Consider the following 72,089-nt stretch of genomic DNA (forward strand, 5'->3'; position numbering starts at 1 on the left):
TTTTGGTTGAATTTTGATATGGCATGTATAGGACTACCCATCGTTGTCTTTCGAGTACTTTATGAAATGTATAAGTGTACAGCCATGCGAAAATGGCTTGTAGAAGTGGAGTATGGCATTAGACCATGCGTATTTATGAATGTATAGATGGTTTCATGATGTAACTATAGTTGGAATGGAAGTGTTGAGCAAATGACCAGCCACTAGAATGGCTAAGTATGATCATATGTGGGCTTATGTATGACAAGGCCCTAGTTGGTCCATGAAACCCCAAATTAGGTAAGGTTTACTTTGAAAACAGAAGCTGATAGCAGCAGTGGTGTGGATTGGAAAAATCACAAGAATTCGTAGGAGTGGAATTAAATAGTGAATAAATTATGTAATCGAACCTTGATGAATCTACTTTCATATGGAAGTAACGAAACAATCATAGGAACAGTACAGTAAGAGATATTCGGGTTCTTGTGGAACAGGGCCAGAACAGTTTCTGGATTCCCTGTTCCGACTTTGGAAATTCACTATAAATTGACCAGAGATAATTAGGGGTCATACCATATATGTATGGATTCCTCTCTGAGTCTAGTTTCCATAGAAACAAACGGCATCAGATTGAAGCTCTGTGCAGAGAGATATCCAAGTCGTAATGGGAAAAGGTCAGTGTAGTCGACCCCTGTAACATGGGAGACTTTGACTAATAAACTGTACTAATTGGCCTGACCAAAAATTCTAGAAAAAAATACATAGGTGGGGACATGAGTCTAGTTTCAGGGAAAAATCACAAAACTGATTTTCGAGTTGTGAAACTCAAGATATGATTTTTGAAGCGACTAGTACTCAGACTGGGCAGTGTCTGGAAAAATTTTTTCAAAGTTTGTTAACATCTCGTGTCCGACTCCGGTGTCGGTCTCGGGTTCGGGGTGTTACATTTTATTGGTATCAGAGCTACGGTTTAGTCGATTCTAGGACTACCGTAATGTGTTGGGTCTAGCTATACATGCCATTTTATGTGATTACTTGATAGTGTGGTGACTTCTGACAATTGTAAATGTGTTTATAGTAATGGATCCCGATCGTGACCGAGAGGTAGCTGATGATCTTGAGAGTGTAGGGCCTGCTCCCGCGCAAGGGGCAGTGCCGGTAGACTCTCAACCTAATGCTAGTAATCCGAATGATGAAGCTAGACAAGCATTCTATAGCGTGATGAATGATTGGTTCAACCAATAATTCGAACTAATATGGCTGTTCCACAACCTCCATTCCCGACAAATACTACCCCCGCACCTACAATACCACCGGTAACTGACCAAATAAGGTCAAATAAGCCCCCAGTTGACAGAATCCGAAAACATGGGGCTACTGAATTTAAGGCTATGGATAGCGATGATGCCGAGCAAGCTGAATTTTGGCTGGACAACACTATCCGGGTACTCGATGAGCTATCTTGTACACCCGATGAATGTCTAAAGTGTGCTATCTCCTTGCTACGTGATTCTGCCTACTATTGGTGGAGTACTCTGACTTCTATTGTGCCCCGAGAGCAAGTAACTTGGGAGTTTTTCCAAACTGAGTTTCGGAAAAAGTATATCAGTCAGAGATTTGTTGATCAAAAATGGAAGGAATTTCTTGAGCTTAAGCAAGGCTCCATGTCGGTTACTGATTACGAGCGAAAATTTGTTAGACTTAGCAAATACGCTCGGGAATGTGTTTCGTCCGAAGCTATTATGTGTAAACGCTTCGAGGATGGGCTGAATGAAGATATAAAAATGTTCGTTGGCGTTCTTGAAATACGAGAGTTCGTGGTACTTGTTGAACGAGCTTGTAAAGCCGAAGAGCTTAGAAAAGAAAAGCAAAGAGTTGATGAGGGAACTGGAGAGTTTCGTAAAAGATCTCGGGAAGGTCTCTTCAACAGACATCGAAGAGATTTCGAGATGATGCGGGCCAGTTTAGAGGCACTTCGGGCCTTTTTGGACGAGATCGTGATCGACCCCCTGTGGGTACACGAGGCACTTCAGTCGCCAGTGTTGGGAATGAACGTCGAGACAGGACGAAATGCCGATATTGCGGTAAATGGCATTCGGGGAGTTGTAGATTTCCTGACCCTCCTGTTACAAATGCGGATCAGTGGACCACTTCATTAAAGATTGCCCGAGGTTGTCGGGACAGAATGCAAATCAGAGTGGGAGACCGGGTGCTACCACTGCTCGAGGTAGACCATCTGGAAATATGGGCAATGCTGGTGGTGGTCAGAGAGGATCTAGAGATGATATAACCAGATCCGAAGCCCGTGCGCCTGCTAGAGCTTATGCTATACGTGCCCGCGAGGATGCTTCTTCGCCTGATGTTATTACCGGTACATTCACCCTCTTTGATACTAATGTAATTGCTTTGATTGACCCCGGTTCTACCCATTCTTACATATGTGAAACCTTAGCATCCAGTAAGACTTTACCTATTGAGTCTACTGAGTTTGTAATTCGGGTGTCAAATCCCTTGGGTCGTTACGTGCTTGTCGACAAAGTGTGTAAGAAATGTCCCCTGGAAAATTCGAGGTTCCTGTTTTCCAGCGGACTTGATGCTTTTGCCGTTTGATGAATTTGATGTTATCCTTGGGTTGGATTGGTTGACCGCGCATGATGCGATTGTGAATTGCAAGAGCAAGACTATTGATTTGAGGTGCGCAAATAACGAAGTAGTCCGAATTGAGTCTGCGGACTTGGAGGGGATGCCAGCTGTAATATCAGCAATGTTGGCACAGAAATATGTAAGAAAAGGGTGCGAAGCATACCTTGCATATGTGCTTGATGACAAAGAATTAGAAAAGAAACCCGAATCTGTGCCGGTGGTTTGTGAATACCCGGATGTTTTTCCGGAAGAATTACCGGGTTTACCACATGTTCGGGAGGTAGAGTTTGGTATTGAGCTTGTACCTGGGACTACGCCGATTTCGATAGCTCCGTATCGTATGGCACCAACCGAGTTAAAGGAGTTGAAAGCTCAGTTGCAAGAACTGACGGAGAGAGGTTTCGCTCGACCAAGTTTCTCACCTTGGGGTGCACCAGTATTGTTCGTGAAAAAGAAGGACGGAACCATGAGGTTGTGCATTGACTATCGTCAGCTGAATAAAGTGACGATAAAGAACAAATATCCGTTGCCGCGCATCGATGATTTGTTCGACCAACTGAAGGGAGCCTCAGTGTTCTCAAAAATAGATTTGAGATCGGGCTATTATCAGTTGCGAATTCGAGATCCAGATATTCCCAAAACTGCCTTCAGAACGAGATATGGTCACTACGAATTCTTAGTGATGCCGTTTGGGCTCACTAATGCCCCTGCGGTATTTATGGATTTGATGAATCGGATCTTCAGACCGTATTCGGATCAGTTCGTAGTTGTGTTCATTGATGACATTTTGGTCTATTCAAGAGATGAGACCGAACATGCTGAGCATCTGAGGCTAGTGCTGCAAATTTTGCGGGATAAGCAGTTATATGCTAAGTTCAGTAAGTGTGAGCTCTGGTTAAGAGAGGTTAGCTTCTTGGGTCATGTGGTATCCGCGTCGGGTATTCGAATTGACCCGAACAAAATTTCAGCCATACTGGACTGGAAACCTCCGAGAAATGTTACTGAAGTTCGGAGCTTTTTGGGGCTCGCCGGTTATTACCGACGATTTGTGAAAGGTTTCTCGATGATAGCCACACCAATGACGAAGCTACTTCAAAAGGATGTTAAGTTCGAGTGGACGGAGAAATGTCAGAAAAGTTTCGACCAACTGAAAACTCGTTTGACTGAAGCTCCAATTTTGGTGCAACCCGAATCAGGTAAAGAGTTTGTCATCTATAGTGACGCATCCCTACTTGGGTTGGGTTGCGTATTGATGCAAGAAGGTCGAGTCGTGGCCTATGCGTCGAGACAATTGAAGCCACACGAGAGGAATTATCCGACCCATGATCTCGAACTAGCTGCCATCGTGTTTGCTTTAAAAATATGGCGACATTATCTGTTTGGTGAGAAGTGCCATGTATTTTCGGATCACAAAAGTCTCAAATATTTGATGACTCAACTAGACTTGAATCTGCGACAAAGACGTTGGCTTGAGTTGTTGAAAGATTACGAGCTTGTCATTGATTACCACCCGGGAAAGGCTAACGTGGTTGCGGACGCCTTAAGCCGGAAGTCATTGTTTGCTTTACGAGCGATGAACGTGCATTTGTCTGTTTTACCAGACAGTGTGTTAGTAGCTGAATTAAAAGCTAAACCATTATTGACTCACCAAATTCGTGAAGCTCAGAAAGTCGATGATGAATTGGTTGCAAAACGGTCTAAGTGTTTTCCGAACGAGGAATCGGAGTTTCAAATTGATGATGATGATTGTTTGAGGTTCAGAAATCATTTGTGTGTTCCAAGGAATTCGGAACTCATTTCGATGATTCTGAACGAAGCCCATTGTAGCCGAATGTCAATTCACCCGGGGAGTACGAAAATGTACAACGATTTGAAACGTCAATTTTGGTGGCATGGTATGAAACGGGACATCTCTGACTTTGTTTCGAGATGTTTAATATGTCAACAAGTGAACGCGGAACATCAAGTGTCTTCAGGATTACTCCAGCCGATCATGATACCCGAGTGGAAATGGGATCGAGTCACAATGGACTTTGTGTCCGGACTGCCTTTGTCAGCAAGTAAGAAGGATGCGATATGGGTTATTGTTGATAGACTGACTAAGTCGGCTCATTTCATCCCCGTACGTACGGATTTTTCATTGGATAAACTAGCTGAATTGTACGTTTATCAAATTGTGAGATTACACGGGGTACCTGTTTCTATCGTGTCGGATAGAGATCCGAGATTCACCTCACGATTTTGGAAGAAATTGCAAGAAGCTCTGGGTACCAAGTTGCATTTTAGCACTGCTTTTCACCCCCAAACCGATGGTCAATCCGAGCGGATAATTCAGATACTTGAGGATATGTTGAGATGTTGCATCCTCGAGTTCAGTAGTTCATGGGAACGGTATTTACCTTTGATTGAATTCGCTTACAACAATAGTTTTCAATCAAGTATTAAGATGGCACCTTACGAGGCTTTGTACGGTCGTAAATGCCGTACACCATTGTTTTGGACCGAGCTCGGTGAAAGTAAAATTTTCGGAGTTGATTTGATTAAAGATGCTGAGCAGAAAGTAAAGGTAATCCGTGAAAGTCTGAAGGTAGCCACGGATCGTCAGAAGTCGTACGCAGATTTGAAACGAAAAGACATCGAGTATCAGGTGGGAGACAAAGTGTTCCTTAAGGTTTCACCTTGGAAAAAGATACTCAGGTTCGGCCGTAAGGGCAAGTTGAGCCCAAGATTCATTGGGCCGTACGAAATCTCCGAACGAGTTGGTCCGGTTGCGTATAGATTGATTTTGCCCCCGGAGCTTGAAAAGATTCATGATGTCTTTCATGTTTCGATGCTTCGACGCTATCGATCTGATCCATCGCATATAATTAGCCCATCAGAGGTTGAAATTCAAGTCGACATGAGCTATGAAGAAGAACCGATGCGTATCCTAGCTCGTGAAGTGAAGGAGTTGCGAAACAAAAGAGTTCCGCTAGTAAAGGTGTTATGGCTCAAACACGGGATCGAGGAAGCTACTTGGGAGACCGAGAGCTCGATGAAAGAACGATACCCAAACCTATTTACCGGTAAGATTTTGGGGACGAAAATTTCTTAAGTGGGGGAGAGTTGTGACAGCCCAAAGTTGACCCTAGTCGGGAAGTGGTTTCGGGACCGCTAAACCGAGTCACCGAAATGTTTGAATGTGATACTTATTGTCTAGAATATGTAATTATGAATGTGTGAAAATTTCAAGCTTCAATTTGGTTGATTTCATGTGAATTTAGTCAATAGGACTTATGTGAGAAAATTCAAAAATGTGATAGGTCAATGTGTGAGGACCTATTAGTGCATGTGGACAAAGGGGGGACTTGCATGTCAAATTTCCCCCCCTAATGAGTAGTGGCCGGCCATGACAAAGAATGATGGGCAAAACATGTCATGAAACATGTTTTGTTAGTGGAAGAATAAAATAAGAAGTATGGGTAATAAAGAAATGGAAAACAAAAGAAAAAAAAATGTGTGTAGTGTTTGTCCCCCCCCATTGCCGTGAGCTCAAGAGAAGAAAGGAGAAAAGTTTGTGTTCATCCTTTCTCACCTCCATTTTAGCCTAAATTAGAAAGAAAAACAAAGAAAAAAATTTCTCATCCTTTGGTTCATCCTTGGCCAAAAATTTTAAGGAGGAAAGAAGAAGAAAGGTGAAGAGATTCGGCCATGCATGTAGCTAGGCCAAGGTATGTTTAATGATGTTCCATGAGATGCATGCATGTTTTAGTTGTTAGCTTGAGTTCTACCTAGCCCATGGTCTAAATCTTGCTATGTGATGGAAATGGCACTTGACCATGGATGCATCATTCTTGGTTGGTGTTTGATGTTGTGGTGATGAGGCATGAGGATGAGTTAAGATTCGGCCTAGGTGGAGGTTGTGTTAATGCCATTGCATGCAAAATATGAAGCTTGTTAATGATGCATGTGATGATGGCTTGATGATTCTTGAACCTCCTTTTTAGCATTTTTGTGTGAGCACATATGTGCATTGGTTGCTAAAGGGAGAAGAATCGGCTAGCAAGATGTGTGCTAAGGCCGAATGTAACTTTCATGTTGATGAGCAATGCATGTGTTAAATCGATGAAAAGGGGGAGGATGCTTTACTAGTGTGTATATGTGTGTATTAAGTGTTGAAATCGACCCCAAAAATGGACATGCATATTCGGCCAAGGGGAAAGAAATTAGCTAATATGTTGTGTTGATGCATGATTTTTGCATGTATGAGACTTTAATGTCTAATGTATGAATATGGGCTAAGTGCCTTGTGTTCATCTTTTGATGCCTAAATGATGAAATCAATTTATTTGTTTGATTAAGCTCAAGAGCAAAGGGGAAATAAATCCGATAAAGGGAAGGAAAAAGTGGTCGAATAGTTAGCGGGATCGTTCGACAACACCCGAGGTAAGTTCTTGAGTAAGAGAGCTTAAATTTCTATGTGATTAAATCATGCTCTATGTGTGGCTATTGAGCCGAATGTACAAGGACAATATGTGCCTTGTGTTTGAGTTTCGTAAACGAAAATGAAATATGAATGTGCCATGAATTATTGTTAGATGTGCATGATTAATTGAATGCTGTCCGGGCTAAGTCCCGAAGGCTTTGTGCTAAGTGAATATATCCGGACTAAGATCCGAAGGCCTTTGTGCGAGATACTAAATCCGGGTTAAGTCCCGAAGGCATTCGTGCGAGTTGTTAAATCCGGGTTAAGTCCCGAAGGCATTCGGCGAGTTGTTAATCCGGGTTAAGTCCGAAGGCATTCGTGCGAGTTGTTAAATCCGGGTTAAGTCCCGAAGGCATTCGTGCGAGTTGTTAAATCCGGGTTAAGTCCCGAAGGCATTCGTGCGAGTTGTTAAATCCGGGTTAAGTCCCGAAGGCATTGTGTGAGTTACTAAAACCGGGCTATGTCCCGAAGGCATTTGAACGAGGAGCTATATCCGGTTAAATCCCGAAGGTACGTGATTTGGTAATGAATGAGCTTGCTGTAAAATTCCAGCGAATACTCGAAAAACATCCCAATATGGGGATATGTTACGTATGTGTTAAATATTAATCGAGCCCTTACAAATAAATGTTCGCTCAGTTGATATACGAGCTACCGGCCTTCGGCCAAGTTAGTTTATTGTGTATGTACATAAGGGTTGTTAATGTTGTGAAGCAAGTTTGATATCGGTAAATTGCGTATTATGAAATATTCCGTTTAGCTAAATGTGTGCTATTATTTGTGCATGCTGGAATTCCTTGCTCAAACTTACTAAGCATAAATTGCTTACTCGTTACATTGCTCCTCTGTTTTATAGATTTTTGGTTCTCCAGCTATCGGACTCGGGATCTTGAAGTCGAAGTCGCCCACACTATCAAAGGCTCTTTTGGGTACTATTTTGGTTGAATTTTGATATGGCATGTATAGGACTACCCATCGTTGTCTTTCGAGTACTTTATGAAATGTATAAGTGTACAGCCATGCGAAAATGGCTTGTAGAAGTGGAGTATGGCATTAGACCATGCGTATTTATGAATGTATAGATGGTTTCATGATGTAACTATAGTTGGAATGGAAGTGTTGAGCAAATGACCAGCCACTAGAATGGCTAAGTATGATCATATGTGGGCTTATGTATGACAAGGCCCTAGTTGGTCCATGAAACCCCAAATTAGGTAAGGTTTACTTTGAAAACAGAAGCTGATAGCAGCAGTGGTGTGGATTGGAAAAATCACAAGAATTCGTAGGAGTGGAATTAAATAGTGAATAAATTATGTAATCGAACCTTGATGAATCTACTTTCATATGGAAGTAACGAAACAATCATAGGAACAGTACAGTAAGAGATATTCGGGTTCTTGTGGAACAGGGCCAGAACAGTTTCTGGATTCCCTGTTCCGACTTTGGAAATTCACTATAAATTGACCAGAGATAATTAGGGGTCATACCATATATGTATGGATTCCTCTCTGAGTCTAGTTTCCATAGAAACAAACGGCATCAGCATTGAAGCTCTGTGCAGAGAGATATCCAAGTCGTAATGGGAAAAGGTCAGTGTAGTCGACCCCTGTAACATGGGAGACTTTGACTAATAAACTGTACTAATTGGCCTGACCAAAAATTCTAGAAAAAAATACATAGGTGGGGACATGAGTCTAGTTTCAGGGAAAAATCACAAAACTGATTTTCGAGTTGTGAAACTCAAGATATGATTTTTGAAGCGACTAGTACTCAGACTGGGCAGTGTCTGGAAAAATTTTTCAAAGTTTGTTAACATCTCGTGTCCGACTCCGGTGTCGGTCTCGGGTTCGGGGTGTTACATTTTATTGGTATCAGAGCTACGGTTTAGTCGATTCTAGGACTACCGTAATGTGTTGGGTCTAGCTATACATGCCATTTTATGTGATTACTTGATAGTGTGGTGACTTCTGACAATTGTAAATGTGTTTATAGTAATGGATCCCGATCGTGACCGAGAGGTAGCTGATGATCTTGAGAGTGTAGGGCCTGCTCCCGCGCAAGGGGCAGTGCCGGTAGACTCTCAACCTAATGCTAGTAATCCGAATGATGAAGCTAGACAAGCATTCTATAGCGTGATGAATGATTGGTTCAACCAATAAATTCGAACTAATATGGCTGTTCCACAACCTCCATTCCCGACAAATACTACCCCCGCACCTACAATACCACCGGTAACTGACCAAATAAGGTCAAATAAGCCCCCAGTTGACAGAATCCGAAAACATGGGGCTACTGAATTTAAGGCTATGGATAGCGATGATGCCGAGCAAGCTGAATTTTGGCTGGACAACACTATCCGGGTACTCGATGAGCTATCTTGTACACCCGATGAATGTCTAAAGTGTGCTATCTCCTTACTACGTGATTCTGCCTACTATTGGTGGAGTACTCTGACTTCTATTGTGCCCCGAGAGCAAGTAACTTGGGAGTTTTTCCAAACTGAGTTTCGAAAAAGTATATCAGTCAGAGATTTGTTGATCAAAAATGGAAGGAATTTCTTGAGCTTAAGCAAGGCTCCATGTCGGTTACTGATTACGAGCGAAAATTTGTTAGACTTAGCAAATACGCTCGGGAATGTGTTTCGTCCGAAGCTATTATGTGTAAACGCTTCGAGGATGGGCTGAATGAAGATATAAAAATGTTCGTTGGCGTTCTTGAAATACGAGAGTTCGTGGTACTTGTTGAACGAGCTTGTAAAGCCGAAGAGCTTAGAAAAGAAAAGCAAAGAGTTGATGAGGGAACTGGAGAGTTTCGTAAAAGATCTTCGGGAAGGTCTCTTCAACAGACATCGAAGAGATTTCGAGATGATGCGGGCCAGTTTAGAGGCACTTCGGGCCTTTTTGGACGAGATCGTGATCGACCCCCTGTGGGTACACGAGGCACTTCAGTCGCCAGTGTTGGGAATGAACGTCGAGACAGGACGAAATGCCGATATTGCGGTAAATGGCATTCGGGGAGTTGTAGATTTCCTGACCACTCCTGTTACAAATGCGGATCAGTGGACCACTTCATTAAAGATTGCCCGAGGTTGTCGGGACAGAATGCAAATCAGAGTGGGAGACCGGGTGCTACCACTGCTCGAGGTAGACCATCTGGAAATATGGGCAATGCTGGTGGTGGTCAGAGAGGATCTAGAGATGATATAACCAGATCCGAAGCCCGTGCGCCTGCTAGAGCTTATGCTATACGTGCCCGCGAGGATGCTTCTTCGCCTGATGTTATTACCGGTACATTCACCCTCTTTGATACTAATGTAATTGCTTTGATTGACCCCGGTTCTACCCATTCTTACATATGTGAAACCTTAGCATCCAGTAAGACTTTACCTATTGAGTCTACTGAGTTTGTAATTCGGGTGTCAAATCCCTTGGGTCGTTACGTGCTTGTCGACAAAGTGTGTAAGAAATGTCCCCTGGAAAATTCGAGGTTCCTGTTTTCCAGCGGACTTGATGCTTTTGCCGTTTGATGAATTTGATGTTATCCTTGGGTTGGATTGGTTGACCGCGCATGATGCGATTGTGAATTGCAAGAGCAAGACTATTGATTTGAGGTGCGCAAATAACGAAGTAGTCCGAATTGAGTCTGCGGACTTGGAGGGGATGCCAGCTGTAATATCAGCAATGTTGGCACAGAAATATGTAAGAAAAGGGTGCGAAGCATACCTTGCATATGTGCTTGATGACAAAGAATTAGAAAAGAAACCCGAATCTGTGCCGGTGGTTTGTGAATACCCGGATGTTTTTCCGGAAGAATTACCGGGTTTACCACATGTTCGGGAGGTAGAGTTTGGTATTGAGCTTGTACCTGGGACTACGCCGATTTCGATAGCTCCGTATCGTATGGCACCAACCGAGTTAAAGGAGTTGAAAGCTCAGTTGCAAGAACTGACGGAGAGAGGTTTCGCTCGACCAAGTTTCTCACCTTGGGGTGCACCAGTATTGTTCGTGAAAAAGAAGGACGGAACCATGAGGTTGTGCATTGACTATCGTCAGCTGAATAAAGTGACGATAAAGAACAAATATCCGTTGCCGCGCATCGATGATTTGTTCGACCAACTGAAGGGAGCCTCAGTGTTCTCAAAAATAGATTTGAGATCGGGCTATTATCAGTTGCGAATTCGAGATCCAGATATTCCCAAAACTGCCTTCAGAACGAGATATGGTCACTACGAATTCTTAGTGATGCCGTTTGGGCTCACTAATGCCCCTGCGGTATTTATGGATTTGATGAATCGGATCTTCAGACCGTATTTGGATCAGTTCGTAGTTGTGTTCATTGATGACATTTTGGTCTATTCAAGAGATGAGACCGAACATGCTGAGCATCTGAGGCTAGTGCTGCAAATTTTGCGGGATAAGCAGTTATATGCTAAGTTCAGTAAGTGTGAGCTCTGGTTAAGAGAGGTTAGCTTCTTGGGTCATGTGGTATCCGCGTCGGGTATTCGAATTGACCCGAACAAAATTTCAGCCATACTGGACTGGAAACCTCCGAGAAATGTTACTGAAGTTCGGAGCTTTTTGGGGCTCGCCGGTTATTACCGACGATTTGTGAAAGGTTTCTCGATGATAGCCACACCAATGACGAAGCTACTTCAAAAGGATGTTAAGTTCGAGTGGACGGAGAAATGTCAGAAAAGTTTCGACCAACTGAAAACTCGTTTGACTGAAGCTCCAATTTTGGTGCAACCCAAATCAGGTAAAGAGTTTGTCATCTATAGTGACGCATCCCTACTTGGGTTGGGTTGCGTATTGATGCAAGAAGGTCGAGTCGTGGCCTATGCGTCGAGACAATTGAAGCCACACGAGAGGAATTATCCGACCCATGATCTCGAACTAGCTGCCATCGTGTTTGCTTTAAAAATATGGCGACATTATCTGTTTGGTGAGAAGTGCCATGTATTTTCGGATCACAAAAGTCTCAAATATTTGATGACTCAACTAGACTTGAATCTGCGACAAAGACGTTGGCTTGAGTTGTTGAAAGATTACGAGCTTGTCATTGATTACCACCCGGGAAAGGCTAACGTGGTTGCGGACGCCTTAAGCCGGAAGTCATTGTTTGCTTTACGAGCGATGAACGTGCATTTGTCTGTTTTACCAGACAGTGTGTTAGTAGCTGAATTAAAAGCTAAACCATTATTGACTCACCAAATTCGTGAAGCTCAGAAAGTCGATGATGAATTGGTTGCAAAACGGTCTAAGTGTTTTCCGAACGAGGAATCGGAGTTTCAAATTGATGATGATGATTGTTTGAGGTTCAGAAATCATTTGTGTGTTCCAAGGAATTCGGAACTCATTTCGATGATTCTGAACAAAGCCCATTGTAGCCAAATGTCAATTCACCCGGGGAGTACGAAAATGTACAACGATTTGAAACGTCAATTTTGGTGGCATGGTATGAAACGGGACATCTCTGACTTTGTTTCGAGATGTTTAATATGTCAACAAGTGAACGCGGAACATCAAGTGTCTTCAGGATTACTCCAGCCGATCATGATACCCGAGTGGAAATGGGATCGAGTTACAATGGACTTTGTGTCCGGACTGCCTTTGTCAGCAAGTAAGAAGGATGCGATATGGGTTATTGTTGATAGACTGACTAAGTCGGCTCATTTCATCCCCGTACGTACGGATTTTTCATTGGATAAACTAGCTGAATTGTACGTTTATCAAATTGTGAGATTACACGGGGTACCTGTTTCTATCGTGTCGGATAGAGATCCGAGATTCACCTCACGATTTTGGAAGAAATTGCAAGAAGCTCTGGGTACCAAGTTGCATTTTAGCACTGCTTTTCACCCCCAAACCGATGGTCAATCCGAGCGGATAATTCAGATACTTGAGGATATGTTGAGATGTTGCATCCTCGAGTTCAGTAGTTCATGGGAACGGTATTTACCTTTGATTGAATTCGCTTACAACAATAGTTTTCAATCAAGTATTAAGATGGCACCTTACGAGGCTTTGTACGGTCGTAAATGCCGTACACCATTGTTTTGGACCGAGCTCGGTGAAAGTAAAATTTTCGGAGTTGATTTGATTAAAGATGCTGAGCAGAAAGTAAAGGTAATCCGTGAAAGTCTGAAGGTAGCCACGGATCGTCAGAAGTCGTACGCAGATTTGAAACGAAAAGACATCGAGTATCAGGAGGGAGACAAAGTGTTCCTTAAGGTTTCACCTTGGAAAAAGATACTCAGGTTCGACCGTAAGGGCAAGTTGAGCCCAAGATTCATTGGGCCGTACGAAATCTCCGAACGAGTTGGTCCGGTTGCGTATAGATTGATTTTGCCCCCGGAGCTTGAAAAGATTCATGATGTCTTTCATGTTTCGATGCTTCGACGCTATCGATCTGATCCATCGCATATAATTAGCCCATCAGAGGTTGAAATTCAAGTCGACATGAGCTATGAAGAAGAACCGATGCGTATCCTAGCTCGTGAAGTGAAGGAGTTGCGAAACAAAAGAGTTCCGCTAGTAAAGGTGTTATGGCTCAAACACGGGATCGAGGAAGCTACTTGGGAGACCGAGAGCTCGATGAAAGAACGATACCCAAACCTATTTACCGGTAAGATTTTTGGGGACGAAAATTTCTTAAGTGGGGGAGAGTTGTGACAGCCCAAAGTTGACCCTAGTCGGGAAGTGGTTTCGGGACCACTAAACCGAGTCACCGAAATGTTTGAATGTGATACTTATTGTCTAGAATATGTAATTATGAATGTGTGAAAATTTCAAGCTTCAATTTGGTTGATTTCATGTGAATTTAGTCAATAGGACTTATGTGAGAAAATTCAAAAATGTGATAGGTCAATGTGTGAGGACCTATTAGTGCATGTGGACAAAGGGGGGGACTTGCATGTCAAATTTCCCCCCCTAATGAGTAGTGGCCGGCCATGACAAAGAATGATGGGCAAAACATGTCATGAAACATGTTTTGTTAGTGGAAGAATAAAATAAGAAGTATGGGAAATAAAGAAATGGAAAACAAAAGAAAAAAAAATGTGTGTAGTGTTTGTCCCCCCCCATTGCCGTGAGCTCAAGAGAAGAAAGGAGAAAAGTTTGTGTTCATCCTTTCTCACCTCCATTTTAGCCTAAATTAGAAAGAAAAACAAAGAAAAAAATTTCTCATCCTTTGGTTCATCCTTGGCCAAAAATTTTAAGGAGGAAAGAAGAAGAAAGGTGAAGAGATTCGGCCATGCATGTAGCTAGGCCAAGGTATGTTTAATGATGTTCCATGAGATGCATGCATGTTTTAGTTGTTAGCTTGAGTTCTACCTAGCCCATGGTCTAAATCTTGCTATGTGATGGAAATGGCACTTGACCATGGATGCATCATTCTTGGTTGGTGTTTGATGTTGTGGTGATGAGGCATGAGGATGAGTTAAGATTCGGCCTAGGTGGAGGTTGTGTTAATGCCATTGCATGCAAAATATGAAGCTTGTTAATGATGCATGTGATGATGGCTTGATGATTCTTGAACCTCCTTTTTAGCATTTTTGTGTGAGCACATATGTGCATTGGTTGCTAAAGGGAGAAGAATCGGCTAGCAAGATGTGTGCTAAGGCCGAATGTAACTTTTCATGTTGATGAGCAATGCATGTGTTAAATCGATGAAAAGGGGGAGGATGCTTTACTAGTGTGTATATGTGTGTATTAAGTGTTGAAATCGACCCCAAAAATGGACATGCATATTCGGCCAAGGGGAAAGAAATTAGCTAATATGTTGTGTTGATGCATGATTTTTGCATGTATGAGACTTTAATGTCTAATGTATGAATATGGGCTAAGTGCCTTGTGTTCATCTTTTGATGCCTAAATGATGAAATCAATTTATTTGTTTGATTAAGCTCAAGAGCAAAGGGGAAATAAATCCGATAAAGGGAAGGAAAAAGTGGTCGAATAGTTAGCGGGATCGTTCGACAACACCCGAGGTAAGTTCTTGAGTAAGAGAGCTTAAATTTCTATGTGATTAAATCATGCTCTATGTGTGGCTATTGAGCCGAATGTACAAGGACAATATGTGCCTTGTGTTTGAGTTTCGTAAACGAAAATGAAATATGAATGTGCCATGAATTATTGTTAGATGTGCATGATTAATTGAATGCTGTCCGGGCTAAGTCCCGAAGGCTTTGTGCTAAGTGAATATATCCGGACTAAGATCCGAAGGCCTTTGTGCGAGATACTAAATCCGGGTTAAGTCCCGAAGGCATTCGTGCGAGTTGTTAAATCCGGGTTAAGTCCCGAAGGCATTCGTGCGAGTTGTTAAATCCGGGTTAAGTCCCGAAGGCATTCGTGCGAGTTGTTAAATCCGGGTTAAGTCCCGAAGGCATTCGTGCGAGTTGTTAAATCCGGGTTAAGTCCCGAAGGCATTCGTGCGAGTTGTTAAATCCGGGTTAAGTCCCGAAGGCATTGTGTGAGTTACTAAAACCGGGCTATGTCCCGAAGGCATTTGAACGAGGAGCTATATCCGGTTAAATCCCGAAGGTACGTGATTTGGTAATGAATGAGCTTGCTGTAAAATTCCAGCGAATACTCGAAAAACATCCCAATATGGGGATATGTTACGTATGTGTTAAATATTAATCGAGCCCTTACAAATAAATGTTCGCTCAGTTGATATACGAGCTACCGGCCTTCGGCCAAGTTAGTTTATTGTGTATGTACATAAGGGTTGTTAATGTTGTGAAGCAAGTTTGATATCGGTAAATTGCGTATTATGAAATATTCCGTTTAGCTAAATGTGTGCTATTATTTGTGCATGCTGGAATTCCTTGCTCAAACTTACTAAGCATAAATTGCTTACTCGTTACATTGCTCCTCTGTTTTATAGATTTTTGGTTCTCCAGCTATCGGACTCGGGATCTTGAAGTCGAAGTCGCCCACACTATCAAAGGCTCTTTTGGGTACTATTTTGGTTGAATTTTGATATGGCATGTATAGGACTACCCATCGTTGTCTTTCGAGTACTTTATGAAATGTATAAGTGTACAGCCATGCGAAAATGGCTTGTAGAAGTGGAGTATGGCATTAGACCATGCGTATTTATGAATGTATAGATGGTTTCATGATGTAACTATAGTTGGAATGGAAGTGTTGAGCAAATGACCAGCCACTAGAATGGCTAAGTATGATCATATGTGGGCTTATGTATGACAAGGCCCTAGTTGGTCCATGAAACCCCAAATTAGGTAAGGTTTACTTTGAAAACAGAAGCTGATAGCAGCAGTGGTGTGGATTGGAAAAATCACAAGAATTCGTAGGAGTGGAATTAAATAGTGAATAAATTATGTAATCGAACCTTGATGAATCTACTTTCATATGGAAGTAACGAAACAATCATAGGAACAGTACAGTAAGAGATATTCGGGTTCTTGTGGAACAGGGCCAGAACAGTTTCTGGATTCCCTGTTCCGACTTTGGAAATTCACTATAAATTGACCAGAGATAATTAGGGGTCATACCATATATGTATGGATTCCTCTCTGAGTCTAGTTTCCATAGAAACAAACGGCATCAGCATTGAAGCTCTGTGCAGAGAGATATCCAAGTCGTAATGGGAAAAGGTCAGTGTAGTCGACCCCTGTAACATGGGAGACTTTGACTAATAAACTGTACTAATTGGCCCGACCAAAAATTCTAGAAAAAAATACATAGGTGGGGACATGAGTCTAGTTTCAGGGAAAAATCACAAAACTGATTTTCGAGTTGTGAAACTCAAGATATGATTTTTGAAGCGACTAGTACTCAGACTGGGCAGTGTCTGGAAAATTTTTTTCAAAGTTTGTTAACATCTCGTGTCCGACTCCGGTGTCGGTCTCGGGTTCGGGGTGTTACATGCCGGGCTACCCAGCCACCGGTAGAACGTACTTGACTAACGCCTGGATTTATATAATCACACATCACATATACTAATGAGTTCATAACCACATAGTTCCGAGTGACATGTCACATTGTATCCTAATCTATTCTTAAAGTTCAAACAGGACTTTTCTCGTAGAATAACCTTCGACAAACTCGATCACTTAGGCAATCACATATTTCATGATAAAAGAGTTAACACATAATCTCGCATAATGTCAAAATATTGTAACTTACCATCAAGGGTGGAAATTAAAATTCATGCAACATTTAAGCATTTATACATTATTCTCATTTTATTATTTACGTGTGAACTTACCTTGGTACAAAATTTGTAAAAATAAGTCTAGTCCTCTTACACTTTGTCTTTTCCCCGATCAACATCCGTTCCTCGTTTTTCTTAATCTAAAATGATAAAAATTTCACTAGTTCAACCATCACATTAATTAAGACATTATATAGACCACATTTTGGCAAAATGACCATTTCGCCCCTAGCTTTCTCAAAATTATAATTTTACCCCTAGGTTCGTAAATCGCTTTTCATCAAAATTTTCTATTAATTAAGCCTAGCCGAATTTGTTTTATACTAGAAATAGCCCACAATTCCAATTATTTCACTCCTTTACAACCTATTTTATAAACTTTACAAAATGATCTCTTTAGGTGTTTTCATGGAAACTACTTCACAAAAATTGTCTAGTTAACCACCATAACTCATTTTCTTCCATAATATTTCAGCAAAATTCTCAAAAGCTTTCATGAAAAAACCTTATCCTTTCAATATTTTTGCAAAATAGTCCCCTCAATAGCTAAATTAAGCTTTAGGGGCTCCAAAAACATAAAAATTATCAAGTAAGGTTATCTAAATCACTTACTTTCAAAGATGGAGAGTGGCTGCAATCTCAAGCTTCCAAAAACCCTTAATTTTCTGGTATTTTTAGTGGGAAAGGAAATGAGAAGAATATGATATCTTTTTCTCTTTCTTTTATTTTTATTTTAATCAATTAAGTCACCAAACACACCTAATATTGACTTTTGACCTCTCTTGTCCCCTCTATGGCCGGCCACTCTGCTAAAAAGGGTCTATTTGCCCTTTAAAGACCCCCAATTATGGTTCTCTAGCTATTTGATGTATCTATCAAGTAAAATAGAACTTTTACCCTTTATGCGATTTAGTCCTTTTTCGTGATTAAGCTTACAATCATTAAAATTTGTTCATCAAACTTTCATGCACTCATAAAATCATACTATAACACATAAAATAATATTAAACCAATAAAAATAATTTCTCGACCGCAGATTTATGGTCTCGAAACAACTGTTTCGATTAGCCCCAAAATCGGGCTGTTACACTTGAGGTCATATTTGCATAAAATTCCTGAACTAACTCTTCATCTGCACTAGGTCTTTTCTCACAAAAACTTCCTAATTTAAAGCTTCAGCAACTTGTCGAATACTCACCATGAAATTAGTATAGTTGCTTTCTTTCAATGTAAAACCTTTCTTTGGAAGCATTTGTTGATTTTTGAAGATGCTGTCGTATCTTGCTTTGGCTTCTTCACAATGGAATTTATTTTGTGATTCTTCAATTTGGGCAGAGGCACGAGTTCTTTTGCGAGGAATGATTGAACCTGAATATTACAAAAGACGGAAACAAATAGCAATTTCCCAAAATTTAATTAGAAATAAAAGATTAACAATTTAATAAATTGAAAAATTAATCAATTAAAAAAATTAAAATTTTGGGAAGATATTTCATACTACCTTTGTACAAAAAATAAGAAATTAAGAAAATAATGAGAGTGTAAAGCAAATAGTGTTGGGTTAGGGTTGGTTAGAGGGTGATTGATTGGTGACTTGATGGTTGCAGTAAGTTGTGACGGTGGCATGGTGCAAAGGGAGTAAGGGATAGCGTGAGTGGTGTGTGCGATGCAAGGGCATGAGCTGGCTATTGAGCAAGGAGCTAAGCCGTGCAAGGGAGCAACTGTATGTGGTTCGTTAGCTGCTAGTTGGTACAAAGGGCACACGGTTGCTGCTAGTTGAAAAGGTGGCTGACGGTTGTATGTGGTTGGAAGGTATGGTGTGCAACGGTGGAAAAAGAGAAGAAAGGTGGAGCTGAAAGTGATGTGAATAGGGAAGAAAGGTGGTGCTATTTAAAGTGAAAGAAAGGAGTTTAACTCAAATTCTAAAGAAAAATAATAATAAAATAGTATTACTCCTAATGCTATATAAAGACAATAATAATTCATATATATTAAAAAATATATTAAAATATTATTTGATGGTATCTTATTTATTTAAAAACAAAAACTCTTATGTAAAATAATAAACAATTCTAATCCTATAAAAGGTTAATAATAATTAATATATAATTATATATTAATTTTTATTATCCTATTTATTAAAAATAAAAATTGAAAACATTTATTTTAGCTATTTTAAAATATTTACAAAAAAATACAACTAATTTCAATATTTACAAAAATGATAGCCAATTATTGCGAATAATTCAATTAAGTACCTTGACTTTAAAGATAATTTGAAATTGTGTAGAAAACTAAAACTTGGATCAAAATCAACCCTTTTATTCAGCAAATTAAAAAATTATTTTGTCACTTAGGAAATATTTTCTCGAAAGATTATGTTAAAATCAATTCCCAGGAAAGATTTGTAACACCCCAAAATTGAGTTTAAAAGTTTTGAGGGTATTTTAGGAATTTTAGTTTATATGTGCTCGAAATTTCTTAAAGTTGATAATCAATAATGTTTTTGATGATGGCTATTAGGAAATTAAGTCAATTTCTAAAAATGAGTTTTAAATACCTTTAATTTAGAAAATAGGACTGATTTGTAGAAGGGTCAAAACTTTGGGTTTTTTATAAAGCAATGCAACCAAATTTTAAAATTCACCCAGCTAGTTTATTTTCACGTTAACTTCTCCCTTTTATTTGCTTTTGCCCTCCCATGCTCTCCCAATTCCTCCCATTCAAATTTTTTTGTCAAACCTAAATTCCTTTGATTCCTATCACTTTCCAATTCATTAAATCTCCATAAATCCAAGAAAAAATCCCAAAAAACACCATAGATTCCTCCATTGTCAAGCTTGTGGGTTTTTCAGATTTTCAATCAAACGCTAGGTTTTCTTTCATCTAAGGTAATGATTCATCTCTTAAATAGTTTTAAATGTTTTTTAGTCTTTAAATTGAGTTTTTAGCCGTTAAATTGCATTTTTAAATAAAAGCCGAAAATTAGATCGTTAATGGTGGATTTTGAGATTTTAAGTAAAGGCGTGGTTTCAAAGTGTTTTTCAATTAGTTTTGACATTATTAGAAGGTTTCTAAACCTTACTTAAAGTTTGTTAAAGAATTCCAAATTTTTAATGAATTTTCGTGAAAATGGTCATAACATGTTGAAAAATTTCAATGCTATGAATTTGGTAATTTTATGTAGTTTAAAGGTTGAGAATTTGTCGTAGTGAATAATTAGATGAATGGAATTTGTTTTAGGCAAAAAGATTAAGTATAGACCTAGATAATTGAAATTCAAGTTTGCTATGTCGAAAGTTTCAATTACAAGAGAATTTATCTTAGGCTTATGTTTTGATTGTTTGAAGTGAGTTTTTTGCTGATTGTCAGTTGTGTATATTATGTGGATATTATGTGTGAAGCATTAGAATTGTTGAAGACTTCTACGAGCAAAGTGAAAGGCAATTAAAAGCTAATTTAGGCTTTTGAAAATTAGGCGAAAATACGAACGGTGAGTGTTTGGAATCGCTACTTGTAGACACGATTCATAGTGTTAATTAGGAGCTTAGGTGTAACACCTCTAACCCATCTTCGTCGCCAAATTAGGGTTACAGAGTATTACTGTACAATCAGAAACATTTACACATCATATCATTCAACATGTTAATAATATCATAAACCATTCATTCACATGCATATTGTCCCTAAATCGAGCCCCCAAGGCCCTAAAAATAGCTTAGGAGCAGTTCAGGACTTATTTGAAACAATTTGGAAAATTTAGGAAAAAGTTACAAAAATTAGAAATAAGGGTCACACAACTGTGTGGCTAGGCCATGTGGAATCACCCTAGGCCTTGTAACTTTCGAACATGGGACACACGGTCATGTCCCAGCCCGTGTCCTCACCTGTGTAACTCACTGAGTAGGGTCACATGGCCATGTCACACCCCCGTGTGCTAGGCAGTGTAACTCTTTGAGTTACCCCACACGTCCGTGTGCCAGGCCGTGTAACTCATTGACTTGAACCCTAATAAAACTTTTGATGACACATGGCCATGTGCCTCACACAACTGTGTCGTCAGGCTGTGTGCCTCACACGACTGAGTCATATGCCCGCGTCTTAGGCCATGTCAGCCCAAACTTCACCTAAATCAAGCCATTTCATAACCTAACCAAGCATAAAAATTCAATCCATTTGTGCACACTTTAAAGGGACTTAAACATCATTTAAACTTGCATAAACATACCATTTCAAACATCCTAAATTACCTAACCAATATGTCATTTAAAGGCACCGCAAATATACCAAACATAACATTCCAACACAAATCGACAATCCTTATTTGAAGCATCATAACCTAGTTCAATTACTTACCAAAACATACCACAAAGTGACCATTATCAATATAACACCCCGAATTTGGGCCTAGAAGTATTGGGCCTTGAGTGTGGGTCCGTAAGGAGGTTGTATATAGGTATTTAATTGTGCAATGAAATGACACAATTAAATGTCTGCTTTGGTGGTTAATGGCCCTGAGAAGTGTTAGAGAAATCTTGGGTTCAAACTTGGGCTTTAGCAAAAATTTTGGTATTAAGAGAAAAAAAACCTGGATGTTTGGATGAGGGCTTTGAAATTATTGTGTTAAACAAATGACACAAGGAAGCTTGTAGTCTAGTGGTTGTGGCGTTATTAAGGTTGTATGAGAGCCTGGGTTCAAGCCTTGGCTCTTGCAATTTATTTTGTTTTTTTTAAGGGAACCTGGACTTTGGCCTCTAGACCTTATAATTAATTGGGGATAAAATATGACATAAAAAGCCTTGTGGCTTAGTGGCAAGTGAGGGGAGGCATGGGTTCGAATCCCATGGCAAGCAAGGAGCATTTATTTTGCTAACAAGGGGCGGCAAGAGTTGGTGTTGAATTTAAACTCTGATGTTGGAGGGATCCCACATCGGGAAGCTAACATAAGAGTGGTTGCGAAGCTGGCTTTAAATAGAGAGAACCATGAGGAGAGTAAATGTACCTTTCTTGGCTGATCCCTTTCGCTGTATGGCGTGCTCGTTTGGGTTGGGCGTTGGCTAAAAGTGCTCAGAGCGTGGATTAACTCCAGTCTCCTATCAGATGTGTATTTCTCACTACTCTAGCTGTAGGATGGCTACTTCGGGCCGCGATGGGCCGAAAGGGGCTATGTGGGCCCAATAGGCCTACGGGCTCAATTGGATAAGTTTGTTTGATTGTGTAGTAAATATTGGACTAGGCTAGGTGAATCTCATATTTGTGGCTAGATTTGGGCTAAAAGGGCCACACGAGCGTGTGGGCCTATTTGGGTCGAGAATAGGCTTTAGGCCCATTTGTATTGTTATCCCTGTTTAGAATACTTTAGTTTACCAAATTACTAAAATGTCCTCAATTTGTAAAATTACCAAAGTACCCTCGATTTACAGAATTACCGTTTCACCATCGATTTACAAAATTACCATTTTACCCTCAATTTATAGAATTACCATTTTACCCTCGATTTACAGAATTACCGTTTTACCATCGATTTACAAAATTACCATTTTACCCTCAGTTTACAAAATTACCATTTTACCCTCGATTGTGAAATTACTGAAATACCCCTGTAGGATAGAATTACCAAAATACCCCTAGTTTGTAAAATTACCGAAATACCACTAGTTTGTGACATTACCGAAATACCTCAATTTGTAAAATTACCAAAATACCCTTGATTTACAAAATTATAGAAATACCCTTGACTTTCTAAAAATTATAAAAATACCATTGGTTTATAAAATTACTGAAATACCTTTGGTTTGTAGATTTACCAAAACACCCTTGTAGGATGAAATGACTAAAATACCCCTAATATGTAAAATGACCGTAAAGCCCCTGTAAGGTAAAGTGACCGTAATACCCCTGTATGATAAAATGACGAATATGCCATTATGTTCCGTATGACTGATGTGCTTAGGATTTACATATATTGATATTGGATTAGTTAAGTTTGAGTGATAGGTGGTGGTTATCGTAGGTGATTGATTTTGGAAACGTTTCAACTTCAACCCATAACAGGTGTGTAATAACCCTCGCAGTAGCTTAGATTAATATTCGCCGAAAAGCCGAAATGCTAAAATTCCGGCATTTCAGGAACTTGTGATTTTGCCTTTTCTTAAAGATGCGATAGATACAATATGATCGGTGTTTGGATCGATGGAGCAGGTAAGAGCACAATTTTGTGCACGATGGTAAGTTGGGCCTTAATGGGCTAGAATCGGGCCCAATGGGCTTTCGGGCCCATTTGGGTAAAACTGATAGAAAATGGAATTTGGAAAAGTTGCATGTTAACACGGTTAGTACTATTGTAAAATTTGGATTAAGCAGGCTTAGTGGGCTAAATCAGCATTCGTAGGGCCCATTAGGGGTTTTGGGCCCCAAAGCCCGAATTTGATAAAGTGGGTTAAAGATAATTGTTTAAACACTCGAAAATATTGATAATTGTTAATGAACATGGAAAACCCTGATATTTGGTAAAATTACAAAATTACCCTTATAATATGAAAATGACTATTTTGCCCTTGTGGGCAAATGACTGACTTGGACTGTATGGTTGATGGATTTGATTATGAGTATATGTTGGTGATATGAATGACTTGGCTGTGATTGTTTGATTCAAATATGGGCATGACATTTTGCATACATGACATGTTGCATGGGTTGGGTTTTATAAATGGAGGAAGTGCTAAAAGGGCTATGCCCCAGTTTACCGAAAAGGGCTTTGTCCCAGTTTATCAAAAAGGGCTTTGCCCCAGTTATTAAAAGAGGCTAGGCCTCCAGTTATATGATAAAACAGCTATACTGCCAGTGGAAAGTTTGGTTGGGTGGGTTGAGTTATTCCCCACATGGTGTGTTGGTCGGTACGGGTGGAGAGTAGCGGATAGTGGGTTGAGTAGTCTCCCCAAATGGGCTTGCATACATTCATTGATATTACATGTGATATTGAAATGGGCCTATGGGCCATACCATTTACAGTAAAGGCTTCGGCCCAGTATACGCTGAGATTGAAGTTGGGCTTAGGCCCAGCAGGCTGATATTGCTTTGGGCTCTGAAAGGGGCTTGTTACGCATTGAGTTTCCAAACTCACCCCCTTTCCTTAACCTTGCAGGTGAGCCTTGATTTGGGGACTTGGAGCCGGAGGGGATTCAGAGTGGTCACGGTGATCGCTTTTGGGCTTTTGAATAAGTGTTTGGTTTTTATTAAAGTTTGCTTTATTTATTAATTATTTTTGGGTTGTAATAAGGCCATTTTAAATTTATTTTCTTTCTTTTCTGGGATTATTTTATTTTTAATAACTTTAAACTGGTTGATAATAAATGGGCAAGACTTAGGACGCATTTTCAAAATGACACTTGTTTTCCAAACAACACAACATTACGATTATCTGAATTCTCAAATATATCCACTTAAATAAATTTCAAATTGATATAACCAAGTGTGGCAATGGTTGTGGGCATGTCTAGGATTGGATCCATTCGAAGAGCTTGGTACTTAACCAGCCTTCATGGCTCACCTCCTCTGTTACGGATTCCTACCTGGTGCCCAGCTTCCATTCACTTTGTTAGCTTAACAAAAGGCGGTTTTTAACGCACTAAAATGAAACATAGGTTTTTAACTTCAATGTGGCACGTCAGATTCGGCCATAACGTCTGGGCCGGGTTTGGGGTGTTACAATCAAACCTTTCCAAACATACCATTAGGAGCCTTGTAAACATGTATAATAAGGTAACCAAAATGACATAGTTTGACAAAGTATCAAATGGTGCCAAACCAACATAACTTTCAAAACTTATACATGCCAAAACCATTAACTCATTCATCAAAGTACCATTACAAACACCCTATACACACCATTATAAACCTTGGCCAAAATGCTCAAAAACTACTGAATTGACTGCTAGATAGTGTGATAGATATATGACGAGCTTCTAACCAAACTGTGCTTCCAATAATCTATAAAATAAAGGAAAATAACTACGTAAGCAATGAATGCTTAGTGAGCTTGTATAAACCAAAACATAACTTACCATTTCATTTGCATAATATAAAGCATAAGTATAAAATTAACCAAAACCATAAGCTTGGCATAAGCTTATAAAACATCATCAAATTCACAAGTTAGTACACTTGTTTGTATATATATGAAATCAACCATAAGATATGTGGTTTATCATGTATAAACATAACATTTTGCATCATCAATGTTACCACAATATCATGATTCATTGCATATACATACTTACCATTTCCTTTTCCTTTTCTTTCCCGTTGAACCATCTAGAATTACATCGGATACGCGGGAAAGCTCATAGGAAGTGTGCCTTTACATATAACTGTAACCTTTCCTTTACATCATTGCTCACATGAGCTATGAAATGGGCCTACTTACATGAGCTGTGAGTCGGAATGTAAGTTACATGATGCTGTTCACATGAGCTATAGAGAATCTGCAACAAATGTAGGACCTTAGCCATCAGTAGGACATCAAGACCAGCACCCGAAGCATGAAATCCCTAATGACATGTCATTTGTATCCTAAGAATTCCTAAGGTTCAACCGGGACTCGATAGCCGTCAATTCATCATAACATTGATACATTTATATATCAATCCATTTAAATTATAAATAACATAATAAAAATTCAATTTAAACAAAAATTAAGCGATTAGAATTCACACAAACTTACCTCAATAACTATGGCGTATGTAACATCCCAAAAATTGGGGGTTAGTAGAATTGGGTTTGTGAATTGAGAGAGACTGATCATGACTTAATTTTTAAGATTATCTATGAATTTTTAAGAAATAAATGAGGTATTGGTTTGTTGGATAAGTGTTAGTGAAACATTCCTTGAAACCCAAGTTCAAATCCCTTCTCTCTCACCTTTTTATTATTTTGCAAATTGTCTTTAACCCTAGTACACGACATGTCTTGTTTTTAAAATAAATATTACAAAATTATTTCAAGAACTAGGAAAAAGATTAATGGTTAAAAGAAATAAGAGGAAGCATGGAAATTAAATGATGTCCCAAGTTCAAATCCTTTCCCTTGCGAAATAATTTAAATTTTGGCAAAAATCCATTGTTTTTAATGTGTGTGCCACCCAAGCCTTATAACCCTAAGTATAAATGTTAATTTTTCACAAATAGTCAGTCTTTAATACTCCTCCTCATTGCCCTAGCTGTTTCATCTTCTCCTCTCCCTCTCTTTGATTTTATTTTATTTCCTTTCCTCCATTAATGTCGTCGTCTACACCTCCCATTTTAGAATCTCTTTCTTTTTCTTTTTGCATCAAGATTGTGCACCATATTATTTATTATATTGGTACAATTTATCCTCATATAAGTCAGCCCCAAATCTGAAATCTTGAAACCCAAGATGAATCCCAAACATTGCCAAGAAAGTGTCATTGCTGTTTCTCTCAACTAGCTTGGGTAAGATATCTTTTCTTTTCAATCCCTTCATTAATCTTGTCAATTAAAAACCAAAATTTCCAGATCTATAATTTTGGGGATTTTAAATTATTTCAAAGGTATTTTTCCAGATTTTAATGAGATCTCAAACAGTTTTAAAATTCAGACCCAATTTTGGCCACCATGGGTGGTGGTGCGTGCACCTATGTGCAAGAAAGGGTGTTGTTTTGTTTCTTAGTTCTTGTTTATATTTTTCCTGCCTTAATTTGAGTTCTTGAACCCTTCTAATCATTTTTTAAACCCATTTAAATTAGGGAAAAATCTTCTTGATTGATTGGCCATTTGAAACCCACAAATCGTGAAGCGTAACTGCAGTTAAGGGTAACTAGTTTGTTATTTCGACATAGTTGTTGGGTAAATGTTATGAATTGATTAAATGAAGTAACTTAATCATTAATTATCTACTAATTTTCCAGTATATTATTGAATTAGGTGCTGACCCAAATGCCCCAAATCATCCGTAAAGGTGAAGAACGATTGTATGTATAGTTCGCTTCGATACAGTGTAAGGAATCTAACTAGTTTGGATTCATACAATAGTTATAATTTCAAAGATTGGGTTGAAATCATAAGTGGGTGCTTCGAGGCTGGTTTAATGGTAAATTTATTGAATTTATACTGAATTTTGGTTTAGATTAGTTTAAGGAATTATTAAGGAAAATTGGAAGATTTGCTATTGTGCTGCGAGGAAGCGAAAAATAAGGTGTGGGTCCTAAACTCATAAAATTGTTTGAAAATGTTAAATATCATGTTATATTTGATAAATTAGCTTGCTGATTGAATTGGATTAATAGCCAAATTATTGATCTTGTGAGTGGCTGAACCAGGTATTTGACATGTTGGAAAAATTGCTAGTTTGATAGTATGATGTTTGATTAAGTTTGTAATTGCATATTTGAGTTATGAGATATGAGAATGTTTGAATAAATGATATAATGCGTTGAGATATTAAGCTTATGTATGATTTAAATGCATGAGATATTTGTTATATTGTGTACTGAAAAGGGTTTTATTTATGCATAATGGAAATCCGTAAAGTATGTGAAATTGAACTATATTAATTGATACCAACACAATGGTAATTTGAAAGATTGGAAAACTGTTTCCATTTATTGAAAGTATGTGATTATTGAGGACATGCTAAGCATGTCAAATGAATGTGAAAAGTATTGAGATATGATTATGGATGAGTTTGTGCGACATATTGCATATGCATTGGGTTGGGATTTTATGGTTGACAGAGGAGTTTCGTGGAGTATTGGCAGCATATTAAGTCTGCATTATTCATAGTCAGTGCACTACACTTGGAGTACCGAGGGGAATAGAGATTTATCGCATTTTTTACTAACTTGTCTGCATTTTTACTAGCAGAATTTTTTGCATATTATTATTAGCGGTTTTAACCATAATGGGCTTAAGCCAATAAATGTTTTGGAGTTTGGATGATGGGTTCTAGGGAACTCGTGGTGTGTAGCGGATAGTATGGGTAGGAACCTTTTTGCATTGCATCATGTGTATGACATATTTGAATGTTATTGATTTATGCTACGTATTGTATTTAGTTGTATTGAATGGTATCAGAATTAATGATTGTCACTCAAGTGAATGACGACCTATGCTCATACACCGTTTGACATTAATTTGATAATGTAACGATATGAAATTCCCATGATGGTTCTGTTTTCTTCTGTTAAAGCTAACCTATTTCACTGTATTCGATATTTATGTTTGTTTAAATAATTGATCAACTCACATTGAGCTTTTTATAAACTCTCCCGTTAATAGTGTTTAACTTTTTAGGTAAACCTCGAAATTAGGACCGGACTCGGCATTCGGAGAATCACCTTGGACCTTGGACTATTCTTAATAAGTATTTTTAAGTCTTTATTGGTTTGGCTTGTAATTTTTAATTATTTCTGGTCTATGGCTTGGTAACTTTTCTTTCGGGGATTTTTGCATGCGTGGATTACTCAAGCATAATAACCAGATAATGCATGATATCGGGCTTAAGTAAAATTTGATATTGTTCCCTAGTTTCCGCTGCATTTCAAAGGAACCGTTTTTGAAAAACAAATCGATAAGCCAACTAAGTTTCCAAAATGACTTGAAAAATGGTTTTTCTGCTGCATTAGTTTAACATCAAGTTTTTTTTTCAAGAAGAGCGACAAGCAAATGGTTTTTCTAAAACAACAGTATTAACAATAAAATGAATCCTAAGCATACATGACCTATTGAATGAATGCTTTTAAGCTAACTCAAAGTAGAACAATGGTTTTCTAAAAAATGAGTTAATTTAAAGTCTTCAAAAGTATCATAAGTTAGCTTAGCCATTTTGGTGGCTAATGTAGCCTTCTCAATCTAGCCATAATGGCTAGGCTGGGTTTGGGAGGTTACAGTGTAGAAGTTAGATCAAAGAAATCCAAAGCTTTAGCTTTTCCTCGATCTAAGTCCGAACATGGTTTATCTTGATCTAAATAAATAATTTCAGTCAATTAAATACTTTTAGTATTCAATTAAATCCAATGTCTTTTCTTTTCCTTAAACTCAATGTCTTTTCTTTTCAAATCTGCATATGATTTCCGATGATCGGAAGCTACTTTCAAACTATCTCGGATTACTTTCACTTTCTGTTCAGTTTCTTTTATCAAATCAACCCCGTGAATCTTATTTTCGCTGAGCTCAGTCCAATACAAAGGTGTACGACGGTGTACGACATTTGCGACCATATAAAGCTTTGTAAGGTGCCATTTTAATGCTCGACTGAAAACTGTTATTATAAGTGAATTCAATCAAGGGAAAATATTGTTCCCACGTACCTTCAAATTCAAGAATATAACATCTCAACATATCCTTGAGTATTTGAATAATCCGTTTGGATTGACCGTCCATTTACAGATGAAAAGCAGTACTGAAGTGCAATTTAGTACCAAAAGCATCTTGCAACTTCTTCCAGAATCGTGATGTGAATCTCGAATCTCTGTCTAACACTATAGACAATGGCACACCATGTAATCTCACAATAATAGAAATATATAACTCTGCTAAATTATCAAGCGAGTAATTTGATTGAACCGAAATAAAATGAGCTGATTTCGTTAAATGATCAACTACAACCCAAATTACATCTTTCTTTCTTGGAGACAGGGGCAAACTAGAAACAAAGTCCATGGTCACTCGATCCCATTTCCACTCTGGAACTATAATCGGTTGTAACAATCTCGATGGCAGCTGATGTTCCGCTTTAACTTGCTGACAGATCAAACATTTAGAAACAAATTCAGAGATATCTCTTTTCATTCTAGACGACCAATAATGCTGTTTCAGATTATTATACATTTTCATACTACCCGGATGCACAGATAAACGACTACTGTGAGCTTCACTCAGAATTATTTGAATTAATTCTGGATTTCTCAGAACACAAATTCGATCTCAAAATCTCAAGCAATCATCTTTGTCAACTCTGAATTCTAAATCAGACTCTACATCGCACTGAGCTCGCTTAGCTAAAATCTCATTATCAATCTTTTGAGCTTCGATAATCTGCTGTAAGAACAAAGGTCTTGCTTTTAATTCAGCTAAAGTTGAACCATCATCTGATAAAACCAAACACAATTCTTCTATTGTCGTAGAGGGAAGAATTGGTCTTTCAGGGCCCCGACGGGTTAATGCTTTGGGAGTATTCATCACACGCAAAACAAACAACAATTTTTGACTCAAGGCATTAGCAACAACATTTGCTTTTCCCGGATGATAATCAATCACAAGTTGATAATCTTTTAGCATTCTAACAATCTTCTCTGTCACGAATTCATATCTTTCGAGTCATCAAATACTTCAAACTCTTTTGATCAAAGTATACGTGACACTTCTCACCGAACAAGTAATGGTGCCAAATCTTTAAAGCAAACACAATCGCAACTAATTCAAGATCGTGCGTCGGATAGTTTTTTTCGTACGGCTTCAACTATCTCGAAGCATAAGCAATGACTTTGCCTTCTTGCATCAAAACACATCCCAAACCAATCAATGAAGCATCACTGTAGATCACAAATTATTTACTCAATTCAGATTGTACCAATACCGAGCTTCAGTCAACAAGGATTTCAACTGATCAAAGCTGTTCTGACACTTTTCAGGCCACTCAAACTTGACATCTTTCTGTAGCCGTTTTGTCAACGGAGTCGCAATCATCAAAAACCTTTCACAAACCTTTTATAATAACCAGCAAGTCCTAGAAAACTACGGACTTCAGAGACATTTCTCGGAGGTTTCTAATCTAGAATAGCTAAAATTTTGCTTGAATCAACTCGGATACCAAATGCTATACAATATGACCCAGGAAACCAACTTCTCATAACCAGAACTCACATTTATTGAATTTCACATACAACTGCTTATCTCACAAAATCTGTAGCAATAATCTCAAATGCTCGGCATGTTCGTATTCATCACGTGAATAAATCAATATTTCATCAATAAATACAACAACAAATTGATCTAAATACGGTCTGGAAATTCTATTCATCAAATCCATAAAAATAGTAGGTGTGTTAGTCAATCTGAAAGGCATAACTAAGAATTCATAGGGGCTGTATCTCGTTCGAAAGGCAGTTTTCGGAATATCTAAGTATTTTACTCGCAACTGATAATAGCCTGATCTCAAATCTATTTTTGAAAATACAACAGCTCCTTTCATCTGATCAAACAAATCATCAATTCAGGGCAAAGGATATTTATTCTTGATAGTCACTTTATTCAACTGACGATAATCGATACACATTCTCATCGTACCATCTTTCTTTTTCACAACTAGAACCGGAGCACCCCAAGATGAGAAACTCAGTTTGGCAAATCCTCTATTGGTCAACTCTTGCAACTGAGACTTTAATTCTTTTAACTCGGTAAGGGCCATTCTGTACGGAGCGATTGAAATCGGAGTAGTACCAGGAACCAATTCAATACCAAATTCTACCTCTCTAACTGGAGTTAATCCCGGAAGTTCTTCAGGAAATACATCAGGGAACTCACACACAACAGGCTCTGATTCAACTTTCTTTTCTGACACTTTCGAATCAATCACATATGCAAAATAAGCTTCACAAACTTTCTCACAATACTTAAAGCTTTCATCAAAGATATTACAACAGGCAATCCATTCAAATCACTAGATTCAATTCTGACTATTTCATCATTCTTACATCTCAAGTCAATAGTTTTCCATTTGCAGTTCACCATAGCATCATGCAAAGTTAACCAATCCATACCCAGAATTATATCAAACTCATCAAAAGTAACAACATCAGATTAGCCAGAAAACAAGTGTCTCAAAACATTAACGGAAAATTCTTGCATACTTTATCAACAGGAACACATCTGCCTAGGGGGTTCGAAACTCTAATTACAAATTCAGTAAACTCTAGAGGTAAAGTCTTACTGTTCACTAAGTTCATGCATATATACGAATGCGTCGATCCAGGATCTATCAAAGCAATCACAAAAGTATCATAGAGAGTAAATGTACCCGTAATCACATCTGGTGATGAAGCTTTCTCGTGAGCTCTGATAGCATAGGCTCTAGCAAGTGCACGAGCCTCAGATCTAATAGCTGTGTCTTTTGTTCCTCTTTGACTACCGCTTATATTTCCTGAATTTCTGGGAGGTTTACCACGAGAAGCATTACCAGTCTGCCTCAGATTCTGAACATTATCATTTTCAGCTAAATCTAAGAATCTTTTATAAAATGATTTCTTGAACCACAACTATAACAAGCTCGATTATTACTTTTTCCCCAGCATTCTCCAAAATGTTGTCTTCCACATTGATCACACTCAGCCTTTTCATTCTTTCCATTATCAACACTGGTAACAGACGTAGCTGAAGACTTGAAATTCAATTGCGATCTAACACGATCTCTGTTCGAATATCCCACACTAGTCTTTGAACGACTGCTATCATCTCTAAACTTCTTTGATCTAGATTGAAATGATTTGCCCAATGATCTCTTTCATACCTCTCTAGCTTCAAAATCAGCTTTTCTTTTCTCTTTCCCAAGATCTTCATCTTTACATGCTCGTTCCTCTTGTACAACAAATTTTTTGATTTCCAGAATCCCGATTAACAAACGAATATCCTCATTCAAACCATCTTCAAATCTTTAGCACATTATTACTTCTGAAGATACACATTCTCAAGCATACTGACTCAACCTTACAAATTCTCGCTTGTATTCTGTAACAGACATACGACCTTGTTTAAGCTCAAGAAACTGTTTGCATTTCTGATCAATGAATCTCTAACTGATATATTTCTTCCGGAATTCAATTTGAAAGAAATCCCAAGTAACCCGTTCACTCGGAACCACATATGTCAAAGTTTTCCACCAATGATATGCCGTATCTCTCAGAAGGGAAACAACACATTTTATGCATTCTTCAAGATTTAATGATAATTCGTCAAACACTCTTATTGTGTTCTCTAACCAGAATTTGGCTTTTTCAGCATCATCACTCGTTGTAGCTCGGAACTCTTCAGCCCCATATTTTCTAATCTTATCGACTGGTGGTCTATTTAACTGAACTTGATTAACTAATGGCATAATAGGAGCTTGAGGAAGATTAACCGAGGGTGGAGGTTGTTGTACAGCTGGATTAGTCCTAATATATTGGGTGAACCAATCATTCGTCATCTGATAGAAGACTTGTCTAGCCTCACCATCACAACTACTTGTAGCCGGTCGAGAATCACCTTGCACCGTCCCTTGCGCGAGAGCAGGCGTATTGCTTTCAACATCGTCTGTTATGGCTCTTTTGGGATCCATTTGCTATATAAAAGCACATTTCAATGTCAGGATTCATTACACTATCCCAGTTCATAAATATGGCATGTATAGCTAGACTCACAAACGCTATGGCAGTCCTAGAACCGACTAAACCATAGCTCTGGTACTAATTAAATGTAACACCCCTAACCCATAACCATCGCTGGAATAGGTTAAGAGGCATTACCGGACTCATAACACAGATCAGAACCATCAAATATCAAATATCCTTCCATTTCAATAAATGTAAATCATTCGTATTCAACGTGAACTTAAAACGATTGTACAAAGTTTAAAACATGCTTTCAGGATCAATTCGATAACATATGAAAGTTTCAGAACTTATAAAAATTTTCAACTTTTAAAAGGTCATACGCCCGTGTGAACAGGCCGTGTGCCTCACACGGTCTTAGACATGCCCGTGTGTCTAAGCCGTGGCAAAACAGCGCACAGCTACTGACTTGCCCACACGGCTACAACACACACCCATGTGCTTTGGCCGTGGTCGAGTCTGACTTGGGCCACACGGCTAGCCACACGCCCGTGTGATTTGGCCGTGTTCAGGCCTGACTTACAATTGTAAAGTACCTCATGGGACACACGACCGTACAACATAGCTGTGTGTCGTACACGGCTGAGACACACGCCCGTGTGGACAAAAATAGGCCATTTGAATAGCCAATTTTCCACCCCAAAATGGGTCAACCTACAATCAAAGAAACAAGCAGATTTGCTCAACCATTTCAGCCAATATCTATATCAAATCATACATAATTCATGGTAAAACATTACCAATCATTTCCATTCTCAATTCATCACTCAATTCATACCAAAACTTAAACTAACATCATACCTAACCAAATGATCGATACTGTAGCACCCCTATCCCGTAACCGTCGCCGGAATAGGTAAGGGGCATTACCGGACTTGTAACTCATGTCAGAACAGTAAAATTTTGAACTTTTTCTTGAAATAAAGATCATTCATTTAAATAAGTACTAGCACAGCCAGGGATAAAATTTAAACTTCTCTAAGTAAACATTCAAAAGATGCCATTTTCGCATGGCTTATATACATTAACCAAAAATATTCTTCCGCCACTATTCTATTCTATACATGCCATAAAATAATTCTAAACGCAACAGTGACAAGCAGTGGATAATGATAGTGTGACTAGTTGCTGACGATCCCCGAGCCTGTAGCTTCGAAATGAGATCTATAAAACAGAGAAAACAAAGTAAACGGAGTAAGCATTACAATGCTTAGTAAGTTTTAAGCAGTGTCAACAGATAACAATCAAATTATAACATAGTTGTTCGTATTTTTATTTCACTCTTCCTTCGGGCATACCATCCCCTTTACCGAATATGCACATCTCATCATATACAATAGGCAGATAAACTTTCACATAAAAGTGAGCTCATGTGACATAGATATATTGTATAATTTCACATAACCTCTCACACTGATCTGATGTTACATAATCATAGGAATAGTCTCATAGATTGCTCTCGTATGCATCACATAACTACCTTATGATTTAGTTCAAATCAAGCTCACATATAAACTTGGAGTACATACCTGTTTAACCTTTCGCATTGAATATATTTATAAGCAATTCTTATTACGAAGTCTTATAGCTTTAACCTCTACTCGGATTATCGGCGAGACCTTTAGCTCAGACGAAATCTCCACACGAAGTTATCGGGTCTTACCCGGACAAAATCTCCACACGTAGTCATCAGGTCTTACCCGGACATAATCTCCACACGTAGTCATCGGGTCTTACCCGGAATATATTTCCAAGTTTCATGTACATTTAATCACATGTTACAACATTCACATCGACTGTCATATTTGTAATTCATTTGCCTCATCAAGTATCTAATAATACACACCTTTCAGATTTGGTCGTTCGGCCACAATATACGCACATCGCCTACATATTTCACACTAGCCATTCGGCTTTACCACATATACATACATATCTCATACATATTTCACATTAGCCATTCGGCTTTACCACATATATGCATGTTCATATTCATCACATTGGCCATTCGGCCTTATCACACATATGCATGCTCACATTCATCACATTGGCCATTCGGCCTTATCTCATATATACACATTCACATTCATCACATACAATCCTAAATCAAAATATAAATTTTCATGTATTCACATCACAATTATCCAAATATACTTCACATACCACATATACTATCATGTATACACTTTGTCTTGGCCGAATCTACATCAATCATTTTCCAATGAATAATTCAATTTCACGCCATACTATCATTTCATATTCGAATACTCATAAACTTACAATTTCACAAATTTTAATATCAAAGATCCGTCTAAGACTCATATATCGTTTTACAATATCACAATTTAGAATTCACGTATGGGTTTAATCAGTAGCTTATGAGCGACTAAAACAAGTTTTATCCATGTTTACAACAAAATCACATATTCACTACGAGCTGTTTTCCTGAGCAATAGTCACTAAATTATTTATAAATGGAGCTAAAAAACTCCAAATCACTTGCCGTTAATTTTCCCCGAATATAGACTCGTATATCTTCCATCCATAAAATTTCCATAATTTTAGGTTTGGCCAATCAATACCAGATTTTTCTTAAAGTTTCCCCTGTTTCACTGTTTGACTAATCTGACCATTCTTCACTACGAATCAAATATTTCATTGTACAGAATTCATAATGTGTTCTATTTAATTTCATTTGAAACTAGACTCATTAAGGAGTCTAAACATATAAATCTTATCTTATAACCATTTTTTTACAAATTATAATGATTTTCCAAAAACAGAACAGGGGATTTCGGAGTCATCCTGACACTGTCCCACACAACTTTAAATATTTCTTTATAGGAAATTTCTTTGCTTCCACGGTCTCTTTTATAAGAAACTAGACTAACTAAGCTTTGATTACATATTTTATTCAGCCTATAATTCCACACCAACAATTTATAGTGATTTTCTAAAATCACGTTACTGCTGCTGTCCAAAGCAAATTATTACAATTTGCTCTTAAATTTCCAAGTCCAAACACTTATGAACTTACCATTTGAGTTTAAGACATATCATGGCCACATCATATCTTATTAAATCAACTCATTATGTCCTATTATGATTGAATTTACTCAACGTTTAATCACTTAAAACTTACCTCGGAAGCGGTCGACGACTAGATATCCACGGCTATTCGTTTACTTTCTCTTTTCCCCTATCCGACTTTGATCCTCTTTGCTCTTGGGCTTAATATAAACGAATGAATTTGTTTAATCATTTCGAACATTAAAAGCTCTTTTAAAGCACTTAACCCTTATACTCAATAATGAACCAAACCATATAGCTAATTATTTTATCACATCACCTTAAGCACACATATTAACTATTCTACACCCATTTCACATGCCAAGTTAAAAAAAAAATTCATACACACCAATAATTTAATTACTCATTTCAACCTTATAGGGTAACTTCAATGCATTATGTATATACCATTTGCCATACGCGTACCACATTTTTAACAAGCCGAAATTACTCCTACATATTATCCATTATAATTATTTCATAGATATAAAACATAGCTGAAAAATCTTTAGCCTAAATGCGTATAATAACACCCAAATCATCAACTATTTTAACAAACATGACACAAAAGATTAACTAAAACTCCATTCAGTTTTAAGGTATTAACCCTACTAAACTCATACCATGACCATATCTAATCGAATTCAAGTAGAGGATTAATTACAACCATGTACACCAATATATAATTATAACATGTTTTAATATCTTATATATGCCATTCGGCCCTAACCACACAACTTAGCTTTTATAATAACCTTATCTTAACCGAATGTACATATATATATACTCAAAATATCATTCGATTTCAAAGGCATATTAACACCATATAACCGAATGTTCCTAGACTAATATACATATACTCATAAATCCAACTTTAAAAACTCATACTTATACATAGCATATAACCGAAAATACTTCATGAATCCACCTACATTTACATTATTATCATATATAGAATTTGCATTTAATATCAAATAACAACTTAGCTTACTTTCAATTAGGTAATCAAATACCTCATACCCAATCATTTAACAACTAAAATAATAAACCACAACATTTAAATTCATCTTATTCTTCTCCCATTTGACCGAATGAACATTTATCAAATGAAAATTCAACTAAACAACAACATTTTTCTATCTAAAATGTATATACACTCATATGGCAACCTTCAATTTATACTTTTCAACCATGAATTCTACTCATTCAAACATCATTTAAGCTACTTAACAAATAATTAACATCTTTCAAAAAAACTTATCAAAATGACACCAATTTAGCACTTGCCGAATGGACCTTTGTCTATTGATGCATGAAATTAAACCATGGGTTAAATAAGTTATGCACTTATCAATCTAATCTCATAGTCAATTAAAAAGAAAATCACAATGCATACCTTAAACTAGGATAGCCATGGCCGAATACCTTGGTTTTTCCTCTTCAATATCCCTTTTCCCAAATTCGGCAACCAAGAAGAAAGATGAGCATGTAATTTTTTCTTTTATTATCTTTCTTCCAATCACGGCAATGGAGGGGGGCATGGGTGAGACAATTTTTTTCATCACTCCTCCCTTTGCATTACTTTAATCCTAACCCCATTTTTTTTATTCTTTCTAACATAACACACTCACACAACATGTTTACAACATGTTTCCACCCATAGCATGGCCGGCCACTATGCTTTAATTTTGGGAAATTTGACATGCAAACCCATCATTTTCACAACATGCATTAATAGGCCACTTTACATTTGCCTAGCACATTTCTAAATGTTCTCACATAAGTCCTATTTGATAAAATTCACTTACAATTAACAAAATTCAAACACGAAATTTTCACACATGCATATGTACATATAATGAGCATCAATTATGACGGTTAATTATTTTTATGACTCGGTTTAGTGGTCCCGAAACCACTTTCCGACTAGGGTCAATTTAGGGGTTCACAACTCTCCCCCCCTTTAGGGATTTTCGTCCTCGAAAATTTCTACCGATGCATAGTTTAGGATAACGTCCTCTTATTGAATTATATCCATATAAACATTAGCTCATCGATAGCAATTGTAATTCATTACTGATTTCGCATCGAACTATAAAATCATTTTCTTATCTTAAAACAAATACATAAACATTTCTACAACTATGCACATATATCTCATTTTCTTGATTTCTTAAGCAATAATCACTTAATTTAATTCACAATGCATTTCAAACACATATTAACATGTATAATTCACATCATCAACCCACATATTCATTCATGTATAAGCTGTAACCTGACCGAAAGTACACACATACTCAAACATCCCAATAAATATCCTTTATAACTCCATCGTATCTCAATATTCAACTTAACTTATTTCCAACAGAAAATCAACTTCCACATACCTGAACATTGAATTCATTTAGCACATTCAATCAGCATTAACGATACCCGTATACAATCGATTTGGCATAAAGCCTCATATAGTATACCAGCATGGGATTTATTTTAGCACATAACCCATATATCCAAAATTATCAGCATTCATCAAAAATTCTTACAGACTTTCAAATGTCGAACTTAATCGAAATAATTTCTTGAATATGATTAACAAAAAAATAGGGGTCATTTAGCAATAGCGCATATGACTTCATATACCAAGCATACCATAGACTAAATCCGTAACACATTTATAACATGAATTCATTTCTTAACAACATATCCACCATCTTTTTACGTATTCACTTATTCTGATCTTACTTTATTTATCATCTTAAATATACCCGTTGAATCATTCGAAATCATTACGGATACTCATTAAACACATATAGCTCTTACAATGCCATATCCTAGATATGGTCTTACACATTCTCACATATCGAGCCGATGCCATGTCCCAGACATGGTCTTACACACTATCTCAAATCAATGCCTTCGTCCCAGACGAGGTCTTACATGAATTCCACTTCACACACTTAGTGCCCACTGACCGATCTCGCACTCATAGTGCTTGGTTAAAGGAATTCGCACACACACAGTGCCTCTAATCATTCACACACATAGTGCTCTTATTCATTCGTTATTACACATTGAAATGACTTAACCAAGTCTATAAACATCATGTATGTACACTTTTAAACTTATCATCTCATTTAAATTTGAATTCGTATAGTAATGAACACTTAAACTTTTCTCAAATTATCGGCACGAAGCCTACTAGGCACGAAGGCCTGAATACACGTCAGCAGCATGATTGCTCTTCGGGACCTAGCCCGGATATAACACCAGCACGAATGCTCTTCGGGGTTTAGCACGGATATATCACTAGCACGAATGCTCTTCGGAACTTAGCCCGGATACATCACTAGCACGAATGCTCTTCGGAACTTAGCCCGGATACATCACTAGCACGAATGCTCTTCGGGACTTAGCCTGGATACATCACTAGCACGAATGCTCTTCGGGACTTAGCCCGGATATATCACTAGCACGAATGCTCTTCGGAACTTAGCCCGGATACATCACTAGCACGAATGCTCTTCGGGACTTAGCCCGGATATATCACTAGCACGAATGCTCTTCGGGACTTAGCCCGGATATATCACTCTCAATTCTCATGTACATATACACATATAGCAATACACATTAGTATATCATTTACATTACTTGAATACAAACACAACATGCTTATCGACCATTCAACTTCCAGTTCCATAGCCACATACAAAATCACATTTATAGTCATAACACTCTTTCAAAATTGCATCACTTATACCCTTATAATTCAATCCAAATCGAAATTCAAATACGAGTACATGATACGTACCTAATCAACTTAATAATTTAGGCATATCTAAGTGAAGTTATATCGCAAATTCTCATAGTCAGAAGCTTGCTACAGCTCGATCGAGATCAAGATTCATTACAATACAGCAAACACATTTTAATAGCCAAAAATCATCACACTATCATTTTATCACTTTATGGCACGTATAAATAGACTCACGCGTGCTACGTTAGTCCTAGAATCGACTAAACCGTAGCTCTGATACCAATAAAATGTAGCACCCCTATCCCGTAACCGTCGCCGGAATAGGTAAGGGGCATTACCGGACTTGTAACTCATGTCAGAACAGTAAAATTTTGAACTTTTTCTTGAAATAAAGATCATTCATTTAAATAAGTACTAGCACAGCCAGGGATAAAATTTAAACTTCTCTAAGTAAACATTCAAAAGATGCCATTTTCGCATGGCTTATATACATTAACCAAAAATATTCTTCCGCCACTATTCTATTCTATACATGCCATAAAATAATTCTAAACGCAACAGTGACAAGCAGTGGATAATGATAGTGTGACTAGTTGCTGACGATCCCCGAGCCTGTAGCTTCGAAATGAGATCTATAAAACAGAGAAAACAAAGTAAACGGAGTAAGCATTACAATGCTTAGTAAGTTTTAAGCAGTGTCAACAGATAACAATCAAATTATAACATAGTTGTTCGTATTTTTATTTCACTCTTCCTTCGGGCATACCATCCCCTTTACCGAATATGCACATCTCATCATATACAATAGGCAGATAAACTTTCACATAAAAGTGAGCTCATGTGACATAGATATATTGTATAATTTCACATAACCTCTCACACTGATCTGATGTTACATAATCATAGGAATAGTCTCATAGATTGCTCTCGTATGCATCACATAACTACCTTATGATTTAGTTCAAATCAAGCTCACATATAAACTTGGAGTACATACCTGTTTAACCTTTCGCATTGAATATATTTATAAGCAATTCTTATTACGAAGTCTTATAGCTTTAACCTCTACTCGGATTATCGGCGAGACCTTTAGCTCAGACGAAATCTCCACACGAAGTTATCGGGTCTTACCCGGACAAAATCTCCACACGTAGTCATCAGGTCTTACCCGGACATAATCTCCACACGTAGTCATCGGGTCTTACCCGGAATATATTTCCAAGTTTCATGTACATTTAATCACATGTTACAACATTCACATCGACTGTCATATTTGTAATTCATTTGCCTCATCAAGTATCTAATAATACACACCTTTCAGATTTGGTCGTTCGGCCACAATATACGCACATCGCCTACATATTTCACACTAGCCATTCGGCTTTACCACATATACATACATATCTCATACATATTTCACATTAGCCATTCGGCTTTACCACATATATGCATGTTCATATTCATCACATTGGCCATTCGGCCTTATCACACATATGCATGCTCACATTCATCACATTGGCCATTCGGCCTTATCTCATATATACACATTCACATTCATCACATACAATCCTAAATCAAAATATAAATTTTCATGTATTCACATCACAATTATCCAAATATACTTCACATACCACATATACTATCATGTATACACTTTGTCTTGGCCGAATCTACATCAATCATTTTCCAATGAATAATTCAATTTCACGCCATACTATCATTTCATATTCGAATACTCATAAACTTACAATTTCACAAATTTTAATATCAAAGATCCGTCTAAGACTCATATATCGTTTTACAATATCACAATTTAGAATTCACGTATGGGTTTAATCAGTAGCTTATGAGCGACTAAAACAAGTTTTATCCATGTTTACAACAAAATCACATATTCACTACGAGCTGTTTTCCTGAGCAATAGTCACTAAATTATTTATAAATGGAGCTAAAAAACTCCAAATCACTTGCCGTTAATTTTCCCCGAATATAGACTCGTATATCTTCCATCCATAAAATTTCCATAATTTTAGGTTTGGCCAATCAATACCAGATTTTTCTTAAAGTTTCCCCTGTTTCACTGTTTGACTAATCTGACCATTCTTCACTACGAATCAAATATTTCATTGTACAGAATTCATAATGTGTTCTATTTAATTTCATTTGAAACTAGACTCATTAAGGAGTCTAAACATATAAATCTTATCTTATAACCATTTTTTTACAAATTATAATGATTTTCCAAAAACAGAACAGGGGATTTCGGAGTCATCCTGACACTGTCCCACACAACTTTAAATATTTCTTTATAGGAAATTTCTTTGCTTCCACGGTCTCTTTTATAAGAAACTAGACTAACTAAGCTTTGATTACATATTTTATTCAGCCTATAATTCCACACCAACAATTTATAGTGATTTTCTAAAATCACGTTACTGCTGCTGTCCAAAGCAAATTATTACAATTTGCTCTTAAATTTCCAAGTCCAAACACTTATGAACTTACCATTTGAGTTTAAGACATATCATGGCCACATCATATCTTATTAAATCAACTCATTATGTCCTATTATGATTGAATTTACTCAACGTTTAATCACTTAAAACTTACCTCGGAAGCGGTCGACGACTAGATATCCACGGCTATTCGTTTACTTTCTCTTTTCCCCTATCCGACTTTGATCCTCTTTGCTCTTGGGCTTAATATAAACGAATGAATTTGTTTAATCATTTCGAACATTAAAAGCTCTTTTAAAGCACTTAACCCTTATACTCAATAATGAACCAAACCATATAGCTAATTATTTTATCACATCACCTTAAGCACACATATTAACTATTCTACACCCATTTCACATGCCAAGTTAAAAAAAAAAATTCATACACACCAATAATTTAATTACTCATTTCAACCTTATAGGGTAACTTCAATGCATTATGTATATACCATTTGCCATACGCGTACCACATTTTTAACAAGCCGAAATTACTCCTACATATTATCCATTATAATTATTTCATAGATATAAAACATAGCTGAAAAATCTTTAGCCTAAATGCGTATAATAACACCCAAATCATCAACTATTTTAACAAACATGACACAAAAGATTAACTAAAACTCCATTCAGTTTTAAGGTATTAACCCTACTAAACTCATACCATGACCATATCTAATCGAATTCAAGTAGAGGATTAATTACAACCATGTACACCAATATATAATTATAACATGTTTTAATATCTTATATATGCCATTCGGCCCTAACCACACAACTTAGCTTTTATAATAACCTTATCTTAACCGAATGTACATATATATATACTCAAAATATCATTCGATTTCAAAGGCATATTAACACCATATAACCGAATGTTCCTAGACTAATATACATATACTCATAAATCCAACTTTAAAAACTCATACTTATACATAGCATATAACCGAAAATACTTCATGAATCCACCTACATTTACATTATTATCATATATAGAATTTGCATTTAATATCAAATAACAACTTAGCTTACTTTCAATTAGGTAATCAAATACCTCATACCCAATCATTTAACAACTAAAATAATAAACCACAACATTTAAATTCATCTTATTCTTCTCCCATTTGACCGAATGAACATTTATCAAATGAAAATTCAACTAAACAACAACATTTTTCTATCTAAAATGTATATACACTCATATGGCAACCTTCAATTTATACTTTTCAACCATGAATTCTACTCATTCAAACATCATTTAAGCTACTTAACAAATAATTAACATCTTTCAAAAAAACTTATCAAAATGACACCAATTTAGCACTTGCCGAATGGACCTTTGTCTATTGATGCATGAAATTAAACCATGGGTTAAATAAGTTATGCACTTATCAATCTAATCTCATAGTCAATTAAAAAGAAAATCACAATGCATACCTTAAACTAGGATAGCCATGGCCGAATACCTTGGTTTTTCCTCTTCAATATCCCTTTTCCCAAATTCGGCAACCAAGAAGAAAGATGAGCATGTAATTTTTTTCTTTTGTTATCTTTCTTCCATTCACGGCAATGGAGGGGGGCATGGGTGAGACAATTTTTTTTCATCACTCCTCCCTTTGCATTACTTTAATCCTAACCCCCTTTTTTTATTCTTTCTAACATAACACACTCACACAACATGTTTACAACATGTTTCCACCCATAGCATGGCCGGCCACTATGCTTTAATTTTGGGAAATTTGACATGCAAACCCATCATTTTCACAACATGCATTAATAGGCCACTTTACATTTGCCTAGCACATTTCTAAATTTTCTCACATAAGTCCTATTTGATAAAATTCACTTACAATTAACAAAATTCAAACACGAAATTTTCACACATGCATATGTACATATAATGAGCATCAATTATGACGGTTAATTATTTTTATGACTCGGTTTAGTGGTCCCGAAACCACTTTCCGACTAGGGTCAATTTAGGGGTGTCACAACTCTCCCCCCCTTTAGGGATTTTCGTCCTTAAAAATTTCTACCGATGCATAGTTTAGGATAACGTCCTCTTATTGAATTATATCCATATAAACATTAGCTCATCGATAGCAATTGTAATTCATTACTGATTTCGCATCGAACTATAAAATCATTTTCTTATCTTAAAACAAATACATAAACATTTCTACAACTATGCACATATATCTCATTTTCTTGATTTCTTAAGCAATAATCACTTAATTTAATTCACAATGCATTTCAAACACATATTAACATGTATAATTCACATCATCAACCCACATATTCATTCATGTATAAGCTGTAACCTGACCGAAAGTACACACATACTCAAACATCCCAATAAATATCCTTTATAACTCCATCGTATCTCAATATTCAACTTAACTTATTTCCAACAGAAAATCAACTTCCACATACCTGAACATTGAATTCATTTAGCACATTCAATCACCATTAACGATACCCGTATACAATCGATTTGGCATAAAGCCTCATATAGTATACCAGCATGGGATTTATTTTAGCACATAACCCATATATCCAAAATTATCAGCATTCATCAAAAATTCTTACAGACTTTCAAATGTCGAACTTAATCAAAATAATTTCTTGAATATGATTAACAAAAAAATAGGGGTCATTTAGCAATAGCGCATATGACTTCATATACCAAGCATACCATAGACTAAATCCGTAACACATTTATAACATGAATTCATTTCTTAACAACATATCCACCATCTTTTTACGTATTCACTTATTCTGATCTTACTTTATTTATCATCTTAAATATACCCGTTGAATCATTCGAAATCATTACGGATACTCATTAAACACATATAGCTCTTACAATGCCATATCCTAGATATGGTCTTACACATTCTCACATATCGAGCCGATGCCATGTCCCAGACATGGTCTTACACACTATCTCAAATCAATGCCTTCGTCCCAGACGAGGTCTTACATGAATTCCACTTCACACACTTAGTGCCCACTGACCGATCTCGCACTCATAGTGCTTGGTTAAAGGAATTCGCACACACACAGTGCCTCTAATCATTCACACACATAGTGCTCTTATTCATTCATTATTACACATTGAAATGACTTAACCAAGTCTATAAACATCATGTATGTACACTTTTAAACTTATCATCCCATTTAAATTTGAATTCGTATAGTAATGAACACTTAAACTTTTCTCAAATTATCGGCACGAAGCCTACTAAGCACGAAGGCCTGAATACACGTCACCAGCATGATTGCTCTTCGGGACCTAGCCCGGATATAACACCAGCACGAATGCTCTTCGGGGTTTAGCACGGATATATCACTAGCACGAATGCTCTTCGGAACTTAGCCCGGATACATCACTAGCACGAATGTTCTTTGAAATTTAGCCCGGATACATCACTAGCACGAATGCTCTTTGGGACTTAGCCTGGATACATCACTAGCACGAATGCTCTTCGGGACTTAGCCCGGATATATCACTAGTGTGACAGCCCAAAATTGACCCTAGTCAGGAAGTGGTTTCGGGACCACAAAACCGAGTCATAAAAATAATTGATTTCCATATTCTATGCTTATTATGTGTGTACATGAGTATGTGGAAGTTTCATTCTCCAATTTTGCCAATTGCATGAGAAATTATTAAATAGGGATTGATATGAGACATGGTGAAAATATGATAGGCTAATTTAAAATGGTCTATTAATGCATGTTGTGAAAATGATGGTTTGCATGTCAAATTACCCAAAATTTGAGCTAGTGGTTGGCCATGCTATGGGTGGAAACATGTTGGGAACATGTTGGCCTAGTGAGGTATGTAGGAAAAAATAAAATAAGGGGCATGGGCATAAAATAATGAAAAGGAGTATGATGAATACAAAAAAAAAATGTGTGTAGTTGTTCCCCCCCATTGCCGTGAGCTAAAGAAAAGAAAGGAGAAAATTTTTGTTCATCCTTTCTCATCTTCATTTGGCCGAAACTAGAATGAAAAAAACAAAGAAAAAAAATGCTCATCCTTTGGTTCATCCTTGGCCAAAAATTTTAAGGAGGAAGGAAGAAGAAAGGTTGAAGAGGTTCGGCCATGCATGTAGCTAGGCTAAGGTATGTTTGATGATGTTCCATGAGATGCATGCATGTTTTAGTTGTTAGCTTGAGTTCTACCTAGCCCATGGTCTAAATCTTGCTATGTGATGGAAATGACACTCGGCCATGGATGCATCATTCTTGGTTGATGTTTGATGTTGTGGTGATGAGGCATGAGGATGAGTTAAGATTCGGCCTAGGTGGAGTTTGTGTTAATGCCATTGCATGCTAAATATGAAGCTTGTTAATGATGCATGTGATGGTGGCTTGATGATTCTTGAACCTCCTTTTTAGCATTTTTGAGTGAGCACATATGTGCATTGGTTGCTAAATGGAGAAGAATCGGCTAGCAAGTTGTGTGCTAAGGCCGAATATAACTTTTGCATGTTAATGAGCAATGCATGTGTTAAATTGATGGAAAGGGAGAGGATGCTTTACTAGTGTGTATATGTGTGTATTAGCCAAGTTTTGAACTTGAAACAAAAGGGTGTTTAGTCAATACAAGTGACCATACTTGTAGAATGTATTAAGTGTTGAAATCGGCCCCAAAATAGACATGCATATTCGGCCAAGGGGGAAAAATTAGCTAAAATGTTGAGTTTGATTCATGATTCCGTACATATGTGACTTTAATGTCTAATGTATAAATATGGGCTAAGTGCCTTGTGTTCCTCTTTTCGATGCTCAAATGATTAAATCAATTTATTTGTTTAATTAAGCTCAAGAGCAAAGGGGAACTAAATCCGATAAAGGGAAGGAAAAAGTGGTCGAATAGCTATCGGAATCGTTCGACAACACCCGAGGTAAGTTCTTGAGTAAAAGAGCTTAAATTATGATGTGATTAGATCATGTTTTAAGCAAATTAAAATCATGCTCTTTGTGTGGCTATTGAGCCGAATTTGCAAGAATGATAAATGTCTTGTGTTTGAGTTTTGCTAACGAAAATGAAATACGAATGGGCCATGATTTATTGTTAAATGTGCATGGTTATTTGGATGATGTCCGGGCTAAGTCCCGAAGGCTTGTGCTAAGTGACAATATCCGGACTAAGATCCGAAGGCATTTGTGCGAGATACTAATTCCGGGCTAAGCCCGAAGGCATTTGTGCGAGATACTAATTCCGGGCTAAGCCCGAAGGCATTTGTGCGAGTTACTAAATCTGGGTTAAGTCCCGAAGGCATTTGTGCGAATTACTATAACCGGGCTATGTCCCGAAGGCATTTGAACGAGGAGCTATATCCGGTTAAATTCCGAAGGTACGTGATTTGGGAATGAATGAACTTGCTGTAAAATTCCAGTTAATACTCTCGAAACATCCCAACATTGAGGTATGTTTCGTATGTGCTTGAATTTAGTTGAGCCCTTACAAATAAGTATTCGCTCAGTTGATAAACGAGCTACCGGCCTTTGGCCGAGTTGATCTTTTGTGTATGTACATAAGGGTTGATAATGTGAAGCAAGTACGATATCGTAAATTTGTGCATATGAAATTATCCGTTTAGCTATATGAATGCTATACTTTTGTTGTGCTGGAATTCCTTGCTCAAAACTTACTAAGCATAAATTGCTTACTCCGTTTCATTGCTCCTCTATTTTATAGATTTGGTTCTCCAGCTATCGGACTCGGGATCTTGAGGTCAAAGTCGCCCACACTATCAAAGCCCCCTTTTGGTACAATTTTGGTTGAACTTCGAAATGGCATGTATAGGACTACCCGTTTGTTGTGGGTCGTGGACCCTTTGGACTTGTATAAATTTTGGATAGCCATGCGAAAATGGCTTATATGTGTTTGAGTATATTGTTATAATCATTTGGTGTGGATATGCTTGACAAGGATTGGCCATGGGGATGGTTAATCACTTTCATAAATTGTGCTATTTATGCAAAAAGGGCTAGTTGAATCATGGAAACCATGAAATAGGTAAAGTCTACCTTAAAGGCAGATGCTGACAGCAGCAGTGATGTAGATTTGGAAAATCACTAAAAATAGTAGGAAGGGAATTAAATAGTGAATAAATTATGTAAACAAACCTTGATGAATCTACTTTCATAGGAAAGTAACGAAACAATCATACGGACAGTATGTTAAGAGATATTCAGGTTCTCGTGAGACAGGGCCAGAACGGTTTCTGGATTTCCTATTCCGACTTTGGAAATTCATTATAAATTAACCAGAAATAATTAGGAGTCATACCATATATGGATAGATTCCTCTCTGAGTCTAGTTTCTATAGAAACAAACGGCATCAGTATTGAAGCCCTGTACAGGGAGATATCCAAGTCGTAATGCGCAAAGGTCAGGGTAGTCGATCCCTGTAACATGGGAGACTTTGACTAATAAACTGTACTAATTGGCCCAACCAAAAATTCTAGAAAAAAATATGTAGATGTCCATATGAGTCTAGTTTCAGGGAAAATTTACAGAACTGGATTCCGATCTGTGAAACTCAAGATATGATTTTTAAAGCGACTAGTATGCAGATTGGCAGTGTCTGGGAAATTTTTTTATAAGGGGCTTAAAGTCTGTTAACACCTCGTGTTCGACTCCGGTGTCGGTTTCGGGTTCGGGGTGTTACAACTAGCACGAATGCTCTTCGGAACTTAGCCCGGATACATCACTAGCACGAATGCTCTTCGGGACTTAGCCCGGATATATCAATAGCACGAATGCTCTACGAAACTTAGCCCGGATACATCACTAGCACGAATGCTCTTCGGGACTTAGCCCGGATATATCACTAGCCCGGATACTTTAGTCCCTAAATCACAAAATCACAAAATACACATAATTTGCTTATACTCATGCTTTTCTGAATTCTCCTATCTCTCATACAACTCCATACATTTCATTTATTTCACATTTTAGTCCCTCAAAAAACATATTTACAATTTAGCCCAAATTACTCAATTTCATCAAAAATTCAAAGACAAAACATGTAAAACCAACATCAAACTTTCATAATTCACCAACTAACATCACAAAGCTCCTAGCTTCATCAATAACACATTTCAAAATTATCATCAAAATTAGAAATTGAGGCATGAGTTTGATAGTATTCGAAGCAACGATTACAAAAACGTAGAAATTATCAAAAACCAAGCAAAATACATACCCGAATTAAGCTACCAATATGCCGAATGTTAAAACACAAAACCTAGCTTTTCTTTCTTCAATTTTGGCATGAACAAGATGAATATGGCTTCATTTTATGCTTTGTTTTATTTAACTAATAATTATTAAACAAATACCCATTTTACCCTTTATTTATACATATAAAAATCATTTGAAATAAGGCCATATATGTCCATTAACTAAGTAAAGAGCATAATAACCACATAAGGACCTCTCAATTATAAAGTCAATTCAAATAAGCACTTTTAGTATCTAGCACATAGCTTTTACATTTTATGCGATTAGATCCTTTTTGCAAATTAAGCACACAAACAATTAAATTTTCACACGAGACTTTCACATATGTCAATCACTTATAATAGGCACGATAAGTAATATATAAAAAATGTTTTTCTAACTCGGATTTTTGGTCCCAAAACCACTATTCCAACTATGGTCAAAATCGGACTGTTACACTATTCTTTACTGAAATCTATTACACCTGCAATTTAATCTTTGTCGATGATAAAAGAGGGTAGTAATGTGTCCTATTTATATATTAAAAAGAAAGAATAAATTATTTAAGAGTTATAGTTTAGGTTTACTAAATAAGAAGCTAAATAATTTGAATCCTATCATAATTAAACTAAAAAAAAGTCAACAGTTAAGGTTAGTTTAGAAAACAGAGTTTACGCAGTGATGTCGCGACATTGAGGGTAGGTTGCAGAATCAGAATTTCATTTATTGTCGTGACATTTTGGAGTCGTGTCGAAACATGCCATTCTAGAGTCGTGTCGAAACATGCCAACCAGATGTCTCTATGTGTTGTAAAATCACTACTTTGGTCACCTTCTTTATTATCACTCTTTATGTTTGTTAATTTCCCATTAATTCATGGAAAATCCCAAAGCGGGCTACACTGTAAAGTTTGTTCATCAATTAAAGTGTTAATTGTTCCTCCAAAATAATGTTTTACTCTTTGGCATTAATGAGAAAAGGTTGTCCCTCTTTTCCGATCAACTCTATTGTTGCATGACGAGTTACCTGATTTATTGTATATGGACTTGTCCATCTTGACTTAAGCTTCCCAGGAAATAATTTTAATCTTGAGTTGAACAACAGTACTTAAGTATCATGTCAAAGTTTACTCCTCTCCTTATACATTTTAGTATTTTCATAGCCACAAAGTAGAATTCTTCTAATTCCTGGAGTTGAAATAGTCTTTCTTTTTTAACAAATTCTGGATCCAGATTTAACTCTTTGATTGCCCAATATGCCTTCCTCTACAATTCAGTTGGCAAGTTACAGTTCTTACCATAAACTAGCTTATATGGAGACATGCCTAAAGGAGTTTTATATGTTGTTCTATAAGCCCATAATACGTCTTCTAACTTGACTGCCTAGTCCTTTCGACTTGGGTTCACTGTTTTCTCCAAAATCTACTTTATTTCCCGATTTGATACTTCTATTTTCCCATTAGCATGTGGATGATATGTCATTTTCATTCTGTGCCTTATGTTGTACTTAGCCAACATTGCATCAAATTGCTTGCTAAAGAAGTGAGATCCTTCGTCACTGACTAGCGCTCGCGGTGTACCAAATCTAACGAAGATGTTTTTTTTAGGAATCTCACTACTGATTTTGTATCATTAGTAGGTAGTGCGATAGCTTCAACCTATTTTGAGACATAATCTATAGCCTGGAGGATGTACTTACCAAAAGAGCTCAGAAAAGGTCATATGGAATCGATTCCCCAAACATCAAACACTTCAACCTCAAGTATCCCTGTTTGCGACATTTCATCCTTGTTGATATGTTCCCAATTCTCTGACACCTATCACATCCTTGTACAAATTCATAAGCATCTTTGTTCATAATTGGCCAATAAAATGCTGATTGCAGTACCTTCTAGGTTGTGTTTTTTCCACCGAAGTGCCCTTCACAAAGAGGTTTGTGACAACCCTGTAAGATATCATGTATATTTTCCTCTGCTACACATCACCAGACTAATTGATTCACATATTGTTGAAACACATATGGTTCCTCCGAAATGTAATTTCTTGATTCATGGGCTATGCTCTTTTTTTATTACGAAGATGCCTGCACTGGGAAAACCCCTCTTGCAATATAATTGACATAATCTGCATACCATGGTGTTATATACTAACCTGTCTGGCTTGATTAATGTCTATTCTGAATAATTGCTTCTCTACGAAAGTCTCTTTAATTTATTCAATATCTTTTGCTTTTAGTTTGTTCTCAATTTTGGATAAATGATTTATGATTTGATTCTCAGTACCCTTCTTATTCACTATCCATAAATCAAATTCCTAAAGTAATAAAAGCATCTCATTAGTCTGGCTTTTGTTTCTTTTTTCTTCATAATGTATTTTAATGCAAAGTGATCAGTATACACAAATACTCGATTCGCCATTAAGTAAGGTCAAAATTTTTCACAAGAGATCACTACTGCCAATATCTCTTTCTCAATTGTAGTGTAGTTGCATTGTGTTGGATTTAGTCTTTTGCTAGCATAATGCATAGCCCCAAATAAATTATTCTACCGTTGTCCCAAAATTGCACCTACAGTATAGTCACTAGTATCACATATAATAATAAAAGGTTTTGACCAATTCGGGGTGATGATTATAGGAGCAGATATGAGTTTTTCTTTTATTACCTCAAAAGCTTTGATACAATTTTGGTCAAATATGAAAGGTGTCTCTTTCTGAAGGAATTGATTCAGAGGTTTAGAAATATGAACGAAGTCTTTTATAAACCTTTGCATGGCCTAAAAAATTGCAAACACCTTTAACATTTGTCAGATTCGGAAGATGCTTTATTGGAATGACGGAAATGTGCAAGTGTACACAATCACAACAAGTAATAAAGTGACAAGTAAATGTCGAGTTATTGTACCTATAGGGACTGTGAAAGAAAATATTTATAAAATGCAATGTTAAGATTTGAATAAGTGTTTATAAAAAGTAAAAATTAACTAAGTAAATTAACTAAGAAAAACAAAAAGTAAAAATTCCTATGCACGATTTCAAAAAGATGAGTTTTAATTAATATGACATAAATGTTTTAGATCAATTACATTCCTTCACTTAGAATTACTAAGCTCATGCTCATGTTATTACAAATAATTTCACAACAACTTGGTATTTTGTTAACTAATGAACATACATACTTACTAAATCACTTAATCTCTTGAACATATTCCAATGTTAATTCAAATAATTAATCAATTTTCATTAGCAATTATGAGATTAAGTGAAGTAACAACATGTTCCTATACTGAAACAATTTAATCATAATAATCTTGCAAGTTATGCAAGGCTAATGTACCGTTTAATATCATCGCTAATTTAAACTTCGGCTACATTAGAAGATTAAACTTGCACCGATTAAATCTTATCTCAATTAATTATAATTTCAATCCAATTAATAATTAATTCATTCATCACCTTACAATTTATAATGCAAGTATAACATAAGCATGGTTTTATTTAATTGCACAATTTACCAAAGCCTATAACAACACAAACATGGTTTTAATAATTTAAGCGAACAAAATGTAATCAATCTAACACAAATTAAATTTAAGTCATTTTAATTAAATTAAGAACAACAACACAACAAATATTCATGTTCATAATCAAAACATAAACGAGAAAATATAAAGAGAAAAGAACTAGGAAACAAATCTCGGTGTTTATCCGAAGTCAGACTAGTGAGCTCCTCTTCTTCTCATCTCATTCTATTGATTCAAGGCCTTCACAAACACTTGAATGTTGCTACACCAAGGGAGATGCAAGCTCTCTTTCAGGAGTGGAAATTGGCAAGGGAAGAGGACAAAGGAAATGGGAAAAAAATGAGGGAAATGGAATAGAGAAATGAAGAGATGCGTGTGAAATGAGTAAAGGAAGAGGGGTATTTATAGGTGGGAATGGCTGCTAAAAATAGCAAAGAAATGTCATCCACTCCCTCTCCCTTGGTCGTCCATGCTTGGTGCAAGTTTGAGTGATTCAAACTTGTTATTTTTAGGTTGGAGCTAAAAATAGAAGGCACGAAAAGAGGAGGGGTTTGAATGAAATTAAAGGGAACTTCAAGGGCTATTTTAAAATTAATAAATTCATCTAAAATAAGCTGATTGGGTCAACTTATATGGACAGTTTGGGCCTTCAATCCCTTAGTGGATCAATCCTCTTCTTAACACAATTTGGGCCCACTTTTTTCTTCAGAATTTATATTAATTTTTAACTCAATTAATGTTGGATCAAAATTAAATATAAATTATGTTTAATAAATAATTTTTGCTCATCCATGGCTGGGAAATTAAATAACCATACTCTTTATTCACTTGATGCAAAAATTTCCTCAACGGTTCAAGCCTTTAATGTGTCTGTCGAGCCGATTTTCACCTTTTGGGCAAAACTGTTGAAAATAAATCAAATTTTCATAAATATGTTATAAAAATAATTAGAATTAAATATGTTAGGAATTTTAGTGAAAATTAAATTTTTTATAATTAAAGTATGAATTCCGACAAAAATTACTACGAAACTACATGAATTAGAGCTCAAAAGGTGCTAAAAAAGTCTATATATTTTTGTGTTTCCACACCCCCAAACTTAATTCATTGCTCATCTCGAATAATGTACAGATTGCAAAAGAAATTGTTTGAAATCGCCTTTGAAAAATATCTTTAGAGCACATTTCTACCACAACTATGAGTTTAGTGTAATTATGTTCAAGAACAATAATTTTGACATTATGCAACTCAAGTATACATATTGTTCGAATTATTCTCAATTATTATCATGATAGTAAGAATAGACTTATTCTCAATTATTATCATGATAGCAAGAATAGACTGAACGCTTTCTCAATAAAGATATGCTAATTCTTACCAATTAATTTTTATTCTTTTATTAAAGACTAAACTGTAATAACTAAGTTTAACTTATGTCTTCATATGTTGAACTTAGCAATTTTTTTCCACTAATGTAGGCAACATTAAAATTTGAATCAATAGGTCTTTCAAATGGGTTGTAACGTGGCTAGGCTAAGGGTAGGTAAAAGATAGATAATTTTAAGCTAAAAACCCTAGACTCAGCTTCCATCAGACCTTCAAAATAAATAAGTTCAACTTCACCAGCTTATTTTGCATTTGAGTACACATGCTCTTTTTATATCTATTTCTTTTGAGTACATATGCTCTCCCTCTCTCTCTTTTTTTATCATATTATTGTATGTACTGAAATTTTGAGTATTTGATACTTATTTTCAACTCCCCTAAACTTATTTTCAAAGAATATTCTGGATAGACTGAGTTTGTCAAGTCATTTTAAAAATTCCATGCTTCCTTGGATTTCACCTCAAAAAATTACTAAGTCAATTCTAGAGACTTAAACTTTCATGTAAACCAAGCTTTTCCAAAGCAAATCCAATCCTAGACATGGACATATCTATTGCCACACTTCTTACTTTACAATTTGTTCAATTTTATTGATAATTTCCACCACTTATTTTATTATGCAAGAAATAAATTCCTAAAAGAACCTAATCCTAAAAACTTTAAATATCCTAAGACATAAAATAAAATAAAGTAAAGGTCCCCCCTTATTTATTTATTTGTAGACCCTTCTGAATCTGGCCCATCTTTTGCTTCATCGTCCTTATTTTTACACAATTCGCCTCGCCCCTTCCTCAACATTGGAGTCCATGGTTCAAATATAAAGTTTGGAATTTCAGGCACAAAGACAAACGAGTCATGAAATATTTTCTTAAAAGCATCTCTAATTGAGCCATCCCGTTTTCTTTAGTATCTCCAATAAACTTATTGCTGCCACTGCATATGTTATAGCATATACATTATAGTAGACTGTTTACTTTGTGGAATGTTGCTCGTTGAAGGGACTCTTAGCGTTGGAGTTAGAAAACATAGTAAAGGTGGTTTTGATTTTAGGTAGGTGGATGAGTAGTGGATGGTAAGGTTTAGAGATAGAAGGAGTGGCAGTGGAACAAGGTAAGGGCTATAAGTTTGTGAGGAAAAAGGTTGAATATTTCCCTTCCTAGTAGTGTTTTAAGCCCAATGGTAGCTCCTTTTTGGATCCTAAGCTCTTATTCTGAAAGTAAACTAAAAAAACTCAAAAATTTAGTATTTGGGCTAAAAGTTGGTCCTTTATTCAACAAAACAAATACTTAAATTCATCGTCCTCCTTATAAAAATATTTTTCAAAAAATTACATTAAATTAAACTCCTTGGAAAGACTGAAGGAGTCACAGATGGTCTCGCTTAAGTCCCAATCTCATAGGCAGAATTTTAATTAATGTAATAACCCAAAGAAAATTTTATCTAAGTCTACCATTTGATTCAAATGAGAAAAAAATCTAAAAATCTAAAATAATGATAGAGAAAGTGTAGAGAGCTTCTTCCATTTTATTCAGGATCATAATTGACCATTGTGGTATTAAATGGCCAATTGTCATACCAACCATACCTATTTAAGAAGTAATTTTATTTTTCCCATCAAATCTATCCAACATCTTATTAAGGAAAGAAAACCCAGAATGATCTTTCCTGGTGGCCTTGTTTAACTTCTTGTAATTCCTACAAATCCTTCAACACGTGACACGAATATATGAAGTAATCCATTTTGCACCCTTCTTGTGCCTTTCCAAAACCAAAAGTGCCTCTCCTTATTGGTCTTTGGTGAATTCAACTGAAATAATGACAGGTAAAGTCAAAGATAGCCCCAAATAGTCATATTTCAAATGAGGTTACAAAATCTTTAGTTCCAATTCAGCTGGCTCTTCAATCAACTACTTTGGTTGCATATACTCCTGAGATGATAACTCTAATAATTTGAGTGGAACTTCTTAAGTGAATTCTTTCAAATTAGCTTCTAACGAATCCAAACATTCCTTGTCTTCAACATCACTTGGTGAATCCACCAGTAGAATATGTTCTAACGGATCGTCTAAAGAATTGAGCTCCAATTCTGTAGAAGCCAACGATTCCATCTTGGAACTAGCAGAGCAGTCTTCAACTACATCTGGGGATTTAGCATAATCAAAGTAATTAAAAGTTACCTCATCATCAAAGATTTCTTTCAACTGAGTATCCTTTTCCTACTTTTGGAATCATTGAGGATATGGCAGTGCATCACAAACTTGTACGCAATGCATGCTTATCGAATTCCCACTTAATTGCACTTAAAGTGCCACAATAATGCTCATTGAGCCATCACGTATCCAACCACATATGAGTGCATTAAAATCAGTTTACCACATACACAACCTATTACATTAGCATCACATTCCATAATTCAACACATACGTACTTACCGGGTTTTGCACACTTTCACTGCACATTTATATTGCTAACACAACATCATCACTATTTTTTGGCATATTTTATATGCCAACAACATAAAACAATTCACAATAGTCATCACACATGTATCATTATCACAATATCGCATCATAATAATCAATCATAAATATTCTCATAATCACATAATTTACCAAAAATAAAGCAAGAGAAATAGAATGCTTACACTCGGAACTTAGAATAGGGGTTTAGGCTAATCCTAAGCTCTTAATTAACACTATGAATCGTGCCTACTAGCAGCGATTCCAAACACTCAATGATTACACTTTCGTCGAAAAGCGAAAGCTTAAACTAGTCTTTCTTGGCCTTTCACCTTGCTAAAAGGAGGTCCTAACGATTTCGAAGATTCACCAAATTAAATCACACAATAACCACAATTAGCATTTAGCCAAAGACTCACCAAAATCATCTAAAAATACAAGCCTGAGTTAAGTTCTCATGAAACTGAAACCTTTAACATAACAAAACTTTAAATTCGAATATCTCATTATAACTCAATGTTTTTTCCTAAAACCAATTTTTTTCATCTTATAATTCACCTACGACTAATTCCCAACCTTTAAACTACAATAAAATACTCAATTCATGTTATCAACTTTTTTGACATATTTTATGGCTATTTTCTGAAAATTTATTAAAACTAAAGAAATCTTTAACAAAAATTTAAAGTAATTTCAGAAACCTCCTAACCATGTTAAAAATAATTGGAAAACACTTTGAAACATTGTTTTTATGCAAAATCCTAAATTTCACCACGAATGACCTAATGTTTGGCTTTTATTTAAAACATGTGATTTAATGGCTAAAAACATAGTTTTAAAGACTAAATAATATTTAAAACTATTTAGGATTTGAATCATTACCTTAGACAATGAAAACCTAAGCGTTTGATCAAAAACTTGAAAAACTCACAGGCTTGACAATGGAGAAATCAATGGTCATTTTGGGTGTTTTTCTTGGTATTTAATGGAGGTTTAAGGCTTGGATGTTGATAAGAATCAAAAGAATTTAGGTTTAACAAAGGAAAATGAATAGGAGGAGTTGGGAGAACATGGGACGACAAAAGCAAATAAAAGGGAGAAGTTAAGTGAAAATAAAACAGGGTGGGGGAAGATATAGTGTGAATTTTAAATTTTGGTCTAATTGCCTCTTAAAAACTCTAAGTTTTGAATCATTTACAAATAAGTCCTATTTTCAAAATTAAAGGTATTTAAAACTTATTTTCAAAAATTGATTTGATTTCCTAAAAGCCATAGTAAAAAACATTACTGATAAACCATGTCACAGAATTTCGTTTACCCTAATGCTAAAATTACTAAAATACCCCTAAAACTCCTAGGCCCTAGTTTGGGGTGTGATATACCTCATCAAGGATTATCGAATCTGACTTCTTTGAAACTGGAGTTTCAACACTCGGTTGAACTTCCTTTTTATCTTGAGCTACAACAAGCTCATCTTGAACCTCAACCACCTTGGGCTTCAATGTCTTTTCACTTGGCAAAGTGACTACGTTGCAATGCTCTTTGCCTAAAATTCTTAGATTTTTTGTAACACCCCAAACCCGGCCTAGAAGTTAGGCCCGAATCTGGTGTGTCACATTGAAATGTTTTTCGAAAACCATGTTCTCATTAAAAACCCTTCTTACTATTTAAAACCTCAGGCCATTTTAAAACTTGTGAAACATTAATTCCCTTAAAATCTGACTTGCTACAGAAGCTTAATTTTAAATAGTTGCAGAAACGTGATATTTTGAAAACCAATTATTTTTTTGGAAAACCGCGTCCTACTTCTAATAGATATTAAGCATACTAAATAAATTTCCCAAATAAAAAATTAAGAAAATAAAGAGGCCCTAATACAAGCCAAATCAAAAACCAAAGTGCTTAACTAAATAAAAGAAATAGAAAAACATGTGCAGTTGTGTGGTCATCTCTAAGTCCCTCTGCGACACCGATCCACCTAACGCTGGGGATTACCTGCACAGTTAATAAACGGGGTGAGTTTATGAAAACTTAGTGTGTAATCCCCTTACTAGAGTAACAGTCAGTAAACAGACAGAATTCAGAATCAATCTAGGCCGGAGCCTATTACAGTAACAGTGTATACAGTAACGGTCTGGGCCTGAGCCCTATTCAATAATAGTATAGCCTGGGCCTAAGCCTTATGCAGTGACAGTGTGGGCCTATGCCCAAAATAGAATAATCACAATACAGGTATGCAACCCAACCCGTACCAACCAGCTCACCACCCGTACCAACCAACACCATGTGGGGATTAAATCGACCCACCCAGCCAGTTCACCAATATCGCAGTGTAGCTACTAATAGTAACGCAACAAAGCTGCTAATTGTAACGCAGAAAAGCTGCTAGTATATATACGGCTTTAAGCCTTTAGTAGCGATATTATAATTGGCACAAAGCCATTGGTAGCTGTAATAAGTTCGGCACATAGCCATCAGCGATGGTAATATAATCGGCACATAACCTTCGGTAAATATGATCGACACAGAGTCATCAATAAGTATGTTAGGCACACAGCCATAGGTAAATACGTCTAACACAAAACTATGGTCAAGATGGCACAGAGCCATTTTTAGGCTGGCACAGAGCCATAATCAAATTAAACGGCATTAAGCCGTCCATCGTTCCACAGTCGTCTCGTGCGACCCGTGCGACTTTAACAGTTCAATACTTGATCCATAGTCGTCTCATGCAACCCGTGCGTTCTTATTAGAATAGTACTTCCTCCATATCAAAATCCCAACCCTATGCAATATGTTGTGTATGTCATGTTCAATCATCACACGTGTATGCAGAATGACCATGCTCAGTAACAATCATTTAAACATATATTAAACTCATATCAGTTTTACAACCATAGTCAAGTCAATTAAAACACAGTCATACAATCACATTCAAATCAGTCAAATTCGTAGTCCAATTCAGTCATTTACCCACAAAGGCAAAACAGTCATTTTACCTTAAAGGGGTAATTCGGTAATTTTACAAATCGGGGGTATTTTGGTACTTTTACAAACCAGGGTCTTAATGACCCAACAGAAGGTCCACCGTAGCCTCGAGTGACTTAAGTAACCTAAACAGATATAACGGTACAGATGGGCCCAAGGCCCATTACTCGGCCCAACTAGGCCCACACCCTCGTGTGGCCCATTTAGCCAAAATTTAGATACGGCTATGTGACCTACATAGCCCAGTCCACTAATTATCACAAGTTACAGATTCAATCTGTGTGGGGCCCACGAGCCGCCCATCTAGGCCCAACGTGGCCCAGAACTACCTAAGTCGTGTGCGCGACATGATAAGTCTATCTACATCCCACTTAACAGTGAAGTTTACACAAGTAGGCCCACAGGCCCATCGGGCCCAGAACAGCCCCAACTCACGAGAACGATCGTGGCGGCCTATATAGTCTATCGACCATGATTTGTGGGCTCGGTTTGCCTCTCGTGTATTCGCACGCTCGTGAGGCCCCGAACGCTGAGGTTTTGACTTTTTGGCTTTTGCTGACTTCCAACAAAAAAGGGCGCGAATAAACACCTATTTATGAGAACACGTCGAAGTCTATAATCGCCAACCTTGGCACACCTTGCATTCAGTCTTAATCCATTTTCCCCCCTCCAACTCATCTGGTTCGCTCTATTTAAAGCCAGCTTCTTGCCAATTCTCTTGTTAGCTTCCCGATGTGGGATTACTTTCAACCATTGGAAAACTTCCTTATTTTTTTTATGACCACTTCAACCACAGAGTTCCAGTCCAACTCCACCTCCTACACAGCTCAAATAGCAAAATAAATACCCTATTGCGCATCCTAAGACTTGAACCTTAAACCTCACAGTTACACAACACGCCACCTTGCCACTACACCACAAGGCTCTTTGTGTGTCATATTTTATCCTCAATTAATTACAAGGCATATGTGCTAACGTCCAGATTCCTTTAAAAGAAAAACCAAAATAAATTGCAAGAGCCAAGACTTGAACCTAGGCTCCCTTGTAACCTTAATGACGCCACAACCACTAGACCACATGCTCTCTTGTGTCATTTATTTACCATAATAATTTAAAAGGCCTTCAACCAAGCATCTAGGGTTTTATTCACTTAAAACCAAAATTTTTGCTAAAGCCCAGGTTTGAACCCAAAATTTCTCCAACATTTCTCAGGGCCATAAACCACCAAAGTGGACATTTAATTATGCACAATTAAATGCTTATATACAACCTCCTTACAGACCCACACTCAAGGCCCAATACTTCTAGACCCAAATTTGGGGCGTTACAATTTTTGTGTTGCTTGACCAAATATCTTGGGGTCTACTTCTGAGCTCATTAGCTAGCTATCCGACTTGGTTTCCTAAATTATTCAATGTTGCTTCGTGATTTTGAATTAGTTCATCCTTCTTCGCTATGTTCACCTTTAGCAAATTCTCAAGATTACTTGAAGATTTAGTTGGTGGGGGTTGTTGCACTTGTTGAGAATATTTTGGTGGATAATTTGGTCAATATGGCATAGAAGAGTCACTATGGTCCACCTATTGATTACTCCATGTAGAAATTGGATTATTCTACCATGAAAAGTTGTAAGAATTTGACTGCGGACCATTCCAATTCTAATTTCCCATGTAATATTTTGAACCTTGATTCGATGAGCAATTTTCAAAGAAATAGCCATCTCTATAGTATTCACAAGAAATATTCTCAAACTGGTTCGACTGCTGGCCTATCAAATTACCATTGAAACCATTAACAATTATGTTATTAAGCATAGAAGACATAGAGGATACCTAGGCTACCAAAGAAGCACTATGTCTGTTTCTTGCATCCTGCTACTATCTTTCTGAGGCTACTCAGTTGGTTGGCCACTGATAGTTATTACTGGCAATTCTTTTAATAATCTTGTAAGCATCATTATAAGACTTAGAAAGAAGGGCCCCTTTTGCCAAATCATCCACTATCATTCTACAATGAATATTGAGACCAATATAGAAAGTCTCCATTTGAACGCAATACGGAATGTTGTGATAAGGGCACTTTTGTAATAACTCTTTGAACCGCTCTCATGCCTCATATAAAGATTCTTCGAATTGTGGTGCCTCAATTTCAGGTCTCACAATACTCGAATTGAGCTTGTTGAATATAGGAATGACTTATTATCGAATGGCACAGTTTCTATCATCGGCAACAATAATCAGATTGTGAGTATTATAACTGAATGCTCCTCCTTGATTTTGGTTTTGATTTTCGAAATTCGTCTCTTCGATCCTTATTTGGTTCACTTGTTTTCTCATTTATCTGAAAGTCCTTTTAATTTCAGGGTCTATGGGGAGTAAGTCAATAATTTTATCAATTCTCATAAACTTTTGAAAAAAATACCAAATATATATTGGAATTAAAATTTAATAAAAAACCAAAATGCAAAATTAACAATTTCAAAAATAATGTCTTTTAAAGCAGTCCCCGGTAATGACACCAAAAACTTAGAACGACAGAAATATGCAAGTGTACACAATTGTAACAAGTAATAAAGTGATAAGTAAATATCAAGTTATCGTATCCATAGGGACTATGAAAGAAAATATTTATTAAATGAAACTTCACACAATTTGGTGAAGGGAAATATGTTGATTCGAAGAAGTGTTTATAAAAACTAAAAATAATTAAGTAAATTAACTAAGAAAAATAAAAAGTAAAAATTCCAATACACGCAAAAGGATGAGTTTTAATCTATATGACATAAATGTGTTAGATTAATTACATTCCTTAACTTAGAATTACTAAACTCATGCTCATGCTATTACGAATAATTTCACGGCAACTTGGTATTTTGTTAACTAATGCACATACATACTTACTAAATCAATTAATCTCTTGAACATATTCCAATCTCAATTCAAGAAATTAATCAATTTTCATAAGCAAGTATAAGATTAAGTGAAGTAACAACATATGCCTATACTGAAACAATTTAATTACAATAATCTTGCAAGTTATACAAGGCTAATGTACCATTTAATACCATCGTTAATTTAACATTCGACTACCTTAGAAGATTAAACATGCACCAATTAAATCCTGTGTCACTTAATTATAATTTTAATCCGATTAATAATTAATTTATATCTTTACCTTACAATTTATAATGCAAGTATAACATAAACATGGTTTTATTTAATTGAATAATTTACCAAGGCCTATAACAACACAAACATGGTTTTAATAATTTAAGCGAACAAAATGCAATGAGTCAAACATTAATTAAATTTAAGTTATTTTAATTAAATCAAGAACAACAACACAACAAATATTCATGTTCATAATCACAACATAAACAAGAAAATATAAAGAGGAAGGAACTAGGAAAGAAATCCTAGTGTTTCTCTGAAGCTAATCTAGTGCACTCCTCTTCTTCTCTTCTTGTTCAGTTAATTTAAGGCCCTTACGAACACTTGAATGTTGCTAGTCCAAGGAGGATGCAAGCTCCTTTTCAAGAGTGGAAATCGACAAGAGAAGAGGACAAAGGAAATGAGAAAAAATGTTGATATAATTGTGTAGTATGTTTTAATGGAGTCATGCTTAATCACCTTTTTAATTGTTGATATTATAATTTAGTGAAATCTCATGTTTAATTTTAAGAGCTATGAGTGTTTTGCATATCATGTTGAAATTGCATGTTAGAAGAAGCTTTCTTAAAATCCCAACTTCAAACTAATAACTTTTCATCAAGCATGCTCAACGGACGCCTTTATTGCATGTTGAATGTTTTGTTTGTTTGAGGACAAGAAAAGACTTAAGTGTGGCAGAATTTGATCTGCCATAATTTATTATTGCAAATTAAGCTATTTTCACTACTTAAGGAGCTTGTATTCAAGTCATTTTATGTCTTTTATGGTTATTTCTAGAATTATTTAGGTTTTAAGTTTAGATTGAATAAATAGAGCTTTTGTATTTTTTATGACCTTTTAGGTTGATTTGGGCCTGAGGAAGAACTAACGAGTTGATCGAGTGTGCAAGACAACAACCTAAGTTGAGGAGTCAGTGGACTATCATGTCTAACAGCCCAATTTTGGGCTTAGTCGGAACATTGGTTTCGGGACCACGAATCTGACCTATTGAAACTTGTTTTTATTACATTTCCATGGTCTAAAATTTTATGGAATGATTTTGTGAAAATTTCGTTCAAAAGTTTTGACGTTTGAGCACTCAATTCAGCAAAAAAAAAACTAAATTGTAAAAAGTGCAAAAGTTGAGTTCTACATGCTAAAGGTGTTTAATTGTTATGAAATTTTAAATTGAAGGTCCTTAGATGGTAATTAGACCATTTTACTTTAATTTGGACAAAAATATTATAAAGGTAAGAGAATTTTAGTGTTTTGAGAAAAGGGCATTTTGATCATTTGGTAATTAAATGAATTAAAAACCAAAAATCAAGCCAAAATTTAGTCCATCTTCTTCATGCTTGGCCAAAAATTTGAAGGAGACATAGCTAGGGTTTTTCCACTTTTCAAGCTCGATTGTAAGTCCATTCTTGTCCCGTTTTTAATGCTCTTTACATTTTTGAAGTCATTATCACTCGATCTATCTATTTCTACGATTAATTTGAGAGATGATTGAGGTCTAGGGTTTGACCCATGTTAGATATTTTTGTATTTTGATGTCTAATGGTAGATTATGCAAGTTTAATGTTAGATAAACAACTTTTGCTAGGTGATTTTTGATGAAAATATCAAAAGGACCTATTTGTAAAAAGATTTCAAAATGTTTATAAAAGTGTGATTAAATGGAAAATGTGAGCTATTATAAGCATGAAAGAGGTTCGGCTAGGCTTGGGTCTTGATGAAATTGAATAGATTTCATTTTACGAGCCTAAGGACTAAAATGTAAATATGTTAAAGTTTAGGGGCAAAAATGTAATTTTTCCATAATGTAAGTTTTGGACTGAATTGTGTAATGTGATTAATGAATGAGTTAAATTTGCTATTGTAGATAAATAGAAACGAGGTTCAGACCTAGATTGGGGGAAAAACAAAGTATTTGACGATTAGGTCAATTTCCTACTATTTTTGTATCGATATAAGTTCTTATGTAAATAATGTATTGCTTTAATTATATTTTAAATGCTTTACTATGGTATGAATTATGATCAACCATTGAGCATGTTCGACAAAGTTACGATAAGCGTGAAATCCTGATTGAACCTTAGGAATAGATAGGATACAAATGTCATGACATTAGGGTTATTTGAGATTACGTGTAAGACCATCTCTGGGATATGGCATCAATATGAGGATTCATGTAAGACCATAGCTGGGCTATTGGCATCGATATGAGATCCCATGTAAGACCATATCTGGGATATGGACTTGGTATAGTACTATGTGTGTGAGATTCTTGAGTATCTTTTAGTATTCCTAGTGGTTCAACGGGAAATGCAACGAGAATGTTAAAGTTGTGAAAGACTATGGTATGTTGTAAATTGGTACAGGTATGTACATAAAACTCATGCTTAATAAGCTCTATATGTGATGAATTCCTTGGTAAGGTTGTGATTGAGTAAGTTTGACTATGAGATTTATAATGACATTTATATTAATTTACTTCATGTTAATTGTATGTTAAATGCGAGTTTATAATGCTTATTATTTGCATGGGAAATTACTAGTATTTAAAGTTTACTCCTTTACCTTTCCCTTGTCTTATAGTGTCACCAAGCCAGCTCGGAGATTGGAGATTGTCGGAGATTCAGTCACACTATCAACTTATTGTTTTAGGTACCAAAGAATTTAACATTTTGAGTTATAGCATGTATAGGGACTTGGTTATTTTGTTATGTGTCATAATTTATTTCGCCTAATGTGTTAGCCTATATTGGTTGACAATTCATTTTGTAAATGGCCATATGGTATTGGCTAATATTGGTTTAAGTATATATGCATATGATGATGTTTTCATGGATGTGGACGTATGCATGATTGAAGTTGATAAGCATGTGATGTTTTATGTGAGAATTGGTAACATGTGAATGATGTGTGGATATTTTGATTATGGATGAATTGGCTAGACATAATTGCTTTGATTGGTGCTATGTTTTATTGTGTAGGTGTGTGCATGGAAGAGTGATAAAATGGCTTGGTAAATAGCCTAGTTTTTGTCCACACGGGTATGTGTATAGGCCATGTGTGACACACGGCTCACCCAATGGGCGTGTGTTCTGACTGTGTGTTCCCTGCACCTTAATTGTTGCAAAATATAATGCTTAGTATTGAGCACACAGGTAGAGACACGGGTGTATGTCTCAACCGTATGGATGACACGGCCTCAGGCACGGGCGTGTGCCCTGGGCGTGTGAAGTCTGCACCTATTTTATGAAAAACTATGAAAATTAAATCGCCCACACGGCCTAAGAACACAGGCGTGTGCCTTGGCCATGTGACTTCAATTTGTTCTTGGATTACAAATAGAGAGTTACACGAGTTAGGGACACGGGCGTGTGTGACCACACGGCCTGCCCACACGGGTGTGTCCCAAGCCACACGGGCGCGTGGCTCTTAAAACATGAAAAATTTCCTAAGTGTTGTAAAATTTTCTATAGTTCTCGGTTTAGTCGCAAACCATTCCCAATGTATGTTTTGGGCCTCGTAGGCTCGTTTTAGGGACGATGTGAATGTAAATGAAAAGTTTTAAATTTGGATGGAAATTTACGTCTCAAATTTGTATGTTTGCTTATGTTTAAGTCTGGTAATGCCTCGTACCCTGTTCAGGTGTCGAATACGGGTGAGGGGTATTACACATGGATGTCACAACATTCAAGGAGCAAGTCACGACATTGAAGCAAGCCTCAACACTTAGCCAATTTTCCAACCCAAATCCATGAGGCAAGCTATTGGAGACAAAGTCACGACATTCATCCTAACGGTCCATGTAGACTACCAACGAAGTCGCGACATCAGTTTGATGAGACCAATATTTTTGCAAGGGTGTCTTCGTCCACACAACCTCATTTATCCATTTAAGCATCTTTAATTGACCTAAATAGATCATAATGCATTAACACTATATATATTAGGGCAAGACAATAGATTAGGAGGCAACTTTTTTTTAGTTTATTCTTAGTTCTTTATAAGATTATTTAAGAATTTAGAACTGATTTCTAAATTTCTTTCATTTGTTCAATTGAAGTTTCTTTTCAAATTTACTCATTTACTTTATTTTTCTTTTACACTTCTCGCCAAATAAAAAATCAAAACATTGCTTGTGGGTTTAAGCAATCGGTCATCCAATCTCAACTTACAGATTTCTAGAGAACTCTTTCCTTTCTCTTTTATTTTGCATTTATTTGAATATTTTATAACTAGGTTGGAATGTTTGCATCTAGAATGGGTAGTAACTGGAAGCACAAAAATATATAGACTTTTTCATACCCTTTTTAACTCAAATTCATGCAGTTTCGTAGTAATTCTTGTCGAAAAATATAATATGATTATAAAATAATTAAGTTGCACTCAAATTATTAACATATTTAATTTTAATTAATTTTATAATAAATTTTCATAAATTTTGATTTATTTTTGACAGATTTGCACAAAGAGTAAAAATTGGCTCGGTAGAACACTACTAGAGGTACAAAATCGGGAAGCGATTTTTGAAGCATTGAGGTGAATAATTTTTCAGCCTAAGATGGTCCAAATGATGAATATTAATACATAATATAATTAATTTTAATTATATCTAATTTATTTTGGGTAAAAATATTATTCATTATATTATGAAAAGAGGCCTAGTTGTGCTAAATCGAAAGACTGATCCAACCGAGCAAATGGATTGCCCAAGACCGTCCAACTTGCTGACTCAATCAGCTCAATTTAGCTTGTTATTTTCCTTGCAAATAAGCCCTTTATTTTCCTTTATATTACATTCAAACCCCTCCACTTTCTATGCTTTTATAGATTCACCTGAAGCTAAATTTAGCAAGTTTGAAACATTCAAACTTGCCACATGTGTGGCTGGCCAATGGGGTATCTGCTGATTTCTTTCTATTTTAGTAGCCAATCACACCTACAAATACCCTCCTTCACCTTTTAATTGAACACATCTTTCATTCCTCACATCTCTCTCATTTTCACTCACTTTCTCTCCTTTGTTTTTCCCTTTTTCTTGTCCATTTTCCTTGCCAATTTCCCTCTTGGAAAAAGCCCTTCAACCACCTTGGGTAGCAGCATTCAAGTGCTTGTAGAAGCCTCAGTTCAACAAGAACGAGTGAAGAAGAAGGAGCAGAGCAAACTAGTCAAGCTTCGAAGAAACACCTGATTTGATTCTAGTTCCCTATCCTTTAACTTGTATTGTTGTTGTTATGAACATGTCTATGAATATTTTTTATGTTTTTATTATTAATTTAATAGACATGGCTTAAATTTAATTCCTGTTAGGTTGATTGCATTTTGTCCACTTAAGTTATTAAAATTATGTTTGTGTTGTTATAAGTCTTTGTAAATTATTTAGTTAAGTACAACCATGATTATGTTATTCTTGCATTACAATTGTAAGGTAACTAATGAATTAATTATTAATTGTATTGAAATTGTAATTAATTGACACTATACTTAATTAGTGCATGTTTAATCTTCTAAGGTTGCTGATTGTTAAATTAGCGACGGTATTAAACGGTACATTAGCCTTGCATAACTTGCAAGATTATTGTAATTAAACTATTCCAATGTAGGTATATATTGTTTCCTCACTTGATCTTTTACATGCTTATTAGAATTGATTAATTGTTTGAATTGGCATAGTAATATGTTTAAGAGATTAGTTATTTTAGTAAGACAATATGTGCCATAGTTAACAAATTACCAAGTTGCCCTGAATTTATTCGTAACAGCATGAACATTGTTTTGGTAATATTAAGTTAAGAAATGTAAATAATCTAATACAATTATGTCATCTTGATTAAAATCATCTTTTGAAATCATGCATTGGAACTTTTATTTTTATTTAATTTTATTTTACTCAGTTAAATTTTAGTTTTTAATTACTTCCTCAAAATCAAAATATTTTTAATTACCAAAGTTTTTGGATTTCATTTCATAAATAATTTTCTTAAACAGTCCCAATGGGTATGATAACTCAACATTTACTTGTCACTTTATTACTTGTTGCGATTGTGTACACTCACACATTTCCATCGTTCCAAGTTTTTGGCGTCATTGCCGGGGACTATTCTAAGAAGTCATTATTTGTGAATTTTTTAATTTTGCATTTTGGTTTTTTTTAAGTTCAATTTTAACTTAATTTTTCTATTTTTGTTTCAAGTGTTTATGAGTATTGATTGAATTATCGATTTACTCCCTATAGACCCTGAGATAGAAAGAATTTTTTGACAATGAAGAAGACAAGCAGTTCAAAGAAGGTCCAAAGAGATGAACTACAAAAATTCGAATCAAGGAAACAGAGCAAACCTTGCTCAAAATTCTATCCTTATTGATCATGATAAGGATAGCGCTCTAAGACAGTTGTCGTTCCAGTGTTTCATAATCTTAATTCTGGTATTAGAAGACTCGAAATTGAAGCACAACAGTTCGAGCTAAAGCTGATTATGTTCTAATTGCTTCATATAGTGGGCCAATTCAGTGGAATGCCTACTGAAGATCCTCACCTTCACTTAAGACTATTTATGGAGGTGAGCGATTCTTTTAAGCTGGCCAGAGTTCCCAAAGATGCACTACGATTAAAGTTATTCCTATATTCACTAAGGGACAGAGCTCGAGCCTGGTTGAACTCATTGCTACCAAATTTCATTACCACATGGCAAGAGTTAGCAGAAAGATTTCTTGTGAAATACTTCCTACCTAGCAAAAATGCTAAGTTGAGGAACGAGATTACTACCTTCCAACAGTTGGATGATGAGTCCTTGTATGAGATGTGGAAAGGTTTAACCATCATCATGAAATCCCTCATTGCATCAAATTAGAGACATTCTATAATGGTCTGAATGCTTACACGAGAATGGTAGTATACGCTTCTAGTAATGGAGCTCTCCTTTCTAAGTCTTATAACGAGGCTTATGAAATCATCGAGAGGATTGCCAACAACAATTTTCAATGGTCAACCAATTGAGAAGTGCGAGGAAGATGAGTCACTGGTGTACATAAAGTGGACGCTCTCACTTCACTCGCATCTCAAGTATCCTTAATATCCTCAATGCTTAAAATTTTTACCACTAATGGGTTTAATAGTTTTGTATCTTAGCACCTAATCAATTTGAAAATGTAGCATGTGCTTATTGTGGGGAAGGACATTGTTCAAAGAATATCCATCAAACCCAGAATCCATGTATTACATGGGTAACTAGAACCAAAACAGAGGAAGGCAATGAGTGCAATCCAATTTTTATAACCCATCTTGGCGAAACCACCCTAATTTCTCTTGGAGTAACCAAGGGGCTGGACCCATTAACACTTACGCCCAACCTAGATCGACCCAGCCACCTGTATTTACTGAACAAGTTCTAAAACAACCTCAAGCTGAAACTTTCAATGGCTTAGAAAAACTGTTGAAGGCACACATAGCAAAAAATGATGCCTTAATCTAAAGCCAAGCAGCCACACTGAAAAACTTGGAAAACCAAATAGGCAAGCTTGAAACTGAACTCAGGAACTGACCAAAAGGTGCTCTGCCTAGTGATATGGAGAAATCAAGAAACCCAGGGAATTATAAAGCATTGACATTGAGGACTGGAAAGACATTAAAGCCCAACACTATCGAAGTTGAAGAGAAGCCAGTCGTTGCTCAGTGGAAGTTTAACCAAGTGTTGAAACTCCAATCTCACTAAAACCAAAATCTATGAACTCTAAAAAGGTGATTTTGAAACCAGACAACTCTGATAAGCTAACAACTTTGTTAGATGTAGAATTTCCACAGAAGACGAATCAACTAGTTCCGGTAAAGAATCCTCCACCATCTTACCCTCAAAGACTTAAAAAGCAAAAGCAGAAATTGTAGTCCAAGAAGTTCCTGGACGTACTCAAGCAACTTCATACCAATATTCTATTGGTAGAAGCACTTGAAAAAATATCGAATTACGTCAAATTTATAAAGGATATCATGTCTAAGAAACAAAGACTTGGAGAATTTGATATGGTAGCCCTGATGAAAGAATGTAGTGCATATCTTCAAGACAAACTACCCCCAAAGTGAAGGATCTTGGATGTTTTACCATACCTTGCAGCATTTGAGCAACATATTGTGGTAAGGCACTATGTTCATGTTTAGGAAGTTGGGGATAGGTGAAGTTAGATCTACTACGGTTAAACTTTAATTAGCAGATTAATTTTTAGCACATCTAGAAGAAAAAATCAAGGATGTATTAGTACGTGTAGACAAATTTATTTTTCCTACTGACTTTGTTATTCTAGACTTTGAAGTAGATAAGGAGGTGACAGTTGTCCTAGAAGGGCCTTTCCTAGCAACTGAAATGACCTT

Source organism: Gossypium hirsutum, chromosome A11, assembly GCF_007990345.1.
Source record: "Gossypium hirsutum isolate 1008001.06 chromosome A11, Gossypium_hirsutum_v2.1, whole genome shotgun sequence".
Taxonomy (NCBI): domain Eukaryota; kingdom Viridiplantae; phylum Streptophyta; class Magnoliopsida; order Malvales; family Malvaceae; genus Gossypium; species Gossypium hirsutum.